We start from the raw sequence: 72089 nt of genomic DNA on the forward strand, positions 1-72089 counted from the left end.
TAGCTATGAAGGAGTAATGGATTATAACCATTTTTGAAGGAGATATTTTGTTCATAAAATAAAATAAGATTAAATAGTTATCACTCCATCAAAAGTAGTTAGGTACACCTTGAAGGTAGAGTTCTAAGGATGGAAAATGAAAAGTAGTAGTTAATTTTTAAGATTAGTGCATTTTTGCAAATGGTTGCAGATAACTTGGGGTCTAGGATGTGAAGATGTAAAATGTTGCAATCACACCATCATGAGGTTAATTATTGAGTTAAGTGTTCAAGGTAACAAAGATGATGGATAAAATAGTCAAGTTAAAAGGCTATTGCATGTTCGCATGGTTAAGCCATGAAGAAAGATTATGAGTTGTGAAGCCACAAAAATCATATGATGATCAAAGGAGATGCTCATCCATCCTTCATAAGGGTTTGAAATGTAGTAATAGTATAAGTTGTAATAGTATGGAAAGTAAACAAGTAGTTAAGATCTAAGAAGTCTCAATGTCGTACAAAGTTAATGTCAACCTCTAGTTAGAGCGGCAAAGTGGCAAAAGCTTATAATCACACCATTGCAAGGTTTGACTATGAGTTAAATTTCTAAGTTATGAGCTTATGAGATGTATTTAGAAAATTTAATTTAAAGGCTAGAGAAATATTGCAAGGTTTTAGCCATAGTTAAGTTCTTTGGTTGAAAAGTTGTGAGATGAAGTTATGGTCAAATGAAGCAACAATCGTAGCATCACAAGGAGTAAAGGCTAACTCAAGGTTAGATTTTCCAAGTAGACAAATTATCATGATCACATCTTTGTAGGCCATAAGATGTGGTTAAGAAGAAAACTTACAGGCATGTGATTAAAGAAAATGCTAAGGTTAAAGGGTTCTTGCAATGTCACATGGTTTCATAGACACTTGAAATATTGAGTTGCAATGTGGAAAAATAAAGTAATGGTTACCCAAAAATTCCCAACACAACATTGAATAGTTAAGGTAAACATCATGTTGTGTGGTTGCAAAGAAGTAACAAGGTAATTATCTCAAGTATCATATTATCACAAGTATGAAAGATTTTAGTTTTGAGATCACTATGAAGGTGTGAAGTATTAAACAAACAAGTCATCACCAAATCATAGTAGTCAAAAAGATAAAGTGGTGACTAGTTGTGAAGCAGTGATAAACCATTGAAAAAGGTAATCACAACCTTGCAGGTTAGACTTAGTTGTTAAAGACAAAAATAAAAAAAGTTGTGAAATGATAAGGACAACCCCATTCACATGGTCATAGTTGTAGATAATAAAAGAAAAAAAAATGTGGCAAGGGAATGATAAGGTGGTCATTGCATCATCATAGTTTTCAATTTTAATGCATAAAACCATTTTAAATGGCCATGTATGAGCTAGATGAAAATAGTATAAGCTAGAAGTATGAAATATGAAAAAGAAAAGTTTTTTCCTTCTTTTCAAAGATTGATAGGTTTTGAAGTGTGCTGATTTAAATTATATTAATGTCACCCTTGTTGTAGAGATATATAAATTCTGAAAGGCATATTGATTTTCATTATCAGATGCATAATTGTTGAGATTTCAAGGTAAATTTGAGTTGCAGAGTGATTTGAAATGATTTTCCAACATACAAAATTTAGAGTTGATTGAATTACTTGGAAAAATGGCTTAGAAAGAAGGTGAATTGATTGCACAAGTCCAGATTGAAGAATTTGCATTGCAAATAAAAAGCCTCAAATTATTTGTCAAGGAATGGATGCATATTCTACCTAATTCTAACAACACACAATCTATGAATGATCATGCCTTCAGAGATCAAGATGCATTTTCTAGATATTTTACAAAAATAGGATGGAGAAAGCCTCAATTTGCAACCCTTGGGTTAAGAGTTTTGGAAAGTTAATTATGCTAGAAGTATTTGTGGATCTTGACCAAGTAAAGAAGTTAATCAAATGTTACAATCTAGTCAGCAAGTCATTGCACCAGAGAGATAGAAGCATTTTCCTAGCTGTAGAGAAGGAGATGTTCATAGAAGCATTTGATTTGGGAGCCCCAATATCATTTCCTATTGACATAGATAGCCTAAATAAAAACTTCAAAAGTTAGAAGAGTATTTATATTGGTAGGGAAATGAGAAGACACATCCTTATGGCTAGAAAAGAAAAGGAGGAAATTCCAAACAAGAAGGAAGTGGATAAAATCATGTCTCTTGAATTCTTTCATAGATATTTCTCAAATACTATCTTTGGCCTCAAAAAAGTCCTAGGTTCAAATGGAACCATGTGTTGGAAATATAGATGGAGTAACTGAGAGGGGGAAAGAATCAGTTACCACAAAAAAAAATCCACATATCCCTTAGATGTCTTAAATAACTAGCTACTACTGTTACTCAGTAGACACACAAAAAAATGTTATCACTCAGTAGATGAAATGTGTATTAACTTATTACTAATCTTTAAGCATTCAAAATTATTAACGTCCATGCAAAAGGAAATGACATGAACACAAGAGACACCAAATTTAATGTGGAAACCCAATATGGGAAAAACCACCAAGTAACTAGCTACCAATTTTTACTCTTCTGAAGTGAGCCCTATTAGGAGCCAACCCTGTTAAAGGTTACAAAACACACTGTTAGGTGTGACCTTGTTAGAGGATTCAATCACCTTGCTAGGAGTGGCCTTGCTAGAGGATTTTAGAAAAATTCAGTAGAGCTGTCTACCTTGTTAGATGATTTGCAAAATGGTTGTTAAACCAAATCTGTTAAGGGATTTAAAAATCACTACTACACTGATGAAAAAGTAACAATGGAGTGACTTGAATGAGATGCAACTAAACTTTGCTATTAGAGATCTCTATTTTTCTTCAATAGATCACCACTGATCAAATACACCATTGTTGCTCCTCAAGGATATCTGATCCTTCATCAAAATTTTCTCACTTTCTCTTTACACAATCAACTCACTTGCATACTCACTCATTCATACATCCATCCATACTTTAGAATTCACAACTTGACCTTTTATTTATACCTTACAAATTGTCAAGTTGGCTCATTTACAAGTTACATTTACCAATAAACAATACATTAGTTAGCTACAATCATTAGATGAAACAATTAAGATTTATTTCCTAAAATAATGAAATCCTTCATTGGTCGTGTTGGTTCTCAAAATTGTGTTCCCATTTTGAGCGTCTATTTCAATGTTTGAGTCAAATCAACCCCTATGAATGCCCATAAATGCATATGTACTTAACTGTACCTTTGAGGCCCCTAAGGTGTTTAATGTTTCTAACACCTTCCATTTAGTGTGTTTAAGTGTTCCATGAAGTTAAATTAACATTTTGAATCATTTGGTGAAGTCCTATTTTGAGAAAATGTCAATTCTGCATTTTTACCACGAGTCAAATAGCAACAGGAGGCTGTGTTTGCCATTGAATATCTTGCACCTAGAAATGTTTCATGATCTGCCACTTTGGGAGTATATAGTGTCCATACCCAAGAACCTATGTTTTAGATTTTGAGTCTGTTTGACTAGATTTTGAACCCCTCAAAGTTGGTAGTTTACTATTCTGTGCATTTGTGTAGTTGTTCATAATTTTGGGAAGCCCTGTTTGACGAGTAATAATTTTGACCTAGTTGGCCCAAATGATGAAATTCCTTTTGCGTTGTATTTTAAAGGTCAAATAATTTTTATGTTTCAAGTTTCAACTTATGAAAAATTCATTTGATTAGTTCTCAAATGTGATTCCAAATGGAATTTCTATCTTTTTACTGGTGTCAACAAATGCAGATTGTTTGGTACCCCTGTTCGGGATGTCATAACTTGAGATCTGTGATTGGTAAGGTTGAATGGACTATACCACTATGTTGTCCAGTGAAAATACTTTAAGTGTGCCAAGTTTCAAGTCTTGATGAATGCACAGGCACACTTTTGTAGGTCCATTCTATTTGCAAATATTATTTTATGTCAATATTTCTAGTCAACAAATCCAAGTAGCCTACTTTGACTGATCACCATTTGTGTCCTGTTATTCATCATGAGCCTAGATTGAAGATCCATAATGTCCTAATGATAGAGAACCAATGTCCTAGTTTTCATTTTCCCATGTGTTCATTTGCCCAATTTTCAAGGCCAAATCCGAACCCAGTTTATTACCTTCTAACTTGTTTACTTGTAGGTAATTTTGAGAAGGAAACTTTGATAGTGAATATCTTTTGACCTTGAATTCTTCATGAGATGAGATTTGACAGGGTAGGAGTATGTAAAACAGAGAATCAATGTGCCTATTTCCAGAGCTCAATTAGGTGATTTGGTCAGTTTTTAAGGCTAGTCAAAGGACCATCTGGCACCAAAATGACAGTGGGCAGTAAAAGTGGGTGAATGAGTTTTTAATGATCAAGTTAATTCTCAAAATCAATTTCAGACAATTTAAGGTGATCATTGGATCATTATCCACTGGGGCACTCAATAGTTGTGACATCACCGCCACAACACCAACTTAGGCAAGGATTGATGATGCAACAACTAGGCTATCAAGGACTTCAACAAAGTCAATCATAGTCCTCCCAGTAGTCTCAACATCCATTATCCAAAAAAAAGCCAGACATTGTTAGGTGGTTCTAGAATACCTCCAAGTTCAAATGGGGAGCCTAGGAAAATATCTTGTGAAGACATACAACAAGTGCAAAATTTGATAGAGCGTTATTTACAACTATACATGAACAAAAGGGAAGTTGTAAACACTCTTTTAAATCAGGCTAAAATAGAACCAGGCTTCACTGGAATTGTGTGACAAAAGATGGAAGAGAAAAATCTAGATTTCTTCAAAGCATACTATACAAGATTACTTGTGAAGTAGAAAATCACAAAGTTCAATGGGTTGTTATGATAACAGGTTGAACTAATGTAGAAGATGAAGGCAAAAAAGGGACCTCCTATTTAAAATGGATTACATTCATCACCAAGGAAACATACACCCATTGTTTATCATGCACAACAACCAGCAATATCAATGCAAAGGATTCATAATATGGGATGTAATTTAGTGCCATCAAATCCATCCTTGGTTAATGGTGGAGCATGCCTGCCTAATATTGTACAATCTTCTGATGATAACTCGATCTCAAGTAGTGGAAGGATGGAAATTTCATCAAGTGTACCACCAGTGTTGCATGGCCATTTAGGCATTTCACTGGGAAATGAATTAGCAATCCAATCAAGTCCAAGGTTCTCAAACAATGCAAGATTTTCTTATAGTGGTGTTGGCAATTCTACAGATACACATATTTTAGCCATGGACATTTTTGTCTCTGATTTTAAATCTAATGAGACAGATCAACAATGTTGAGTGGGTTTTCCTCAAGACACAAATACAACTAAGCAAGGCACAGTACCCACACAACATGTTCTGATCATAAAGAAGGAACATGCAAAAAAAGCCAGTCAAAGGCATAGCCATGCTAAGAAAACACATGCATAGTGGCGTGCTACAAAGAAGCTCCACTCGTAGCAAATAAATGAAAAGGTCATGCCAAGAAAAGAACAACTCATGCCATCAAAATGAGAAAGCCGTGGCATAGAAAATATGAAGAATCCACAAAGAGAAGGCCGTAGCTAGCTATAAGTATAGGAAGATGGCATTATCTAGGGGTAGACACCCATGGGAGATTAGAGCCCACATAAAAAATAGGGCACTAACAAATTTTAAGCAAGATACCAAGCATGAAGGTGTTAGTAAATAAAAATCATAGTCAAAGGAGCCCATGGCCATTTAAAAGAAGAGTCTCCTCCCAGTCAATAAAAGGAGATGTCGATTAAATAGAGATAACTGCCGCAGGGCAAGGGCAACACTTTAAAAAGAAAACCATCTAGCAATAGATAAAAGAAAAACACACATACAAGTTAGTCCACCTATGAGAAAAGGAAAAGGCATCAAGTATGAAGCCACAAGAAGCTTGAGACCATGCTTCAGATCAAAACAAGGGAAGATCCAATGAATGAAAAAGGAAGTCTCATGCATCCAAAGCCCCAACTCCATGCAAGGAATAGAGAATGCATCAAAAGGAAGTAGGAAGCCTACATCAATCAAGAGAGGCACCCATCAGTAAAGTAGCTAGAGGAATCAATGCTCTTCATGAAGGAAGAATTTGGCTTGAAGAATGTGGGCAAGGCATGTGGGCATGCATATTATAAAGAAGAATTCTAAGGCACAATACAAAGGAAACATATTATCCCACGTTGCTGAGATTGTGGGATCTCAAAATTGTTAAATATCAAAATAATCAACAAGAAAGAGTCAATAAGATAGGCTCTTTTGGAAGCCACAAAGCTAGCATGCAAGGACCCCACCACTAACCCAATCATTGACAACTAGATCCAACCACAAATATTTTTTAAACAAAAGTTCAAAGATGTTGATGTGGTAGAGGTGGCATGAGATCATGCCATGTGTCCACATCCAAGGGTTGGCGCATGCCCACTTCCCAGAGTTGCATGAAGTTTAAATAGTGTGGGATTGTGGGCAAGCACCACATGTCAAGTGGGTCTTGCATGGCAAGGTGGTGCTTGACAATAGTCTCAAGTAGGAATCGCTTAGATCATGACATGTGTCACGATCTAACGAATAGCACATTCCCGCATTTCCAAGATGCTCACTGGTTAAGCAAAGCAGGTATGTAGGTATGTGACATGTGTCATCAGGCCTGAAATAGATGGTAGTGATGTGGTAGATGATGTAGATCAATCAAGCCAATCAAGAAGTGCCACATGGCATCGGTTAAACTAGGTTTGACCCAAATTTAGACGGGTAGGGAGAAATTGGAAAATGATAAAAATATTATTTTTTATTATTTCTTCAAAGTGCCCATGTTTTGTTTTATTTTATATCAGAAGGGCTCATATTCTAAATTTTTGACTTTAGAATCAATTTTAAATTTTTCAAAATTTAAAATTAAGAAGTTGCAGACAGACCTGAGTTTTCTAGCAGAGGGGGACATTTTCAAATTGACTTTCTGGGCATTTTTTGGTAGGAAAAATATGCGATATTATATATTGCCAGAATTGGGAGAATATGAATTTTTTGATTATGTAGTTAGTTTCTGCACAAAATGCCACTGGTTCAAGCTACAGGAGGTTTTCTTCCAGATTCCTATTTTGCAACTGTATTTAGGTGAGGAAGTTCATAACTAATTTTTGACATGGTAATGACCTGAATGTGGTTAAAAGGTAGTGGAAATGTAGTTAAGGTTGAATTTTGATCTAATTCACTCAGTAAAAACTCAATTTCACTAGCATTTTCATGAGGCAGATCAGATATTTTGGAAAGCAAAAGGGTTTTCATCATTAAATAGAAGATATTTTCAAATTAGTTACAAAGTAATCATGAAACCAAATCAAATCAATATGTGGAAAGAGGAAGGAGGTTTTTCAACTGAAAAAGATTGATTTCCAAATGGACACATGTCACTCTAATATCAGATCTAAGAATTCTTTCTTTCTTATATCTTTCTTTCTTTCTTTCATTGTAGAGGTTGGCAGTTTTCTTTAGGTAATACTAGCAAGGTTCCAATGTTTTACTGTGAAACCATTTTCTTCAACATATTCTCTCTTGTATGAATAGCATTAGGAAGGATAATATAGATAGTTTAGATCTATTAGGTTTTTTCTATGTTTTCATTTTATGCATATGAATGTATAATTTCAAGGAAATTAATACAAATAACAAAAAATGGTTGAGTTTCATCTTGAATCTTGTCTCCTTCATCAGTGATCTTCAATGTTTTATAATCTTTGACATAGAGCTTAGGTTGTAGTTACAGTCCCTTAAGGCTATATGTTATTTCATTATTTCTTGTGATTCTAAGGGTTATGTAAATGCTTCAGGGAAATCAACAAGGTTGTGAGGTTACTAATGGGGATATCATCTAAGAATGAGGTTTAAATTGAACATTGATGTCTATTTACAGGTTGAATAGATAGATCAGATATCTGAAGATACACATATGTCTTAGATATTCATATGTATGTTTCTGATTTATGGATTTTCCCAATGGTTAAGTCACTGATCAGTTACAGGATCATTAGATCTTATTGCTGCATATGAGGGGTCTGTTGAAATCAACATTATTAATCAAACATGTTTTACCCTTTTATGTTGAAGAGCTATCAAAGTTGTAATTAGCTACTACACTTCTTTGTTATTGCATAAGGCTTTAGGAGATATAAGGGGTTTTCATCTACTTAATAGATTCAGGGATATGTTTTTGCACTAGTATAGTATCAATTGAATTAGAGGTTCACCTGCCTAGGTTTTGCAGAGCCTAAAGTAGAAGAAGGGTCTAGCCTTATAGTTGGCCTGGTGTCTGAAATGACATATTGAAAATGGGAGTTAGCTACCCCTAGATATGTCATATTGTCATTGGGATAATTGAAAACCCTCCAACATTTTCAAACACCAATAGGCCAACCCTACTCGGTAAAAACTGTTCCAGAAATGATTTCTAGTATTAACCAAGTGAAGCTCGCTGAACACTACAAACTCTACAAAATCCTTTGGAGATCAAGTGAACTTGATAAGAACTGATTTTCCTTCATTGACCTTGTGAGTTTGGTAAAAACTAACTTTCCTTTGTTAACCTTAGGAGCTTAGTTAACACAAAATTTTGTCACAAAATCCTTTGACACCTGAGTGATCTCAGTAGAAACTATCTTCATAGACATGACTTCCAAAAATGCTCAGTAGACTCTATAATTCACTTTGTTAACCATCTGAGCTCTATAGGCTCTATCTGATAACTAATATGATGTTTGTGTAACATCAAGGACAATACACAATTGATCAACTGTATCCAACAATCTCCCTCTTTGGAATTGATGGAAATACAACATGTCATAGCAAAATGAAATTTGAGAACAAGTCTTTTTCTGATAGAATGTTTCTCCCTCTTAGATTTCATTCCACAAAATTCTCAAATACAGTAATCTGCCTTTGTGAAGGATTTACATAACTTCATTTCAAATATCAAACTCTTCACAAACAAATTCAAATTTTAGATAGATATGATAGTATACTCTCCCTCTTTGACAACACATGCCAAAGACAACACAAACCAAATGAAGAACAATGTACCTTGAGTACTGATTCATATGCAATGTTCTTATGATTATTTTGGATCAACTAAAATATCTTCAACTTGATACCTGTTGATGCATCGCTAAAACTTCATTTTAGTGAGCTTCAAATAGGGAAATGACCCCTAACTTACCTCTTAGATATAGGAATGCATCCTTACATAAAGGATTGTTGAATATGTCAATATTTTTTTCCTTTCTATGGAAATGTTCCAATTTGATCTCCTTATCTTGACCCAATTCTCTAACAAAGTGATACTTTATTGCAATGTGCTTGGTTTTTAAGTGCATCACTAAATTTTTAGATATGTTAATTGCACTTGTATTGTCATGAAACATAACAATGGGTTCTTTGATTTCCTCCTTCATGCCTTCTAATAATTGTTTGAACCAAACAATATTAGAACAATTTACTACTATTGCAACACACTCTGCTTTATTTGTAGATTGGGATGTACAATTTTGCTTCTTACTAGTCCAAGAAACCAACCTCTTTCCAAGAAAGAAACCTCTTCCACTTGTACTCTTTTTGTCATCAATGTTTCCTACCCAATCTGCATTAGTAAACACTTTCAAATTCAAATTACCTCTAAATTTTTACCATAATCTATAATCGTCAGTGCCTTTCAAATATTTGATGATTTTTTTTATTGACATCATGTGATTTTCTCTTGGTTTTGCTGAAAATCTTGCTACAATACCAATTGCAAGAGCAATATTCGGCCTTGTATGAACTACATACTAAAACTTTCCAATCATAGATCTATACAATGTCTAATCTACCTGTAGACACCTAAAAACCTTTAGAAACTAAAGTATTTTTATTTTCTAAAAAATTCCTAATGACATCATCATTTATTAATTAATTAATTTATTTTTATGCCATTAAATCCCTTTATCTTAATTAAAAATATTTAATTAAGGAAACCCTCTCAAAAATGTTTAAATCTTATTTAAACATTATTTCCTTATTTATTAATTATTTAATTAATAAATTGACCAAAAAACCCAAAATAAATTAAAAAATTATTTTTTGCCCAAAACTTGGCCAATTTCCTTAAGACCACTAACCTCTTCCAAAATCTTCTAATCCTTCTTTAATTTTGATTAAAGGCTAATCCCATCATTTCCTACCCCTCATCCCAACTCAAAATATTTAATTAACATTAAATATTAATCCTCGTGTTTATTAAAAAAGTTTTAATAAATATCTCCTCAACCCAAACCCTTGAAATAAATAAAACTTTATTTATTTCCTAAAAATCTAATTTATCCTCATCCTAAGAAGTTCTAGACTCTTCTAGAAAGTCTTCATCCTCATGCTAGGAAGTTCTAGACTATTCTAGAAAGTCTTTATCCTCATCCAAAGTCTAGACTCTTCTAGAAGATGTCTTTAAACCTAATCCTAATCCCCTCCTAACCTTGTCACATTCCCTAAAAATGGGTTAAGACTTACTAACCCAAGCCAAAGTTAACAAATATCTCCTCCTTCACCCACCCTCATTAAATGCCATCCACTTGCCTATCCCTAAGCTAATCCTAAACCATCCTAATCCATCCTCTAATCATTTGCACAATCCTAAGCAAGCTTAAAACCTTCCTAATCAAGCCCAAGTCAAAATTCCTCTCATCTCCTTCAAAATATCCCAACCATAAAACTTTATGAAGTCCACTAGGCCATAAATGACTCTTCCAAGCCCTTTTATTGCTCTTACAAGCCATTATGAGGGTCTTTATGAGGATTTTATCCCTTGAGCCTTCTTTGTTGACTCATCCTTCCCCTTTCCTCCATCCTCTCACCCTATGACATGTTTCACTCCCTGATTGGCTGTAAGGAAGCACAATCCATGTGCTCTCCTCTCATGCAATCTGAGCCCTCCATGAGGCTTTTTCCATCCTTGCATCTTAGCCCTCAATACCTCAAGCCTTTTGCCTATAAATTGGATCCTTCCCCTTTGCAAAATAACACAATCCATGAAGTAAAGTCATAATGCCATTTTAAGAAGTCATTTTACATCAAAACCATACACTCACACCCAAATTCCAACTCCATTCGAAGCCCTTTTTGAAGCATAAGCTTGAGCATACATCCTATCTATTTAGACAAAACCACTCAACAAGAGAGCTTCTTATTGAGAGAGCCCATTAATGGCTCATATTCTTAATTGAGAGCTCATCTTAGTCTATCTGAAAGTTTATGAATTTTGTTTAGTTTGTATAAGCTTTATTTAAATTTGGTTTCTATTAGCATACTAACATTTCTCATATACATTTTGGCATGCCCGGTGGGACCCCGCATGGGTAATCTTCATTAGCTTTTTAAGTTAAGTTTTGTATGTCATTTGCTAATTTTGGCTAATTTTGCTTGTTTTTGTGATTGGTAGGATTTTATAAATTGGTTTTCTAGATCCACATGAGCATGAAGAAGACAAAGGAACTCATAGTCTATCTCATAGTATTTGCAGATTTTTCAAGCTTATAGGTGGACAAAGCACTTGGAATTCTTTTCCTCTTCTTGTCTATATTCTTCTTATTCCATCTACTTCTTCTTTTTCTTCTTGTGGGAGATCTTGGCCATTTTTTTTTAAGGAAGCAAAATCATACACACTTCTTTTTAGTGCTTAAAATGAACCCCCAAATCATACTTAAATCCATTAAAAAATTAAAAATTTGCAAAAAAGAAAAAATATTTTAACAAGTGAAACTAAACCAATCCAATCATTTGCATCCTTGCAACATCAAGGTTTTAGATGCATTCATGCAAAGTTATGAATACTTCATTTTTGGGAATTTAAAAAGAACTTCAAGTTTCCATTTCAAAAAGTTCAAAATCAACACTAAGTGCGCACTAAAATCTAAATCAAACTCAAAGCATCAATCAAGGATAAAATGAACCTCATTTGCAAATATTTTATAGTTCTTTTAAAAATCTCATGAAAACTAAGAGTCCTAAATGGTTGCCAAAAATTTTCCCAAAAGCTTTGTTATTTGTTCCAAAAAAATATCTTGTTGCAAAATCTTGAATGTTTCTTAGGGTTTTCATGCATCAAAACAATCTAGGAATATCATTTTTGGGCTTAAAATATGCAAACTAGAACACAAAATCTTGAATGAAAACCAAAGTCCAAAGAGTCATTTTCACTTTTGACTCCAAAACAATCTTGAATGATCTAAGGTTAAAACAAAGCACTTCAATGTTCTTAAAACAACACACAAAATCCCAATCTTGAATGCTCAAAGGAAACAACTTGGATGTTTAATCACTTGTCTTTGAATGCATGTTGCTAAAATCACTCTTGAGTGCCATGGATTAAAATCAAGTTTTTTTTTTTTTTATGAATGCATGATTAAAAAAACAAATCCAATCTTGAATGCCATAGATCAAATAATCATCTTTTGAGGCATAAAAAGAATCCACATTTTTGAAATCTTCTAAGTTATAAAAACTAATAAAGACGCTTTGAGCAAGTTTGTAGTTGGACTCACCCTCTTTAATCACCCATCAATTTAACCATTGGTTGCAATCTCAGCACCATCTATGGGGATGGGTCCACCTAAGAGGGTGTTAAGTGCTCCAAAAATATCAAACTTCACTTACTTGTGTTTTTATTAGTTTTTCTAAGTTAGAAAATTCCTTGAATGCACATTAATCTCACCCACACTTCATTTGGGCATAAAAATTGGACAAATCTTGACATGGAGGGCCTCCGGGCGTACGCTTGGCAATCAAGTTTCGCACATCTTTGTTTTGGGCTTAAAACTAACTCACACTCAATCTTGAATGCTTAACAATCAATGAACATTGCATGGTTTGGACGCATTTTCAATTACACTCGCATTTCTTATGTTGACAATCTCTCGAATTTCATTATGTTGACGATGTTGTCAAATTAGAATGAACATTGTATGCCATATCACAAGTGTCTTCAATCATAGCTTACAAAATCTAAATCATCAATTGAAATAAACGTGTGTCTTTTAAAGCCCAAGATCATGTATGTGGTCTTTTTTTACACTTTTTAGGAGGCCTGCTTGGGGATTTCATCACCCCTTGGGATGACCTCAACTCCAGCATTTCAGTGAAGTATAAAAATTGGGAGGTGAATCCAAAGACACCTCTCTTGGAATCAAGATTTTGTCACTTGGGCTAAGCCTCAAGGAACTTTATACCCTTGAGAAGTGAAAGAGGAGAAGTGGGTTACTGCTCCTCTCGGTTGTGTGACATCTTTTTGGTTTCATCTACGGATTTGGGCCTCACGTACCTTGCGTATATCAAGGACTCCCTAGCTATAACAAATTTCATCCTTGTAGAAAGCTTCCTAGGATGTTGGTGTGTTTGACGTGCTTGCTCCAAAATTTTGCTTGCTTATTTGTTCATAGCTTTTGAATGAATGTTTGCCAAATTTGGTCAAAATCCCAAAAAAGCAGAAATCTCCCAGCTCAAGGCATACTTAGCATAGTCACTGCCTCATCAGAAAATCATCCAAGCTCCCCTGCTGCAACCGAATCTATCTAGTTCCTTGCTTTAGAAAAATCCCAAATCCAAAGTCTCTCCAAATCATCCCCCCCAACCAGCTAGCAACCCAATCCAAAATCACACCCAAGCCTTTAGAGAGTTGTGGTCATTCTGCTAGAATTTGCTATCCAATCAATCCGACCAATCCACTAGCCTCACCAAGGTTATCCCTTTGACAGAGCTTTGTCTAGGGTAATCTAGCTTTGTCACTTGTTATCCCTCATCACCTTGAGGTAAAGTTTGGGATCCACAAATGGTCAATCTCAATGGCATGCCCATAGGATCATTAGTCTATCCTTAAGTTGACACAATCTCCACCAATCCAGTGCATAGGAAAGAAAAACTCTCACTTTTTGACAGCATTCCCTTGAAGTCTTCCATTCATAGGAAAGCCAAAAATCTCCATCCAATCCTCCTTAGGTATATCATACAACTTTGACTCTCCTTAGGAAATCCTTCATCAGCCAATCCAAAATCTACACTTAATCCAAATCCAACCATGAGCTTTTGTGTTCATTCATATGCAAGACCCCATCCCCATCCAACTCATCATCAAAACATGAAATCCCAAACCTATCATGATGTGTTCGATCATATTGTCCTTGCTCCCACCACCTCCTATTTCAATGATGATGAAAATATTTTTGACTATGATGGGTATACTGAAAGCCTTAGAAACATTCCCCCAAGCATCCCACAAAATCCATGAATTCTTCCAAACTATCTAGTCATGCCATCTGATATCCCAGCTTCTCCTCCATCACCTAATCAACCAAGCTTCCAATCTTCCACCCCCATCACACTAGCTATTCCTGTCAATCCACCTCCACCTCCGACACTCGAGTCTCCAAGGAATCTCCTAGAGGAAATACAAGAAAAGTCACCTCTAGCAGTTGATAAGCCATGTCATCTAATCCAACCATGTGAAGTAGTCAGTAATGAAGCTTTCCCATCTATAATATCACCTCCATCTCCCATAGCTATCATCCCCATACCATCCATCAAATTTCTTAAAATCCTTCCACTTCTCGCAAGCATCAAAATCCCACCATCTGTCAAAACCCTCCAAATCCTATCCACATCACCTCCAAGCATTTCCCAAATCTCCCATAATGACCTAAATGCATCCATCTTCTACTCACCCATCTCCACTACTGAATCTTCCATCTATCCATTCGTTGCCTTTGAAGAGTCCATCCCTTCACCTCCTATCACACCATCCACTCCAAACCAATCCTATCAAGATCCTGCCCAAAAGCATGTTGACATCCCCCAAAGCATAAATGAAAATATCATCATACCATGTCTTTCATCCATAGTGCAGTCACTATCCCCTCCATCTCCAAAATGTCAAGCCATACCTCCTCTACTGTAGGATATCTTTTCATCCCATCAGCTAAATCAAGATCCTATCCTACCATCTCCTCCACTCCATGCTTCCATCTTACCACCTATCCAAGCTATTTCACCATCTATAATATACCCTCTTGGTTCACTTACATTCATCCATAGTGGCCTCCTCTCAGCAGATTTATTAAGAATAGTATCTCCCTATTGTAGTACATCTAATAAAGCACTTCCACCATTTTTTGCAAGCAAAAAGTATCCTCAACTAGTTCAAATGCTCAATCGATGGCATTATCAAGGTCAAGGTTTAGGACCACAAGAGCAAGGAATCAGAAAGCCTATTATTGCACAAAAAAATCTAGGATTTCATGGTCTTGGATATGTATCCAAAGGCTCACCATCTAAAGGTGTTGGTACACCACACCCCCAAACCAAGCCTATATCCAAACCCCCCATGCTAGCCTCCCATCACTCCTTCAAGAAATCTTATGTCATCCCCCCTCCACCATCTTTGCAACCTAAAACAACCTACCATATCCCCCCTTCATCCACTAAATCCATTTTGGGTCCCTATGTTCCAAAATCTACCATCCTCCATCCTCCTATCAGCCATCATTCAAATCCTATTCCCTCCATTCCTATGCAAGATCAGCAAAGGCACATATCAAGGCACATCATCCATCATCCTCCCCCTACATGCTCTCTCATATCCTCTCCATCTCACAAAGCTTCTCCTAACCATCTTCCCAAAGCTTACCACAACAATGTAAATGCCAACTTCAAAATGCATAAAGCTAAAAATCCACATCCTAGGCAATCATATGTCTATTCTAAAAGACATACTCCAAAAAGGAAAAATCCAATCAAAGAATGCAAAATAATGCAAAATGCTATGAAAAGAAAATCCAAAACCATGTGGATCCCAAAGAAAAAAGTTGAAACCCAATGCATAATGGCATCCACCATTGCTAATCCTCCATCTAGTGACTCATGTCTCCCATCTCCTAACTCCATCTTGGGTGCCTATATCCCCAAGCACGCTTCCACAAATCCTCCATCATGCTTGCATCTACCATCTATCCCCCATATGCTCTTTTCACACCCATCCCAACATGTGCCAATGTTTCTCTTGCAAGAATCCCCATCTCATGCTCCTTTCCAACCTTTTCATCCCTCCATCTCCTACCATCAATCCCATCTAATCCAATCTATTGCATAAATCACACATCTGGTGTACCAATAGCTAGCAACAAAATTGAACATTCCAACAGCCAGTAAAAAATCCCAAAAAAGCCAAAATAGCTGAAGAAAGCCAAAATCATTCCAGCTAAGTCCAAAGTCAAAAAGTCAAAAAGAAAAAGAAAAATAAAGAGTCCATTGGTGAAAACTTGGCAATTCAAGCGCCTTGGACAAGTACCATGATGAAAACTTGGCAAACAAGCGTCATGCATAATCTCGCCATCCCCATCTTAGCCTATCACCCTCATGCTTTTGGTCATCTCTTGACATCCAACTCCGTCTTCCAATCTATCCACCTATCTTCCACCCTCCATCTTCCATCTCACACCATCCACTTATCTCATGCAGCTTCAACCAACCATCCTAGCTATCATCCATCTCCCTAGCCCCTTTAGCTTTTTCCATCCTAGCTTCAATCCTATCACATCCATCATAAGACCTCCTTCCACATGTTATCTTCTGATTGGGGGCACTATATTCCTTGTATATCCGAATCTTGTCCAAAGCTTGTACCATATTCCAGCTTGTAAATAATCTTGTATCCTAGCTTGTATCCTATCACATGCACACAAAGAATCCCATTATCCTTAAGCTTTTTGCAAACCATCTACCTATCCACCTATCAACTATTGTAGAAATCTCACCCTTTACAAACATTTCCATCTCACAGAACCCAAACATGAAGAACCTTGTACATTTGTAACATATCTTGGTCCATCAACTTGTACATCCTCTTTAGCTTAGTACCATTGTATCTATCCAGTTTTTATGTCAGATCGTCCTTGCTCAACATCTTGCACACATCGCACAACCCTTGGTTAGCTATCCCAATGCATCCTTTAGCTAGATCTCCTATCACCAAAGTGTTATCCTTCTTAGTTCAGCTTGCCAGATGCATCACTCATCTAGATCCACTAGCTTAGGTGCTCTCTGATAGATCCTTGTAGGATATAGCTTTCTTCATGTCTGATCTTGGTCCATTAGTACCTCATCCTACCCATCTCGTTGGCAAATGTTTCTCTTTTGGCTTTTCACTTTCTTTTGATTTGGAATCTTCCCTTTTGGGTCTTGAGGTATCTTTTCCAAACAATCTTTTTGTTCCCTCCTCAAAGTTGCCACGATCTTCCATATCATGGTATACTACAAATGGGGCAATCTAGGCATAGGGTCTTGATCAAGTCTTTTGTTTGTTTTTTTTTTTTGCTTGTGGGTTACCCAGTGTTAGTTCCACTCTAATTCTTTCAAGATTCATGTGTGATGCTGGGGCAATCCTTGCGTGTTTATTTTGAGTCAATCCGTCAGTCCTCTAGATAGTTGGTGAAAAGGCCTTGATGTTCTTGGTAACCTTGCTAATTAACCAATAGTCCTATAGCAACTCTAGTGCTCAACTACATGGTGGTACTTCTCTTTGAAGTATCCCCCTACTCAAAAAGCTTCAATGGTTTTCCTTCATCTCCATTATCCCCCATCCATATCTAGCATCTGTCTCTCCTACCCCAGCTTATGCATCAGTATCTCTTTGACTCACTCCTCACCTTTAGCTTTAGGGATCCACAATCCTGGTCTTAGGGATCCACCAATCCAAATATATCCACCAAGCCTCATCTTTCGAGATCCACAATCCTAGTCCTAGGGATCTCCGAAACCCATCTTCTGCCAATCTGACTCTTTGAAATCCTATTGCATCAGCTTTTTAATCCCCCCATCCATCTTCACATCTTGGATTCCTTTTATAGCGCTCCGCTCCTTCATCCTCTGCAATCCTTGAGATCTTAAGCTTGCTTCCTCTTGTGCCTCTGATTCTCCCTTTATCATTCTCCTCTAGTGAGAGTTTGAGCTAACTAAACCTCTTCTCTTAAGCCAATCTGAGTCTTCTTGCTCATCTTGGATTCTTGTACTTTTTAAGAATTCGTCGAGCCTCGCTTTCTCTCCCCGCCGCCTTCTTGAGGGGGCATCTTGCAGTCCATTCTCTCCTCTTCTGCTCTAGCCTTGGGCATCTTATTTTCTTATCTTTGATGCCATGCCACTTGCGGCATCACATCAAAGAGGGGCAAAATGTAGACACCTAAAAACCTTTAGAAAATAAAGTATTTTTATTTTTTGAAAAATTCCCGATGACATCATCATTTATTAATTAATTAATTATTTAATTAATTTATTTATTTTTATGCCATTAAATCCCTTTATCTTAATTAAAAATATTTAATTAAGGAATCCCTCCCAAAAATGTTTAAATCTTATTTAAACATTATTTCCTTATTTATTAATTATTTAATTAATAAATTGACCAAAAAACCCAAAATAAATAAAAAACAATTTTTTGCCCAAAACTTGGCCAATTTCCTTAAGACCACTAACCTCTTCCAAAATCTTCTAATCCTTCTTTAATTTTGATTAAAGGCTAATCCCATCATTTCCTACACCTAATCCCAACTCAAAATATTTAATTAAGATTAAATATTAATCCTCATGTTTATTAAAAAAGTTTTAATAAATATCTCCTCAACCCAAACCCTTGAAATAAATAAAACTTTATTTATTTCCTAAAAATCTAATTTATCCTCATCCTAAGAAGTTCTAAACTCTTCTAGAAAGTCTTCATCCTCATCCTAGGAAGTTCTAGACTATTCTAGAAAGTCTTTATCCTCATCCAAATTCTAGACTCTTCTAGAAGATGTCTTTAAACCTAATCCTAATCCCCTCCTAACCTTGTCACATTCCCTAAAAATGGGTTAAGACTTACTAACCCAAGCCAAAGTTAACAAATATCTCCTCCTTCACCCACCCTCATTAAATGCCATCCACCTGCCTATCCCTAAGCTAATCCTAAACCATCCTAATCCATCCTCTAATCATTTGCACAATCCTAAGCAAGCTTAAAACCTTGCTAATCAAACCCAAGTCGAAATTCCTCTCATCTCCTTCAAAATATCCCAACCATAAAACTTTATGAAGTCCACTAGGCCATAAATGACTCTTCCAAGCCCTTTTATTGCTCTTACAAGCTAGTATGAGGGTCTTTATGAAGATTTTATCCTTTCAGCCTCTTTTTTTGACTCATCCTTCTCCTTTCCTCCATCCTCTCACCCTATGACATGTGTCACTCCCTGATTGGCTGTAAGGAAGCACAATCAATGTGCTCTCCTCTCATGCAATCTGAGCCCTCCATGAGCTTTTTCCCATCCTTGCATCTTAGCTCTCAATACCTCAAGCCTCTTGCCTATAAATTGGATCCTTCCCCTTTGCAAAATAACACAATCCATGAAGTAAAGTCATAATTCCATTTTAAGAAGCCATTTTACATCAAAACCATACACTCACACCCAAATTCCAACTCCAATTGAGGCCCTTTTTGAAGCATAATGTCATGCCCAAACTACGAGGGCAAAAAAACACAAATATTTTTTTTTATAAAAATAATTATTAAATAAATGCTTAAAGATGAAATGATTGAGATAACATTTTAAGTACTGGTTCTCTATATTACGTCTTATGATTAAAACATGAGGACGATTACATCGTTAGGATATTGAACTTTTGTTATAAGATGGATATCGATCAAAGATACGATATTTGATTATCTTACAACAATGTGAAACAACTAGTCAATCAACAATGTAAATGTATTCGGGTTTAGATTAATTGTAATTATCTAAACAAAATTTACTAAAAATCTCGTAGTTAATTATCGATTGAAAAACTAATTGATAAAGAAAATCACTTTAACACCATTGACTATATTAAAACTGAATATATATAAATATCTAAAATTTATTAACTTAAAACATTTCGACTACTAAATCTAACACTAACACCTATGCTAACATACTAATTAACATCTAACACTACGAATTATATAATAATTTTTAAAAAAAAATAGCTTAAATGAAAGTATTAACATAACCAGATTTACTACTACTCCATTTATTAAATTAACTAACTAAATTTTAAAACATAAAAAAATTACACTTCATATTACAAAGCTAGCTAATAAACTTAAAATAACTTTAATGATAATCTAATCTTTAAAATAACTAAACTAAGAACACAAAAAAACATAAATTTTTAACTAACCTAAATTTCATACATTTAAACAAATTTAACTAATTACATTCTACAAACTGTCAACTAAAAGCAATTTTAATAAACTTGAATTAATATAAAGCCAAGATAACATATACTAAACTTACATTTGAAAAAAAACATAAATACTAACTAACCTAAATACTAACCTAACCCCTAACTAACCCCCTAACTAATATCCTACTCCCTATGCCCCACCCTACTCCTTGGGCAAGCGCTTTCCAAGGAGCGCTTCCCAAGCGTTGCCCTTGGGACAACGCTCTACCCGAGGGAGTGCTGGCAGAGCCGCCCCCACCCAAAAAAACCTGCGGCCAAAAATAAATGCGCAGACTTCACCCTCAAAAGTGGTGACCGGACCAAGGGGGGAGTAATGTTTTAAAAAGGAAAAACTTTATTTTGTCCATGCTTTTAAAATAATACATCTCCCAAGTGAGCGCCCAAATGATAAGGGGTAGATGGGAGATTGGATGTGGGGACAGAATGATGTCACCCTCCCACATGCAAATGACTTTATTTAAACAAAAATCCATTTTAAATCCAATCCAAAACTGATGTCCCCTATGGTGAGAAAGGTATGCATTAAACTCATAAAGTTTTATGGGTGAGAAGATAAATTTAGGATATTTTGAAAATGTGACTAGTCTATTAGAAATTGCACATTAATTTAATAATTGATGTATTTATGTTTATATTTTTCAAACAAAGAATAAAAAGATTCTTTATAAGATTCTCTATTGTAGTGAGGGGAATTAAATTGTCTTCTCATACAAAAACCAAGGAGTATTTACTCTCTTGAACACATTTTTCTTTGAAAATTTTCTAAGTGTAGATTTAAAGTCATGTGTTTTTTTTAAAGGTGTATATATATATATATATATATTACAAGCTTTAAACATTGATACAATGGTTTATGTCTAAAAAAAATACATGATTAAATTTGATCTATTAACATCCTGAATAGAACTATTAACTATAATCCTCTTTTCTTTTCTTAACATAAATTTTCATTTTAATCATATAATGAACATATAAAGAACTTGAAAATTTGCTCAAATCAACTGAATCTACATCCATGGTATAATTTTCGTTTTCAACATAAAGGAAAACCTTGAAATTTTTACCAAATTAAACATCATCAATTCCATCCAAATTTTAAAATTCATCCATCTAAATTTAAAATTTACAATTAAATCACATGACAAGCAATTATACTCAACACCAATTTTATTGGCCAACCTGATTCAAGGCTCAGCCGAGAAAGAATCAGGAAGAAAACCCAGCTTTGTTGCCAATTTCAACAAGGTTTAAAATACAATATACAATAGGATCTCAATCCCAAATTTCAACAATTTAATCAAATTTTCTTCATGACCCTAATCAAGGAATTTATAATGTTTTATGCAACTCATTTCTAAAACCATGGAGGAAACAAAATCTGATCAGGTGACCAAAAACATGAACAAGAACAATTCAAAACATTCATATTTATACAAGGTTTGCACAACAAGATCTACAATATATCAACACTAGGGAAAGGTGGATTCTTCCAACTAGGAGAAGTCGAGCACAAAACCAAATTAGATGCCCAATCGGGGCTATTAATCAAGAACTTTCATTCTTCCATTTGGAAATGCCATACTCATACGAGGTTTGTGCTGACGGGTAGGGGCCTATAACACCCTACCCTTTCTCCCTCTTCTCATCCTGAGAAGAGACTCTACACTGGTTGGAGTCCAACTAAATAGACCTTTTCCAAAATTGGTCACTTCTACCCTCTCCAAGGGTGAGTAATACCAAAACACCCATATAAGAAAACTCTCAAAAATTTCAAAAAATAAACATGAAAGGAAACCTTCCAAAATAACATGGTTTTCAAATCTTCCCAACATACCCACAAACATACAAACATTGCAACAACAACAAGGTAGCATAAGCATGAAATAAACATGAAAACTGAATAAGGGAGATGAGAATTTCCTACCTTCACAAGGAGCTAATGGCAATGAACAAATTTGAGTAGAGTTTCCACTTCCTTCCTTCAATCTTCAAGAACTCCTCTCTAAATGTTGAGATTGGGTAACCACCTCCACAAGTCTAAGAAGGGCCTCTAAATAGGCCTCAAACTCAACCACCAAAAGGGGCAATAACTATTTCCACCCACTAGAAATTCTAGAAACTCCTAACTCAACCTACACTATGGTTAAACCCCAAGTGGATATGAGGTGAGGTAACACAAGATACCCATGGTCAATTTTCGCACAAAGGCAAAAAGAGACTTTTTGAGTGACCTCAAAAGTCAAAAAAAGGGGCTTAGGGGTTGGAAAAGACCCCTAACCCATACCCATACCCTTTGGGTATAATAATATCAAGTTTTAAGCCTTAGGAAAGAGGTTTAGAGCCAAATAAAATTTAGGAATAAAATAGGACCATCTAACTACTCTAACCTTGCAGATTAAACACTAATCTGAATTAAGGGATGACTAACCTCGATTAAGAACCCAATAGCAAACTGACACCAACTAAACCAACTTGGGTCCAAAGGTTAAAAAACTAACCCTAAATAGCACGCTGAAGCACATAAATATTTCACGAGTGTCAAGCGACACTAAAAGAACATAATTACGAACAACAAGGTCTCCAAAATTAGCACAAGGAGATCAGTTATGTTCCTCCGTAGGGTTTCTCAACTAAATATCTGCACACTCATTGCACACATCAGTAGTCTCATAAAATCACATGTACATAAATGTATACGTATCAGAAATTCACATAAATTAAAACATACATCAATAAGGGTTTCTTCATCCTGCTTAATTCTTAATCATTTAAAATCTCTTAAATCAAAGTCTCAATCTTACATTTACTGATTTCATCAACATACATATACATGAAACATTAAATGACGATCATCAAATATATCTAAAAGTAACATCACACAACATGAAATAATAAAGTATGTTCTAAGCATCAGATAATGTCTCGACATCTTGAGTTGTGAATATCAAAATAATAGTAATGTATCACTATGCTACGATGGGTCAGGGCGAGGCCTCACATCCTCCCCCACTAGGCATGAACTTCCTCCTGGAGTTCATCAAAAAGATACGAGTACTGAGATCACATCTATGCTGCATCCTCCCATGAAGTCGTGACCTCATCGTAACAATCCCATTGGACCCTAACCTGGTCTAGCTCTCAACCTCGAAGTGCTAGGGTTCGTCAGGCAATAATGCGGATGGGCTCCAGTGCTAGTTGTTCATCCGAATCCACCTATAAAGCATCCCAATCTATAATATAAGACTCATCATAAATGTATCCTCTAAGCATTGAAATATGAAACACATCGTGGATGTGTGATAGGCTAGGTGGAAAAGCTAAATGGTATGCAATAGGTCCTATCCGCTCAAGGATCTCGAACGGCCCAACAAACTGGGGTGCCAACTTAGAGCCCTTTCCAAAATGAATTGAGCTCTTGTGTGGTCACACCCTCAAGAACACTCTATCCCCAACCTGATACTCTCGATCTGTTCTCTTTGCATCAACATACTTCTTCTGTCTATCTTGTGCCTCTCTCAAGCGCTGTCTAATCAGGGTCACCTGCTGTTCCATCTCCTTTACTAACTGGGGACCAATAGATAATTGATCCTCAATCTTGTCCCAACTCAAGGGTGTCCTGCATGGTCTCCTATACAAGGCCTCATAAGGCGGCATACCTATGGAAGAATGATGCCCATTGTTATAGGCAAACTTGACAAGATGTAGGTATTCCTCCCATTTGACTTGATGATCCATCACATACATACGTAGCATGTCTTCCAAAACCTGATTCACTCACTCAGTCTGGCCATCGATCTGAGGATGGTACATTGTACTAAAATTGAGCCTAGTGCCCAAAGCTAATTACAACTCTCTCCAAAATGAAGAAGTGAACAAAGAGTCTCTATCGAAGATGATCTTACGAGGAACACCATGAAGTCTAACAATGGCCCGCAAGAACACCTGAGCTATGTCTCATGCTGTGAAAGTAGTATGCATGGGTGAGAAATGGGCAACCTTGGTCAATGTGTCAACTATCACCAAAATGGCATCATGGCGATGAGATGACATAGGAAGACCAACAATAAAATCCATAGATATAGTGTCCCATTTCTACACTACAATCTCATGCGGCTGGAGAAGCCTGCTAGGATGACGGTGCTTTGCCTTTACCCTCTGGCACTTAAGGCATCTCACAACTAAGCTAGCAATCTGCACTCTCATGCTTGGCCAATGATACAACTGCCTCAAATCTTCATGTAACTTCTTAACACTGAGGTGCACTTCATAAGGTGCTCTGTGAGCCTCAAGTACAATGAGCTCACGCAAACCCCCAATGGAAGGTACATACATACGTCCCCTATGATGCAAAATTCCATCGGACTCCAAAGAATACTCTAAAAACTTCCCTTCCAAGGGTCTCTGAGAATATACTAATTGACTAACTTCTGCATAAAGCTCATCAGCTGGTAAGTGCTGTAAGATCCGCTCTCTCAAGTCAGTGCAAGTAGTCACAGATGAAAGCTCATGGCGCCTTCTGCTTAAGGCATTTGCAACCACATTCTCCTTTCCCTTGATGTAATGAACATCAAAATCATACTCACACAAGAACTCCATCCACCTTCTTTTCCTAGCATTAAGGTTCGGCTGAGAGAATATGTACTGTAAGCTCTGGTGATCGGAATGAAGCTCGAATCTATGACCTAGAAGGAAATGTTTCCATCTCACCAAGGCATGAACCACTGCCGCTAGTTCTAGGTCATGAGTAGGATAATTGAGTTCATGAGTCTTCAACTTCCTAGACTCAAAGGAAATAGGTCGTCCTTCCTGCATAAGGACTGCCCCTAAACCATCTAAAGATGCATCGGTGCACACCACAAAATTTGCAACAAGATCTGGCAGTGCAAGAATCGGTGCACTCGTGAGGGCTCTCTTGAGCTCTTCAAAAGCTCTACCACACTTCTGTGTCCACTCGTACTTCTTCCCCTTTTTTTGAAGATATGTGATGGGGTGTGCCAATCTAGAGAATCTTGAAATGAAGCATTGGTAATATCTTGCTAGCCCCATAAACCTCCTCACTTCAGTAACACTGGTGGGTGCTGGCCAATCCATGATAGCCCTAATCTTTGATGGGTCTACTAAGACACCATCATCTAATATGACATGACCCAAATAATGTATCTCAGGTCTAAAGAATGCACACTTCAATAAGCTACCAAACAACTGATTCTCTCTCAGCTTCTACAATACCTGTCTCAGGTGCTCGTCATGCTCTTTCTCATCATGAGAATAAATCAGAATGTCATCAAGAAACACAACAACAAACTTATCCAAAAATGTGCAAAATACTCCATTCATGAGGCTCATGAATACAACTGAAGCATTCGTAAGGCCAAAAGGTACCACAGTGGACTTGTAGTGGCCATACCTAGTACAAAAAGTTGTCTTGGGGATATCACTATCCACAATCCTCAACTAATGGTAACCCAACTTTAGATCAATCTTTGAAAATAATTGGGCACCCTACAACTGATCAAAGAGGTCATCGATTCTAGGAAGAGGATATCGATTCTTGATGGTCACCTTGTTCAATTGCCGATAATCAATACACAACCTAAGTGATCCATCCTTCTTCTTGACGAAGATCACCGATGCACCCCAAGGTGACACACTAGGTTGAATATGCCCCTTCTCTAAGAGTTCCTCCAACTAAGCCTTTAGCTCACTAAGCTCATGAGTAGTCATCCTGTATGGTGCTCTCGACTCGAAACTGGCTTGACTCCTGGCACTAGGTCTATGTGAAAATACACTACTCGAGGTGGAGGCATACTAGGAAGCTCTGAAGGAAACACATCTGCAAACTCCTGAAGGATTGGAAAATCATCAAGGGCTGGCTCCCTCTTAGAATCTTCCTCTCTATCACTAATAGTGATAGCAAACAATTGACAACCCTTTCGCATGCACCGTCTAAGCTGCATAGCAGAAATCATACAAAGGGACACTGGCCTCTTCACTCCAAAGATCTCCCTAGAGATACCATCATCATCCACACATTCCACCCTCTTCTGTCGACAATCCATCTTGGCACTGTGGGCATAAAGTCAATCCATGCCAAGAAAAACATCATAAGAACCTAGAGGGGTAATGCATAGATCATTCCTAGTGGACATGTCTCCAATCTGCATCTGACAACTCCGCACCAAGGAACTAACTGACACTCTGGCTCTTGAGGCTAACTCTACCTCCCAACTAACATCTTGTCATACTGCCACTAGCCCGCATTGCTCCACCATGAATGGAGATATAAAAGAGTCAGTAGCTCTAGAATCAAATAAAACTGCAACCATACGACTCTATATAATACCTGTAGCCTCCATAACTGTGGCCTAATGCTCAGCCTGGCGGTTGTCAACCACTATAAAAACTCTATGGGATCTACCTAGGTCACCAACTGTTGGCTCTAAAAAAGCCCTGCTCTGACCACTAGATGCCTACCCCTATGGACACTCCCTAGCTATATGACCCATGCCACCATAAGTGTAGCATGGTCCACGAGTATAAGATCGTGCACCCTATGACCTAGACTGTTGTGGGCCTCCTGACCTACTAGATCCGCTGTATCCACCCCTAGAAGATTTCTGAGTCTTCACTGACTATGACTGTGGGGCCTATACTTTCTGATCCTACCTAGGTCCCTGTGACTGCCACTACTTGGGCTTGGAGCCCTGATAACCCTGAGAATGTTTCTTCTGCTACTGCTGGGGTTTTGGCTATTGAGACTGCTAGCCCTTAGAGGACCCTGTTGTATAGTTCTCATTCCCTTTCTAAGGGGGTTTCTGCTGGGAAGAGTTTCAATTTTGAGACTGATCTCGTGACTCCTGCCTACATTGAGTATCCTCAGCAACTAGTGCTATCTCCACTACCTATCTAAAGGTGGTAGGGAATGCCATCCTAACTAGGCCCTGAAGTGAGAAATTTAGACCCATGATAAAGAAATGCACCCAAAGTTTCTCGTCCTTCATATATTCCACATAAGGAAGGAGCTCGAGAAACCTGCTCTCGTACTAAGCCACTATAAGGCCTCTCTGATAAAAAGAATGGAACTCCTCTATCTGTTTCTACCGAAAATGCTCTGACAAGTACCTCTCCCAAAATCTTTCTAGAAAAGTTTCCCATGTGAAGGTGTCCATCCTCACTCCACATATAATCTCCTCTTGGTGCCACCAGTTGGAGGCATCCCCTCTCAACTGATGAACTACTAGGCATGCTTTTAGATTAATCCCATAAGGGCATAACCCAAAGCACCGCTATAAGCTCTGTAACCATGCCTCTGCTACTGAACCCTCAGTGGTACCGATAAACAATGGTGGTTCAAGTCAAATCAATTCCCTGATGTCATCTCTTACATGTCTAGGACAACTGTCAAAAGGGGGTCCTCTCTGGTGTATGGACTCTTCCTCGTGTTCACCCTAACCCTCTAACTGCCTCGATGGGGGACTCCTAGTCCTCTCTCTGACTCTGGGCCCGCCTCCCCCGGGTCCCTCTACTTCCACTACTAGAATCTGCTGAACTGGCTAAACTATAGGTACTACTCTCTGCTGAACTACACCGATCAAAGTATGAAGTGCATCTATAATGTCCTAGTTCAGGTTAGGTGGTGGTGGTGGAGGTGGAGGTGGTGGTGGTGGAGGTGGTCTATCCTCTTGTCCCTCTCTACCACCCCTAGCCCTACGACCTCTGCCTCGTCGCCTACGAGTAACAGGCGACATCTACACAATTAAAAGCTTGAGTTAAGTTTAGGAAGCACAATGGTTTAAGGTTCCTAGTTTTGAAACATGAGCTCTGATACCAAAATGTCATGCCCAAACTACGAGGGCAAAAACACACAAATATTTTTTTTTTTTTTTTAAATTATTAAATAAAGTGCTTAAACATTAAATGATTGAGATAACATTTTAAGTACTGGTTCTCTATATTATCTCTTATGATTAAAACATGAGGACGATTATGTCATTAGGATATTGAACTTTTGTTAGAAGATGGATATCGATCAAAGATACGATATTTGATTATCTTACAACAATATGAAACAACTAGTCAATCAACAATGTAAATGTATTCGGGTTTAGATTAATTGTAATTATCTAAACAAAATTTACTAAAAATCTCATAGTTAATTATCGATTGACAAACTAATCGATAAAGAAAATCACTTTAACACCATTGACTATATTAAAACTGAATATATATCAATATCTAAATTTATTAACTTAAAACATTTCAACTACTAAATCTAACACTAACACCTATGCTAACATACTAATTAACATCTAACACTACGAATTATATAATAATTTAAAAAAAAAAAATAGCTTAAATGAAAGTATTAACATAACCAGATTTACTACTACTCCATTTATTAAATTAACTAACTAAATTTTAAAACATAAAAAAATTACACTTCATAATACAAAGCTAGCTAATAAACTTAAAATAACTTTAATGATAATCTAATCTTTAAAATAACTAAACTAAGAACACAAAAAAACATAAATTTTTAACTAACCTAAATTTCATACATTTAAACAAATTTAACTAATTACATTCTACAAACTATCAACTAAAAGAAATTTTAATAAACTTGAATTAATATAAAACCAAGGTAACATATACTAAACTTACATTTGAAAAAAACCTTAAATACTAACTAACCTAAATACTAACCTAACCCCTAACTAACCCCTAACAAATATCCTACTCCCTATGCCCCACCCTACTCCTTGGGCAAGTGCTTCCCAAGGAGCACTTCCCAAGTGCTACCCTTGGGACAACGCTCTGCCCGAGGGACTGCTGGCAGAGCCGCCCCCACCCAACAAAACCTACAGCCAAAAAATAATGCGCAGACTTCACCCTCAAAAGTGGTGACCAGACCAAGGGGGGGAGTAATATTTTAAAAAGGCAAAACTTTATTTTGTCCATGCTTTTAAAATAATACATCTCCCAAGTTAGCGCCCAAATGATAAGGGGTAGATGGGAGATGGGATGTGGGGATAGAATGGTGTCACCCTCCCACATGCAAATGACTTTATTTAAACAAAAATCCATTTTAAATCCAATCCAAAACAGACGTCCCCTATGGTGAGAAAGGTATGCATTAAACTCTTAAAGTTTTATGGGTGAGAAGATAAATTTAGGATATTTTGAAAATGTGACTAGTCTATTAAAAATTGCACATTAATTTATAAATTGATGTATTTATGTTTATATTTTTCAAACAAAGAATAAAAAAATTCTTTATAAGATTCTCTGTTGTAGTGAGGGGAATTAAATTGTCTTTTCATACAAAAACTAGGGTGAACACATTTTTCTTTGAAAATTTTCTAAGTGTAGATTTAAAGTCATGTTATTTTTTTTTAAGGTGTGTGTGTGTGTATATATATATATATATTTACAAGCTTTAAACATTGATACAATGGTTTATGTCTAAAAAAAATACATGATTAAATTTGATCTATTAACATCCTGAATAAAACTATTAACTATAATCCTCTTTTCTTTTCTTAACATAAATTTTCATTTTAATCATATAATGATTACATAAAGAACTTGAAAATTTGCTCAAATCAACTGAATCTACATCCATGGTATAATTTTCATTTTCAACATAAAGGAAAACCTTGAAATTTTTACCAAATTAAAAATCATCAACTCCATCCAAATTTTAAAATTCATCCATCTAAATTTAAAATTTACAATTAAATCACATGACAAGCAATTATACTCAACGCCAATTTTATTGGCCAACCTAATTCAAGGCTCAGTCGGGAAAGAATCAGGAAGAAAACCCAGATTCATTGCCAATTTTAACAATGTTTAAAATACAATATACAATAGGATCTCAATCCCAAATTTCAACAATTTAATCAAATTTTCTTCATGACCCTAATCAAGGAATTTATAATGTTTTTTGCAACTCATTTCTAAAACCATGGAGGAAACAGAATCTGATCAGGTGACCAAAAGCATGAACAAGAACAATTCAAAACATGCATATTTATACAAGGTTTGCACAACAATATCTACAATAAATCAACACTAGGGAAAGGTGGATTCTTCCAACTAGGAGAAGTCGAGCACAACACAAAATCAGATGCCCAATCGGGGCTATTAATCAAGAACTTTTGTTCTTCCATTTAGAAATGCCATACTCATACGAGGTTTGTGCTGACGGGTAGGGGCCCATAAAACCCTACCCTTTCTCCCTCTTCTCATCCTAAGAAGAGACTCTACACTAGTTGGAGTCCAACTAAACAGACCTTTCCCAAAATTGGTCACTTCTGCCCTCTCCAAGGGTGAGTAATACCAAAACACCCATATAAGAAAACTCTCAAAAATTTCAAACAATAAACATGAAAGGAAAACTTCCAAAATAACATGGTTTTCAAATCTTCCCAACATACCCACAAACATACAAACATTGCAACAACAACAAGGTAGCATAAGCATGAAATAAACATGAAAACTGAATAAGGGAGATGAGAATTTCCTACCTTCACAAGGAGCTAATGGCAATGAAAAAATTTGAGTAGAGTTTCCACTTCCTTCCTTCAATCTTCAAGAACTCCTCTCTAAATGTAGAGATTGGGTAACCACCTCCACAAGTCTAAGAAGGGCCTCTAAATAGGCCTCAAACTCAACCACCAACAGGGGCAATAACTATTTCCACCCACTAGCAATTCTAGAAACTCCTAACTCAACCTACACTATGGTTAAACCCCAAGTGGAGATGAGGTGAGGTAACACAAGATACCCATGATCAATTTTCGCACAAAGGCAAAAAGAGACTTTATGAGTGACCTCAAAAGTCAAAAAAAGGGGCTTAGGGGTTGGAAAAGATCCCTAACCCATACCCATACCCTTTGGGTATAATAATATCAAGTTTTAAGCCTTAGGAAAGAGGTTTAGAGCTAAATAAAATTTAGGAATAAAATAGGATCTAACTACTCTAACCTTGCAGATTAAACACTAATCCAGATTAAGGGATGACTAACCTCGATTAAGAACCCAATAGAAAACTAACACCAACTAAACCAACTTGGGTCCAAAGGTTAAACAACTAACCCTAAATAGTATGCTAAAGCACATAAACATTTCAGGAGTGTCAAGTGACAGTGAAAGAACATAATTATGAACAACAAGGTCTCCAAAATTAGCACAAGGAGATCAGTTATGTTCCTCCGTAGGGTTTCTCAGCTAAATATCTGCACACTCATTGCACACATCAGTAGTCCCATAAAATCACATGTACATAAATGTATACGTATCAAAAATTCACATAAATTAAAACATACATCAATAAGGGTTTCTTCATCCTGCTTAATTCTTAATCATTTAAAAACTCTTAAATCAAAGTCTCAATCTTACATTTACTGATTTCATCAACATACATATACATGAAACATGAAATGACGATCATCAAATATATCTGAAAGTAACATCACACAAAATGAAATAATAAAGTATGTTCTAAGCATCAGATAATGTCTCGACATCTCGAGTCATGAATATCAAAATAATAGTAGTGTATCACTATGCTATGATGGGTTAGGGTGAGGCCTCACACATAAGCTTGAGCATACATCCTATCTATTTAGAAAAAGCCACTCAACAAGAGAGCTTCTTATTGAGAGAGTCCATTAACGGCTCATATTCTTAATTGAGAGCTCATCTTAGTCTATCTTGAAGTTTATGAATTTTGTTTAGTTTGTAGAAGCTTTATTTAAATTTGGTTTCTATTAGTATACTAACATTGCTTATATACACAACCTCTTTTGATTCATTATCCTTGGTAAGCTTTAGACTAGTGCACATAGGAGTCCCAACTAGTTTATAGTCTTCCATACCAAACTTTTTTAGTATCTTCTTGATGTATTTAGACCGAGTGATGTAGATGCCATTCTTACTCTACTAAATTTGAAGACCAAGAAAGAATTTGATCTCTCCAAACATAGACATCTCAAATTCCTTGTTCATTTGCTCTAAAAATTCTTTACAAAGATCATCATTCCCTATGAACAACGTATCATCTACAAATATTTCTACAAAAAAAATTTTGTTATCTGGTCCTTCCTTGATATACAAGCTACTATTATCATTAGTTCTCTAAAAACTAATCTGAATAAGATAGTTATGCAGTCTTTCATACCATGCTTTTGGGGCTTGTTTTAGACCATACAATGCTTTGTGTAATTTGTAGACCATGTCTTTCCTGTTTGGATCAACAAAACATTTAGGCTATTCAATGTAGACTTCTTCATCTAGTATACCATTGAGAAATGTTGACTTGACATCCATATGATAAACTTTAAATCCTTTATATGTAGCAAGTAAGGTCTTGACACCTTCCAATCTTGCAATAGGAGAAAAAGTCTCTCCATTGTCTGTTCCTTCTTCTTGAGAGTATTCTTTGCATACTAATCTAGCTTTGTTCCTTGACACCTTACCATCTTCATTCAACTTATTTTTGAATACCCACTTGGTTCTAGTCATATTTTTATCTTTAGGCCTGGGTACAAGAGTCCATGTTTTGTTTTTCTCTATCTACTCTATCTCTTCATTCATAGCCTCAATCCAACTTTCATTTCCTAATGCATCTTTGAAATTTATAGGTTCAAAATTAGCAAGTAAACAAGTACCTTTCAACTTACTTCTTGTCATAGTTCCTTCATATTTGTCTCCAATGATCTGATCTAGTGCATGATGTCTCCTGACATACTTAGCTAATACAAGTTCCTTGCCTTTTGAATGCATTGTATTCTCATCCTCTTAAACTTCAACTTTAGGTTTTGGCTATTTTTTCTACTGCTTGGGGCATTTAGACTTTGTAGGCATTGGCTCACTAGCATCAACATGTGACTCAAGTTCCTATAGCTCGGTTTGAACTTCTTGCAACTTGGTTACTGAAGACTTATGAGTAGAAGATTCCTGATTAACATATGTATCTGGCACTGTATCAGGTTCAATGAAAACAAATCTTTTTTAATCTTTTGGTTCCTTTTTACTTTCTTCTTCAGTCCTTTCTACAAACTCTCAACTTTCACATGTGCACTTTCTATGACTCTGTGAGTAGACAAATTCAAACATCTATATGCTTTACTTTTTCAAGAATATCCAAAAAATATTCCTTCATCACCCTTCATATCAAAAATACCCTTTCTAGATTCTTTCAAAATGTAACATTTACTTCCAAATACTTTTAGGTAACTTACATTAGGTTTATAGCCATACCATAACTCAAAGGGGTTTTTGAATGAGTCCTTCTTTTGTTGTACTTAGTTCAAGGTATGAACTGCGGTGCTGATAGCTTCCTTCCAGTATTTGATAGCAATGTTCTTTTCAATCATTAAAGTTCTTGCATAGTCCATGATAGATCTATTCCTCCTTTCAGCTATTCCACTTTTCTTAGGAGTGTTAGGGACTGATACCTTTTTTTGATTCCCCTTTCAATACAAAAGTTATTGAACTCATGGGAGATGAATTCACCACCTTTGTCTGACCTCAAACATTTTAGTCTTTTTCCTATTTCCTTTTCTACTTTGGCTAAATACCACTTGAAATTTTCAAATACTTCTAGTTTCTCTCTTAGATGCATGATAGTCATCATTCTTGAGCAATCATCAACAAAAAAAAATGAAGATCTTTTCTCCAATATAGCTTTCAATTCCAATAGGTCTACACAGATCAGTATGCACAATTTCTAAAAATTCTTCAAATTGATAGTTCTTACTTTTAAAGCTGGTCTTTCCCATCTTACCAATCTAACAATTCTTGCATAGACCAACCTTAGGTTTCTTTATACTATGAATGCCTCTTACTTTTTTGAATTTTCTTATTTTCACTAAGTTATCAAAGTTCACATAACACAACCTTCTATGCCATAACCAACTTTCTTCAACTTGAACAATAAAACATGAACATTCACCAAGTTCAAGATAGAACAAGTTACCTTTTATCTGTATATCTGATCAAATTAGCTTTCCTTTATCATCTAGCAATCTTGCTTTTCCATGCATGTATTCCACTTTGAATCCATTATTGAGTAGTTGTGCCACACTCAACAGATTGTGTTTTAGACCTTCTACCCAATAGGCATTATCAAAAAAAAGCTCTTTGGTTAGTGAGATTCTTCCTCTTCCTTTTATGCAACAAGGTTCATTATTACCAAACCTCACACTACCACCATCATAGTTAGATTCATCTTTCACATCAATGTAAACAATCTCATCTTCTTCATCATCAAAATCATTAGAATCCTTAACAATGAAACATATTTTTTTACCTTTGTCCTTCAATGATTTGAATTCTTTCTTGCCAATGCACTTGTGACCTTTCTTCTCATCCTTGTTCTACTTATTTGGGAACCTAGTAGCAATATGTCCAATTTCTTCACATGAAAAAAAAATTAGAAGAACCTTACCTTTGTATTTCCCTCTACCTCTTGAATATTTCTTTGCAAGCAGATCTTCAACAACCTTAAGATCACTATTTGAACTCTATTTTGATTCTTCTTCATGTTCTAACTAAGAATCCTTTATTTTCTTAGAGTTCTCCCTGAGTGAAAGTTTGGCTTCAAATGTTGGCTCAATGTTCTTGGAAGTTGGAACACAGTTATCATAGTTATCTAGCTCAAATGCAATCAATCTTCCTACTATGGCTTCTAAATTTATTTTATTATTTCCTTCACATCTTCTTTCTTGAATTGCAGAAACTCTAATTGCATAAATGGGAAGTAATGTTCTAAGAACTTTACTTACAACTATTTCCTCCTTAATGTCTCCTCTAGAAGCCTTCATATCATTGACAACTACTTTGACTCTTTCAACATATTTGGCAATGTTTTCATCCTCTCTCATCCTCATCTGATCAAATTGTCCTCTTAGACTTTCTGCTTTGGCTCTTCTTACATTATCATCACCTCCGTAGATTTCTTTCATCTTGTTCCACATTTCAAAGGTAGTTTTTTAGTTCTTGACATCATCAAATTCGTCATAGCTTAGGGAAAATACAATGTCTATCATCACGGTGTTATGAGTCTTCTTCTTAGTAATGTCATTAGTAGATAATGTACCAGAGGGAGTTACATATGTTTCATCTAGATATTTCAGTCCAGTATCTCCAATGGAAGCCAGATGGAGTCTCATGAGACCTTGCCATGCTAAAAAGTTGTCCTTATTAAGCCTTGGAATTTCCCTCTTGTAAGACATCCTAATCTTTAGCTTAGATCCTTGAAATCCTTCCTACAAGCACTAAAGGCTCTGATACCAATTGTTGGAAATATAGATGGAGTAATTGAGAGGGGGGTGAATCAGTTACCACAAAAACAAATCCACAGATCCCTTAGATGTCTTAAATAACTAGTTACTACTGTTACTTGGTAGACACAGAAAAATGTTGTAACTTGATAGATGAACTATGTATTAACTTATTACTAATCTTTAAGCATTTACAATTATTAACATGCATGCAAAAGAAAATGACATGAACACAAGAGACACCAGATTTAACGTGGAAACTCAATATGGAAAAAACCACCAAGTAACTAGCTACTAATTTTCACTCTTTTGAAGTGAGCCCTATTAGGAGCCAACCCTATTAAAGGTTACAAAACACACTATTAGGTGTGACCTTGTTAGAAGATTTAATCACCCTACTAGGAGTGGCCTTGCTAGAGGACTTTAGAAAAATTTAGTAGAACTGTCAACCTTGTTAGAGGATTTACAAAATAGCTGTTAAACCAACTCTGTTAAGATATTTACAAATCACTGCTACAATGATGAAAACTTAACAATGAAGTGACCTAAATGAGATGAAACTAAACTTTTCTATTATAGATCTATGTTCTTCTTCAATAGATCCTGACTGATCGAATACACCTTTTCTTCTCCTCAAGGATATCTGATCCTTCATCAAAATTTGGTCACACTTCCTCTTCACACAATCAACTCACGTGCATTCTTTCTCATTCATACATCCATCCATACCTTAGAATTCATAAATTAACCTTTTATTTATACCTTACAAATTGTCAAGTCAGCTCATTTACAAGTTACATTTACCAATAAACAATACATTAGTTGGCTACAGTCATTACATGAAACAATTAAACTTCATTTCCCAAAATAATGAAATCTTTTATTGGTCAACCCTACTTGGTAAACACTACTCCATAAATGATTTCCAGTATTAACCAAGTGAAGATTGGTAAACACTGCAAACTCTACAAAATCGTTTGGGGACCAAGTGAATTGGGTAAGAACTAATTTTCCTTCGTTGACCTTGTGAGCTTAGTAGAAACTAACTTTTCTTTGTTAACCTTGGGAGCTTGGTTAACACTAAATTCTATCATAGAATCCTTTGACACTTGAGTGAGCTCAATAGAAACTGTCTTCATAGTGTGACTTCTAGAAATGCTCGGTAGACTCTGTAATTCACTTTGCTGACCATCTAAGCTCAATAGACTTTGTCTGATAACTGATATGACATTTGTGTAACATCAAGCACAACACACAATTGATCAATTGTATCCAACACCATGAAATCCCTAGAAGGACATTATATAATGGCCTAGAATATTCAAAACCCTAAAGAAAATGTCATGTATGTTTATGTGGCATACATCATTGACAAGATCCATGATGAGATCATTGCTACACAATAGGTAAATTAGTGAATTTTACATTCCCTCACTACTCTTTGACCATTCATTCGATCTTATTCAAAAATGTTAATTCCTTTGATCAAAGTTTCATCGAATGCATAGAGGAATGGAGAGAAAGGCTACCAGTGCAAAGGTGGACAATGGTATGGAAAAGAGTATACCCATATTCATATGTCATTTTATTTTTCTAATGATTTTGTACATCCTATTTTGAAAATGATAGGATTGGTTAATGAAAAAATACCAAGAAGTGTTAGAGAAATTGTTAAGCCTAAGATATGTTTTGATGTTGGGAAATAATTGACACATGATTAGTGAAGAGTTTTTCTATTTGAGGAATATACTATTATTAAAATATATGGGTACCCTTAGCCACCTCTTATTCTACCTAAATATTTCCAAGAAAGGCTAGGGTTTTTAGAAGTTTTTTGGCAACTTATCTCATTAAATAGAGAATATCTAGACAAAGCTACCAAGAAAGGAACATTTTTGTATAGATGCACTAAAGTAGGAGATTTTGCGATAGGAAACAATGCTATTGGGGAGATTTATTCCTATTTGAGAGGCTAAAAATTTCCAAATGGACCACAAACAACATATGACCCCTGAGATGTAGTCAGGAATGCCCTAAATAGCATGAGGGGATATAATTTACATCACACAAATATCTATGGGAGGATTATGTCATTATTGACATATTGAATGATGAAATCTATAGAGAAAGAATGATCAAATATAGAGATGTTCTAAGTTATGAGTAGGAGATCAAAAAGGTTGATCCATCCTTTAAGGGATTTTCTCATTAAGAATATTATTGGTCAAAGTTGGACAACTATGTGTAGAATTTTGATGAAATATCAACACAAGTTTCTGAGGAAATAAGAAGAAAATTAGATCTTTGATTATTCTGATGAAGTATATTTTAAATCAATTATAATAAGGAAGATCAACCCGAGAGCTCAGCATGGGAAGAGTAAAGGAATAAGAAGAAAATGGTGGAGATTCCACAAAAGGATCAACAAAAGGTGTTACAAGTCCTACCTAGGGGTCACCAGTATTTTGTTGATGTAAGAAGAAGATATCTGATAGCTCAAGTCACTAAGGATGAGAAAAAGGATAGAAAACTATACCTACAAGCTTAGATGATTGGTGATAGAATCATTAAAAAAAATGAATTTATGAGTGACAATAGTTTCATCAAAATAGAAGAATTTAAAAGCTTCCTTTTCATGTTGAAACAAAATGAGTTGTCTCTACAAAAGAAGCCAGGAGAGTTTGATGAGGTAGTTGTTGAATTAGTATAGAAATTCCAAGAGTATGATCATACTAGTAAAACACTCATTATGGAAGAGGCTAGAGATTTGTTGAGAAAAAGTGGTGTGATTGTCTTCCTAGGATGGGATATTAGTTCCTCTTTTCTACTAGACTAGATGAGGAGACAAGAAAAGATAGTCTCATTTGAAGGTGAGAAACAACTAGGAGAGTTGAGAGGGTCAAGATACAACATTGATGCTCAAACAATGGCTATATGGAGTCTATCTCTAGAGCATCAAAAGCCTAACCTTATGAAAATTAAAGAATCCACTAGGGGTAATGTGATATTTTGGAATGTGTACTCAACCTCCAACAACCTAATGTATGGAATGTAAACCTCAATGGAACTCTTGGGAAATAACAAGTCAGATGTCCTTGAAACAATGTTGGAAGGAGCCTATTAGTGGTATATCAAAAGTGGGAGGCATTATGAGAAATAAATGAAGAAGACTTATGTATTTGAGCATAAAACCCTCAACTTGGAAAAAAGAAATAGTAGCATTAAGAAAATTGTTAGATTAGCTACAAAGTTTAAAGACTAGGGCATTCAGATAGAGGGTCAAGCATCAAGGATATAAGGTACATCAAGTCATGCCATGGAATTTGATGAAGAGAATTTAGAATTAGGCAAGGAGATTGAAATTAGAACTAAAGAACTCATTAGTTCACAAAATAAATGCACCAAAACTTGCCCCCCAGAGTGTACACAACAACTATCTTGTTTTGTAGGGAGAAGAGTACAAGTGTTATGAGGCAATTGGTCTATTTTCTCCTCTTTTTAGCACATGGGGACCTTATACCTATATTGGCACAAAATAAAGAATTTCTAAAGGAAATGATAATCAATTTTTGAAAAATGATTAACAAGGTAAATGATCTGAATGGTTTCTTTGTTGATAGATTACAACTAATTTAGAATAAAATGAAAGTAATTGCCATAGGAACACCCAATTTTGTGCCTACAATTTTTGATAGTGATGGAGGAGTGACTGGATGGAGTGGTCATCTTATTTTGATAGCATTTTAAATCATCCAAGATTCCTAGTATATTTCAATGATGGTGCAAGTGTAGTAGTAATTTATAATTTGATTAACATGCTCTATAAGCTAGAAGCAAAGATGTTAAAGAAAATTGCAAAGGTTAAAGAAATAATAGATGCCAAGTGGAACAAGTGCCTCAATGGTTGAAATGTAGTTAGGGATGCCACCTGACTTGATGTAGACAAAGACATAGCTATTGTGGAATTTATTACATATATTAAAACTTTACCATACGGTGACAGTGACTAAGATGGCATAAAGATGCAATTAAAAAGGTAGAAAAGGAAAAAGGCAAGGGAAGTGATAGGAAGTTTAAAATCAATAGAAATATGCTCAAGAAACCTATAGAAAGTGTCACTTGCCAATTTTGGAACTCCATTTTATTTTGTGTTCAAAAGTACAAAGAATTTTTATAATAAAATATATTTTTGTTTTTGTTTTGAGTGTAATTTTGACACATGTCCTCCCATCTGAGGCTTGTTGCAATCCTTCCTATAAAAGGATTTCCAAGATGTGGAGAAGAGATCTAAAGTCAATATAATTTTAGTGTTTATGTTATTTTGTAGTTAGTCTAGTTAGCGTTTGTGTCAATTTTATGTGGTGTTATCAAGTTTGCAAATTTGAGAATACAAGTGAATATTGAATGACAACTTTGTTATTTCTTGAGTTATTCTTGAGTTTATATCAATAATGTATTGTTTCCAAGGAAGATAAATACAAAGGAACATTCTACAATATCTATGTCTCTAAATTTTGTCTCTGTTCTCATATGTTGGTTATTTTGGGATTGAATGAGCAACATTCATCCAATTTAATACAACTAGAATAGGTTAAATATTTCAATTTGTTGTTTCTTTTAGTTAAAGGAATTGATTAAATGCTTCCATAAATTTTTATGGTTTCTAGTCATAAGAAAGGGATATCATAAGAATGGGGTTTAGGGCTAAATGTTGATCATTTAATTATAAGGCAATTAAATGGGTCTATGTTTTGCTAGTTAGAATCTATGTAGCAATGGATAAGACATAAATCATCAATTCAAATGCAAATTAGTATGCTCATGTGGTTACACAAAGAATATTTAAAAATCAAAGCAATATTTACTTTTCTATATGAAGAATCAAACTGTTAATCATTGCTTATTTGTAGTAGCATTTCTTTGAATTATAGTTAGCTACTAGAATCAAGGTTTCATTAAAAATCTAAGAATAATTGTTGACCATTTTTCTTCTATAAGGGATAGATCTAGAGAGAAGAGTGTGAGAAAATGAGTTTCAAAGGAGAAATCAAAATATCTAGTCATTTAGATCCTTAAGATGCACACACCTTGGCCTTGCAGAGCCTAAAATGTAGAGAGTCCTTGTGATTATGTTGAATTTGGTCTAGATCTAAAGAAAATCGTATTGAGTGTGGGCTCTTGCTAGTCCTTACGCTTGTTTTTCTCTTATGCATCCTTGTATTAGGTCTTTTGCAACCTAGCACCTTTTAAACACCCACACTTTCAATCACATCTTTGTCACTCATATGCTTGGCATCTCCTCAAGCAATCATAATTCATCAAATTGTTAAGACTTCTCCTCAAGTTCCATTCTCATCATAACTTCTCCATAAGTTTTCCAATCAACATTGACCCCCCCTTAGAAATATCTTTTATTCCTCCTTAAATAGATAATTTTGATATTTTTTCACTTACATATCACTGTAGATCTTAGGGTTAGGTAAAATTCATTGAATCCTTCCACTATTTCATTCTCCTTCTCCTCTCTTTATACTTCTAGAAACCTATGATTAAATCATTGTCTTTGATTATATAAAAAACACTCCTAGTTCATAAATACGCCATCTCATTAGTCTTTATCATTCGTCCAGTTTGACTAATTGAAAATTCTAACTGTGTTGGCCTCAAACTCAATTCATTTACAAAATATAAATTTTGTTATCACTTTGCAATCATTGTGTTCTTCTAGTTGGTTGTTACAATGTAGCTCAAAATTCACTAACCCAGTTGGTCATTTCTATACACAGTTGCTAATAACCTTCCTTAGTATACTTACTTGTCAATAACTATCACTTGTCTTCTAGTTAAGTTCCTTAACCTTTTGTTCTAGCTCCATCATTGACTGACCAACATTGATATTTTATCAAAATTAGATTAAACAACACATTATATTGTCATAGACTAACATATGAAGTGTCCATTGTATTTCCATGATACTTTAACTTCTCATCACTCATAAACATCACTAATTCACCTTGCTACATCTTCTTTTCAAATCCTCTCCATCAATCAATAGATATAGGATTGTACAGTGTTAATAAATGCCTCTTGAATAGTTAGACAATGCCTTTCTAGTAGGTTTGAGATCAATGACAATATAAAAATTGTTCCAATTGTAGCTTCCAATAATTAGTATAGAAAACAAGATGCTACAAATAAAATACAAGCATCTTTCTTTGATATATTTAAATATTTTGAAAATAGTATAGTCCATAGTAAAATATAATCATCTACTTTTATAATCTATGCTCATTTTATGAAATTAATATACTACATTCAATAAAGTGATGATCTCCTAGTTATACATAGTCAATATAAGAAAATAAGGTACTGCATAGTAAAACATAATCATCATATATATTTTATTTATTCTCACTCTAGGAAAATAATATACTAATTACAATAAAGTTACCATCTCCCTATTATATACCATCAATTTTAAAAATGGAATACAACTCAATAAAACATAATCATCTCCATTCTACTTATTCTCATTCTACAAAAAATAGTCTATTGCATGGAATAAAGTGACAATCACATTATTATGTATAAATAAATTAAGAGATCCTGATACTATATAATTAAACATAATCATCTCTCATTTATCTATTCTAAAAAATAATATGCTATATGCTATAAAGTGATAATAGATCCTTGTTGTGTATAATCATTTTAAGAAAATAAGATATTCCACAATAAAACATAATAATTTATCTTTTATCTATTTTCATTATAAAAAAATAATACACTAATTGCAATAAAGTGACTATTTCTCTATTAGTTATAATCAATTGAAGAAATTCAGATACTACATAATAGAACATAATCATCTCCCTTTTATCTATTCCCATTCTATGAAAGTAGTATACTACATGCAATAAAGTTACCATCTACTTTGTATCTATAATCAATTTAACCAAACAAGATACTACACCAAATAAAGTGACAATCTCCTTAAATTTTATAAAGAAGGCAGGGAAATGGCCCTCAATCTAGAATGAGAAACAACGAAGCACAAATAGTCATCAAGGAGTGTCACTAAAGTTAATCAATGGGCATGCACAACACTGGCCATTACAGCTATATGCCAAACATTTTTAGAAATAATTATAAAAATAACAATATTGCATACACCCCCTTGTTATATACAATCAATTTGTGAAAATGTATACTAAAAAATAAAAAATATTACCTTCATTTTATCTAATCTCATTCTATGAAAATAATATACTAAATAAAATAGAATAACCAACTCTTTATTATATATAATAATTTAATGAAACTAGACACTACACAACAAAACATAATTTTCTCCTTTTTACCTATTCTCATTCTAAGAAAATAATATACCATAAAAAATAAAGTTACAATTCTTCTTCTATCTACATTGGCTCTCTAATGGAGTAATGCCTAAATTTAATTACATAACCATACCACAATATTAGCTCAAGAGTCTTGTTGAAGAAGATTTTCTAGTGAATCATATAAATTCTAAGAAAATGAGACACTACATAATACAACATAATCATCTCTCTTTCATTTAGTTTAATTTTATGAAAACAATATACTACTGATAATAAAGTGACTATATTTTTACTATATACAATCAATTTAGACAATGAGATACTATATAAGAAATAAGCATAATCATCCCACTTTTATGTATTCTCATTCTACAAAAATAATATACCACATACAATGTAGTGATCATGTACGTGTTATGTATAATCAATTTAACTGAACAAGATACTAAACACATCTGTCTAATAAAATTATCCCCATTCCAAGAAAATAATATACTACAAGCAATAAAATGACCACCCCCTTATTATATACAATCAATTTAAGAGAATGATACTACACTATAGAATAAAAATTGATAGCCTCCTTCATCTCCCTTTATATATCCTCATTCTAAGGAAATAGTATACTACATGTCACTATCTCGCTATTATATATAATTAATTTACAAAAGTAAAATAGTACTAAATAAAAAAATAATTATATAAATATAATTAGATAAAGATTGTATTGTGTTAACTCTATAATATTAGCACAAACATAGTAAGTAATCATCTAGGCATATGTTTAGATGATAATAGAATATTTATTTTAAAATGTTTATATATTTCTTCTTAGGATCAACAAATGATCCTCCTTTATCTAATAGTCATAATAATGAGAACTACAAAATCCCTAACCATCCTTGCAATCTTTGAGGTTGTAGAAAACATTTCCGCCAATACAATCTTACTCATTAAAGTATAGGTCATCATTGACATTACTGACCTCACAACAAAATCCAAGTGATCTATAATGGCCCTAACACATTCATGATGCACCACATTCAAAACCATCATTACACTCTTTAGTTTCATAATGAACAAATAATATCATATATCAAGTTTAATGTCCAATGAACTATGATAAAATATTGAGAGTACATATCCAAATAAGTCATATATGCTAGATCAAAAGCACAATTACAAAATATGGCATCACATATATGGAGATCCATATTCACACTACAAATTTTGAATATGTACAAAAATTAGTCATTCAATAAACACAATGATGTATCTACATAATATGCAACAATGAAAATCTATGATGAAGTAGCATGATCATCAAAATGAAGCTTCTTCATAGCATAGTGTGGCTCACTCTACATCTATACAAGAACAATTCAAAGGCTAAGTCAAACATTGTATCAAAAAGTAATGTCAAATTAACTAAATAAGGGACTTTAATTTACATTGATTATTGAATTTTTTATTACCTCATCTCATTCTTCTATGCTTGGGATGAATGATAAAGGTAACGGGCTCCAAACTTACTGAGAGACTCTCCTAGAAAGGTGGATAGGAAAAGAATCCACCACTCATAATGTGGGTTGTAATAGGTTAATAGAATTAATGTAAATTCAATTGTAACTAAGACATACTAAGAAAACAAGTGATATGTAATAAAGAACAAATACATACCAAAGATACAACTCAGATTGTTATTTTAGTAGGAGGTAGAATAGGTAATAAAATTGATGTTTACATGTATTACAAAATACAATATATGTTATATGCTTCAAGGAAATGGTAAAACACAATAAATATATATAATTGAATATTTCAATGCATATGTTTAAAGTGTTTATATAGATTTATAATGCATAGTATTGATGGTCGCCTTGTAATATCGCAAGGAACCACTGACGATGAGTTAGAACTAGGGTTGGATTAGGGTTAGAGTTAGGGTTCAAATTTGAGTTAGAGCTAGATTTAGAGCTAGAGTTTGGATTAGGGTTAGGGTTAAGATTAGAATTGGGGTTACATAACTAGGGTTATATATAGGGTTAGGATTAGGGTTAGAATTATTATTATTATCATTTATTTTGTAATGTTATACTAATATTTTTTTAAATTTGTTTACTACTAATAAAGTAATATTTTTCTAATATTATAGACTAATTCTTTTTACTATTTTTTAATCTTTTTCTAATATTTTCTAATATTCTACGCTAATTTTTAAAAATATTTTCTAATGTTTTTCCAATATTTTCTAATATTCTAGACTAATTTTTTTTAATATTTTTAAATATTTTTCTAATAGTTTCTAATGTTTTTTCTAATATTTTCCAATGTATTTTCTAATATTTTCTAATTTTTTTCTCATATTTTTTTAGTAATACTAATTTTTTTCTAGATTTGCTTCCTAATGTTATACTAATATTTTTATAATATATATTTTGTAATGTTATACTAATATTTTTTCTAAATTTATTTACTACTAATAAATCAGTATTTTTCTAATATTCTAGACTAATTCTTTTTAATATTTTTAAATCTTTTTCTAATATTTTATAATATTCTACATTAATTTTTAAAAATATTTTCTAATGTTTTGCCAATATTTTTCTAATATTCTAGACTAATGTTTTTAAATATTTTCTAATATTTTTCTAATAGTTTCTAATGTATTTTCTAATATTTTCTAATATATTTTCTAATATTTTGTAATATTTTTTCTCATATCTTTTTAATAACACTAATATTTTTCTAAATTTATTTCCTAATGTTATACTAATATTTTTCTAATATTTTCTAATGTACTTTCAAATATTTTTCTAATAACGCTAATCTATAATTAACTAATAAAAAATTATAAATAAAAAAAATATAATTAACTAACAATAATAAGAAATCAAAATATTAAATTAACACTAAAATATTCTTTGAAAGCTTAAAAAATATAAAAAAACATTGATATAATTAGATATAAACATACCCAAAATAGTGCAACAATGAAAAAAATGGAGGAAAAAAATGCAACTCACTAAACACCCTGACATGTTCACTCCAACGTCCAAAGCATTTTTACTCCACTATAAAAATGAAAACAAAAAATTGGAAAATGATGAATTAAAAGTCAAAATCATAACTTTAATATGTACATGTAAACCTTTATTTGTACTTATGTTTGCATAAACACACCTAGTTTTGTTTGACTATGTTTGTGCAAACATTTATCTGAGGAGTGTTTGTGCAAACATTTCTTTAATGTTCACCATTGAAAATTAGAAAGTTCCCATCATTTTCAATTTTGTTGATGTGAAAAGTGGCACCCACTATTTTGGGATCACCCACAAACACTTTAACTTCTATAAAATGTAGCCTTTCATGGTGGTAAGAAACAACCAATGACAACAAGGTTAGAGAAAGGAAATTATAGAATTATCTAGTAAGTTTCATAAATAATAGTGTAGGAAACTATCTTGGGAGGAGAAAAGAAATAGAAGAAGAAAAAATATTTTGCAAGTGTGTTGCAAGTGTTCAAGACAACCACAACATAATTTTTTAGATCAGGAGCTTCTAGATTAACCACTAGATTTAGTTTATAAACTTTTCAATATAGAAAAGTTGAATTTGGATGATCAAACCATCATAAGATTAAGAAGTTCAAATCTAATTAAATGTGTATTAGGAAATAAAAAAATTTCTTTCCAATTCTAATCTACAAATACTTGTTTTATCAATTCATTGCAAAAATGATGAAAAGTAAAGAACCTCGAAAATGTTGCTTGAAGGATTTCACATATAGTGCCCTTTTTATGATTCTCAACTTTAACAAGTTGATGATGCAGGAGCTTTTAGTGGCTTTCTAAGCAGGAGCTTTTAACATATTTTTTTAAAGCTTTTAATATTTTTCTTAGTTTTTAGAAAGTTGATTTTTATTAATAACGTCAAAATATTACTTCCAATCTTGAATGTTAGTTGGCAGTTCATCTTATCTCAATTTTAGGAAGCTTCATGAAAAAAATTAGCTTTTTTCAAGTTGTTCTAAAAACTATCGAAAATGGCAAAAAACTATTTTATGAAAAAATTGTCAAAAATGGTAATTTTGGATTTGTATTTAAAATTGTAATTTCTCTCATTGTAGGAGGAGGAGGATTTGGAAGAAATAATAAAGAATAATTTGGAGCTCTAATATTTATTTTTGTGTTCTTTCTCATTTATGTCACTGATAATTATTTAAGAGAGTTTGGCTGCATCATCTGGTATCAAATCACAGAAGGTTTGGGAAAAGGAGATTTTTATATTTGTGTGGTTGTGAGTTTATGTTTATGCAAGTTGAGAAGAGGAATTAGTTTCCAAAAATCAAGGTAGAACAGAAAAGATCTAGTTGTGACAAAGGATGAACTCGTTTGAAGAGCTAGATTTGTTGATGAAGTATTTGCATAAGAGTAAAGAAGAAAATAAAATAAAAGAGAAAGAGAGGAAGAGAAAGGAGGAAGAGATGAGGAAATTAGAGTTGAAAGAATTTTTAAGAAAATTACAAGAAAGTTGGTAACAATTAATGAAGCTAATGGAATTAGTGTAGTGCCCACCCCTTAGTCACATTTTGCCAAACTCTTTCTAGGAGAATTTTCTATTAATTAAGCCTAATTAAAAGATTTAATTAATGGTTTAATTTAATAGAAAATTAATATGGTATTTTAATATTTATTTTATTTAATTAATTGGGAAATTAATTAAATAAAATAATTAAATTTAGAGATAAAGTTATAAGTTTAAATTTGGAATGAGACAATATTTATTTTAATAATAATAAATTTAGTGTTCATTTTTAATAGATGCTAAATAATATTATTATATATTTTAGCAATTAAGTCTCGAAAATGAAATTAAAAAGTGGAAAATATATTAAAATTATTAAAAGATTCTAGATTTCATGTGATTAAAATATAAATATATTAAGATTAAATAAGTGGAGTTATTAAATTTAGTGCATGAGATTTAAAAATAAATAATAAATAAATTAAAAAGAGTAAAGTAAATATTATATTAATTAAGGTGCATTATTTTAATATTTGCTCACATAAAAGCTGGCAAATTCTTGAGAGTTGTCATGTAGACAACACAGGAGTTTGCACTCTAAGCATGCACGAGTTGTCTATACTTGGGAGTTAGCAGATTATTTGAGCACATGGTGTCTACAACATTCTAGACACCTCATCATATTTATCTTCCTATCATGGAAGTTATGTGCTTAATTGCCATGATTATCTCCTAGTTCTTTCTAGACACATTCTAGATACATCTTAGAGGCCTTTAAATAGAGGCTCTCCTAGTGTGTTTGGGCAAGCTTAAATGGATTCGAGAAGCTCTACATTCAGATATGCTTCTACAAGCACTCCTACTCACTGTAAGGTGGACGTGCTCGAGGAATGGCGAATGCTGAAGAAGGAGAGAGATGAGTAGAGGGGTATAGAGGCGGAGCAGTAGCTATGGAGGCGACCTCACCACAACCCAATGTTAAGCTAATCAATTGTTGGACTTTCGAAGATGTGGAGGTACGGTCTCAAAATGCCTCTGAACACTAATATTCCTAAAATTTGCACAGTGACTATCTGCTTACATGATACTCTTGAATTTTCCCTTTGGTATAAGAATTTATATGTGGTTGATAAATGATGCCTTCGATATCTATGTTGTCCCTTACACATCACTAATCATTCCATGGTGGGATGTAGACTGTCTTTTGTGGGATCAGAGTATATGTTTGCTATATGCTCTCACAGCTTGTGATGAACCCTTAACACTGTTCAAACCATACTAGCCACATCATTACCTTTGAATGCACGAGTCATTAGATATGTGAATCTATTTTCCTTCCTAGTATTCTTTGTTGTGTTCTTTTGGTTTTTTGATAATGGATCTATTCTCCTTGTCTTCTTATATATCTGTCGATGAACCTGAAACCTATCCATGGGGATCTTGTGAAGAATCTGTATAAAACTATAGCCAGTTTAGTAGATTTTGTCAATAAGTGTTTATTTTGTAGGTTGTGTGCTTTGTGTCTTCTAGTTCGATGAGAACATATGTTAACAGTAGCAACAAGAGTGTAGATTACTTGGTGTGGTTTGTATAGAATAATGGAATAGCCGCATATCGAGTTTTGCAGAAATGGGTGGTCTTCACCTGTATTGTTTGTTTATTATTATCACATTAGATTTTCATGAGCACTTTAGGTTGAGTCAACACTCAGAGCGTGCCCTGTTGCAAATACTTATTCTTTACAATGTTAGGGTCTTCCTTTAAGTATTTGTAAACCATTATCAGGGTCACCTGATATTCAAAACATGATGTGTATGATTTGATAAGGAATTTTTCATAGCGAAGTATTTGAACTTTGCTGACATAATAAGCTTGCATTAGTTTTAACATACCTGTTAAACCATTCATAGTATGTAAGTTCAATTCCTCGATTCGTAATATAATGCTCTACCCACAAAACTTTTCCCACAACAAACACATTCAGTCTTGTCTTCTACACCCCATCAGAATCTTGATTGTCACCACCAATCCAAATCAGAGACCTGCTCCAAGTCATTTTCATCGCATTGGTGCGGCCACTTCTCCAATTTCCTCCTCGATAGGATTTCCATGGCGGATATTATATATATCTTATCCACAGGAGTACTATTTAAGATAAATAAGTACAGACATACCCAAGTAGCAATAGATGGATCCTCGTGAAGAAAAAATCATCTCAAAGATATGTAGCTAGATGAATCACAATTCTTATTTCCATTATGTACTTCTGGGATTGTTATTTTGTGCAGTGAATCATTAATAAAAGACATCACATTCACACGGACAAAATATGATGCAAATGCATTCAGTCATCTTGCAAAGGGCAGTGATTGTTGATCACCTAGCTTATGTAATTAGGTTTGGACTATTATTCATAGAAACTATATTCCCAATAGCAAATTTGATCATCCATTATCGCATATTATACAAATTATCACTGCTTCCTTATATTATCTCAATCATGGATTCCATAGTGTTTGCCAGTAAACTTCACCTTTTCCATGGGTCACACATTCTATTTGACACCTACACATATCAATTTGTATGAGATTGCCAACACCAATAATGGACTACATCGACTTCTTCTATAGTCATTGGTTAACAGTTGAGTTCAACACCAACTAGAATATCCAGTTTTCAGATCAAGATGACAACTGTATTATTACTGACATTAATAATATCCAATCGATCCAAAAAAAGTCATATATTTGTAGGGATGAAACTCATTGCAGATCCCTCAACCTAAAATGGTTAGAAAAAAAAATGGATTACTAATAATAATTTTATAATTATTATGTAGTACTTAAACAATAAGTTCTATAATATTCCTTTGAAAGGGGTTTAATTGAAGATACAAACATGTATATTGTTCACTTAAGAAATTGTTAATTGTTGTCAAAGCATTAATTAATAATTATGAAATAATTAATAATTAATAAGATTGGTAACATTGAACAAAGTTAATCAAAATTATTACTCAGAAAAGTTGATTGTAAATGGATTGGTGAGCCATTCTTTTTAATTGCTACTCTAAAGTCATCTAGTAAATAAGAAAGAGTTAAATTTCATCGGATAAAAATTGTGTTTCCACCTAGGGAAATGGGACCCTATGGTTAAGTATTAGTTTTATTAACTAATCTAATAAAATTAAATTTAGTTTAAGATTAGTCAATAATAGAAGGAGCATAATTAATCATTGGACAATTTAAGTAAATGAAATGTAAACGAGGGTTAGGAAGATATTTTCACAGATTAAATTGTTTGCCTATTATGGTAAATGAACTCAATATTGAATCCATAATTATTTAATAAGTTACCTTGATAAGAATTCTATGATTCTTTATTAATAATTAATGAAGTTTCATTATTATAGTTTCAATTAATAAAATTAAAAGGTAATTTAATTAATTACTCGCGACTAATATATGTTGATGTAGTAAGATAAGTATATGGACTTTGGTGAACATCAGTTAATTTCAATTAGTTTAATCAAATTGATGATGCATATAGTTACATGAGAATTGTAGAAATGTTATGATATCGTCTAGGATTGGTATTATCTAATCATTGAATGAGACAAATGAATAATACTTGCCTAATGGTTATTTTGAGAATTGAGTTAATTAAGATGGGCATTTGGTTTTTTTAAAGAAGTTCATTTTTAATTTATGAAGTTATCATTATATATTGAGTGACTGATAATCATTTAATTAATAATATAGTGATGTAATTATTGATTGATTTTATTGTAGAATTGATTAAATTCAATTGTTAGTTAAGTAATATAATGGAGTTTTAAATTGATATGATTGTTTTGATTTAGTTCATTACATAATGGGATCATTTGGCACTCTATATTTCATGTAGGTATATTGATGATTACTCAGTGTTTTCATATATTGATGAATACTCAATGTATTCAGTTATTGATGATTATTTAGTGTTTTTAGATGTTGATGATGACTAATTAGGTGGTTAATATCATATGTGTTTCCTTTGGATACTTAGCCCACATTGCATGTGATTGTGTAAGAAAACTAAAACATGTATTTGTATCTTGCTTCTGTGTGTTACCTATATCTTGGGATTTGGGGTGGTCTTAGAATGTTGACCAGTTAGGACATCTACCAGAGGCTTGGGAGTTATGTAAATGTGATGGCATGTTGATGTTATTTGGTCTTGATCTTTCTAAACCCAACCATGGTAATGTGGTGGTGTGCTCTGTGAGATGTTTGTATTTTTCAATTATTATTGCTCATCAGTCTTCTTGAGTGAAGCTGAGTTATGTGTATCTGCGACACTTGACTTAACCATTTTTGAGTCATCGATTAGTTATACTTGGGTTACTTTCTAGTTGCCATGATGGGACTAAAGTGTTGATTTATTTCTTGATGATATCATGTTGTCATGTTTTGACTCAACCATTTTGGAGTCTTCCATCAGTGTTACTTTGAGATAGTTTTTGGTTGCATGTTGAGAACCAATGGATTTTGTGATTCATACTGGAGATTATATTTATGAGGTTTATTTTGTCGAGCTTTTATGTGTTCTTGGATGGGAGAACCATCTTATTATCAGGTTTCCTATTAAGGAACCGAGTTTGATCTTTATGAGTGTTGTGGTATAGGACACAACTATGGATTTATGTGCTTAGGAGATGTTGTCTAGGTACATGACTATGGGAGTGGCTTGCATAGGGGTGTGGGACCCAAAGTGGTCAGTACCAGGGTAACCTAATGCAAGTTATGTAATAAGTGATAATCTAGTAATTAAAATTTATGGGGGGAAACACACTAAAAAGATAAGTTAGAGATATTTGATCCACCTATGCCTTGAGTGCTTATATAGACTAAGGATGGGAATGGGATGAGTGCCTCATCTTCTTGAGAGGGATTTTTGGTTTCCACATGTGCCACGTTGAGGGTCCAGGGTTTAGAGTAACCAGTCTAGGGTAACTCAACGCTTGAGGGTCTGGGGTCTATTTAGAGACTAGTCTAGGGTAACTCAAGTAGCCATGTGATGGCACTCCCTAGTATGTAGCCTGAGTCTCCTCTATAGATTTTGTGTACCTCTAGTGGTGTACTTATTGTTGTACCTCTGGGATTAGATGTCGATTTTGTGTTGGAACCTTTGAGTTAGTATACTTTTAGGATTCTTGGACTTAGAGAGTATTATGCTATGTGATTTTGATAGCCTGTTTGGGACTTGAGATTATCTCCTCAGCATGGTGGGAGTGGACCACTTAGGTTCCACGCAGTCGGGTGGTAGTGTTTATCCACTCTTATCATTTGCGATCTGTCTGAGACACTGTGGCTGGATCATTCTTGGTTAGTATTTATCTTCATTCTGTTCTTGGATCATTATGATAGATAATATATCTTATGATGGATGTATTTACTAGTATGTTTCTTATATTGATGATTAGCATATGTTAGATGATGTTATCTTATTCTTATATTTGCATGTTAGATTACTTTCTGTATTTGATGTAGTATGATTTAGGTGTGACATTCCTACTATGTTAATATTGATGATCTCTTCGATGATTTGGAATGTTATGGACAGAGGGATGGCTAGGGCCCATGATGGTCTAATGATGCTATTAACGATTGGGAGGAACCGTGCACTTAGTTATTTATGTTTGTGATATATGGTTATCTTTATGATGGATGTTTATATCTTTTGTGATGATGTATCATGTATGACATGTGGTTTCATTTATGTCATTTCATCATGGATGATAATTAGGGTGAGAATGTATCTTATTTCACATATGTTTACTCTTTCAAGCCTTTCATACCCTTTGACATGTACAAAGAATGATTGAGCAATCAGAATGTAATTTAAGAACGTTGGGATTCTCATTATTATTTTATGTGGATGTAGTACTAGATGGTATCGTTATTAGTTATGTTGGATGTAATTCAACATTAAGGGATCCTTAAAGAATGTAACTTGTTATGTATGTTATGTTTACTTAAATTGATGCTAATGCTTCCATTACTATGTATAAGTTGTAAATGGTTTATTTTTCATGTAAAAAAACAATTGTTTGGCAAACTTAGTGATATTTTAGATTAATTCTTTGGATCCCTTGGCAGGGCATTACATTTGGTATCAGAGCCTGAGTTTCAACATTGGGAGCTTTGGGTATATTGGAATGGCACTAGTTGTGAACTAGTTGAACAAAAAAGAAAACTTTGAACTATCATATGTATCTCTTTCAAACTGAAAACTTGAAACTAGGTGAACTAAAACAAAACTTAAAACTGTTACTTGCATATTTTTCATACTTCAACAATTACCTTTCAAAACTGAAAATTCTACTTAAACCTAAACGAGGGCAAAACTAAAAATTGAAACTCATTCTAGTTGCAAAACGTGTATCTTTTATCTATGTTCTAAGGTAGTATGCCTTGATTATCTTTGTGAGCATTATGTTTCTCTTGTTTAGAGTGTTTAGGGGACCTATTTTAGTAGTTGATAAAAGAATGAATGTTGGATCGATATGGTTTTTGGTTTATCATTAAACCAGAATCATATAGCTCTAAGTGTGTTGTAGTGTCACCAATGGAATTATATTTCCCTACAGGGAAAAAGGGTTCAATGGGACTTGCATAGTGAGTATCTTAGTTTTGTCTTTCTTCCAGGCTTCTAAGAGTAAGCCTAATTTTAGGGGGGGTGGATGTAGTGCCTAACCCTTAGTCACTTTTTGCCGAACTCTTTCTCGGAGAATTTTCTATTAATTAAGCCTAATTAAAAGATTTAATTAATGGTTTAATTTAATAGAAAATTAATATGGTATTTTAATATTTATTTTATTTAATTAATTGGGAAATTAATTAAATAAAATAATTAAATTTAGAGATAAAGTTATAAGTTTAAATTTGGAACGAGACAATATTTATTTTAATAATAATAAATTTAGTGTTCATTTTTAATAGATGATAAATAATATTATTATATATTTTAGCAATTAAGTCTCGAAAATGAAATTAAAAAGTGGAAAATATATTAAAATTATTAAAAGATTTTAGATTTCATGTGATTAAAATATAAATATATTAAGATTAAATAAGTGGAGTTATTAAATTTAGTGCATGAGATTTAAAAATAAATAATTAATTAATTAAAAAGAGTAAAGTAAATATTATATTAATTAATGTGCATTATTTTAATATTTTCTCACATAGGAGTTGGTAAATTCTCGAGAGTTGTCATGTAGACAACACAGGAGTTTGCACTCTAAGTATGCACAAGTTGTCTATACTTGGGAGTTAGTTGATTATTTGAGCACATGGTGTCTACAACATTCTAGACACCTCATCATATTTATCTTCCTATCATAGAAGTTATGTGCTTAATTGTAATGATTATCTCCTAGTTCTTTCTAGACACATTCTAGATGCATCTTAGAGGCCTTTAAATAGAGGCTCTCCTAGTGTGTTTGGGCAAGCTTAAATGGATTCGAGAAGCTCTACATTCAGATATACCTCTACAAGAACTCCTACTCACTGTAAGGTGGAAGTGCTCGAGGAATGGCGAATGCTGAAGAAGGAGAGAGATGAGCAGAGGGGTATAGAGGCGGAGCAGCAACTATGGAGGCGACCTCACCACAACCGAATGTTAAGCTAATCAATTGTTGGACTTTCGAAGATATGGAGGTACGGTCTCAAAATGCCTCTGAACACTAATATTCCTAAAATTTACATAGTGACTGTCTGCTTACATGATACTCTTGAATTTTCCCTTTGGTATAAGAATTTGTATGTGGTTGATAAATGATGCCTTTGATATATATGTTGTCCCTTACACATCACTAATCATTCCATGGTGGGATGTAGATTGTCTTTTGTGGGATTAGAGTATATGTTTTCTATATGCTCTCACATCTTGTGATGAACCCTTAACACTGTTCAAACCATACTAGCCACATCATTACCTTTGAATGCATGGGTCATTAGATATGTGAATCTATTTTCCTTCCTAGTATTCTTTGCTATGTTCTTTTGGTTTTCCGATAATGGATCTATTCTCCTTGTCTTCTTATATATCGATCGATGACCCTGAAGCCTAGCCATGGGGATCTTGTGAAGAATCCATATAAAACTATAGCCAGTTCGGTAGATTTTGTCAATAAGTGTTTATTTTGTAGGTTGTGTGCTTTGGGTCTTCTAGTTCAATAGAACACATGTTAATAGTAGCAACAAGAGTGTAGATTACTTGGTGCAGTTTGTACAAAATAATGGAATAGCCACATATCAAGTTTTTTAGAAATGGGTGGTCTTCACCCATGTTGTTTGTTTATTATTATCACATTAGATTTTCATGAGTACTTTAGGTCGAGTCAATGCTCAGGGCATGCCCTGTTGCAAAACCTTATTCTTTATAGCATTAGGGTCTTCCTTTAAGTATTTGTAAACCATTATCAGGGTCGCCTGATATTCAAAACATGATGTGTATGATTTGATAAGGAATTTTTCATAGCGAAGTATTTGAAATTTGCTGACATAATAAGCTTGCGGTAGTTTTAACCTACCTGTTAGACCATTCATAGTATGTAAGTTCAATTCTTTGATTCATAATATAATGCTCTACTCACAAAAATTTTCCCATGGCAAACACATTTATTCTTGTCTTCGACACCCCATCAGAATCTTGATTGTCGTAGCCAATCCAAATCAGAGAGCTGCTCGAAGTGATTTTCATCGCATCAGTGCGGCCACTTCTCCAATTTCCCCCTCGATAGGGTTGCCATGGTGGATATTATATATATCTTGTCCACAGGAGTACTATTTAAGATAAATAAGTAAAGATGCACCCAAGTAGCAATAGATGGATCCTCGTGAAGAACAAATCATCTTGAAGATATGTAGCTAGATGAATCGCAATTCTTATTTCCATTATGTACTTCTGGGATTGTTATTTTGCGTAGTGAATCATTAATAAAAGACATCACATTCATAGGGACAAAATATGATGCAAATGCGTTCAGTCATCTTGCAAAGGGCAGTGATCGTTGATCACCTAGCTTATGTAATTAGGTTTGGAATATTATTCATAGTAACTATATTCCCAACAGCAAATTTGATCATCCATTACTGCAAATTATACGAATTATTGCTGCTTCCTTATATTATCTCAATCATGGATTCTGTAGTGTTTGCCAGTAAACTTCAACTTTTCTATGGGTCACACATTCTATTTGACACCTACGCATATCAATTTGTATGAGATTGCCAACACCAATAATGGAATACATTGACTTCCTCTACAGTCATCAGTTAATAGTTGAGTTCAACACCAACAAGAATATCCAATTTTTGGATCAAGATGATAACTGTATTATTACTGACATTAATAATATCCAATCGATCCAAAAAAAGTCATATATTTGTTGGGATGAAACTCATTACAGATCCCTCAACCTAAAATGGTTAGAAAAAAAATGGATTACTAATAATAATTTTATAATTATTATGTAGTACTTAAATAATAAGTTCTATAATATTCCTTTGAAAGGAGTTTAATTGAAGATACAAACATGTATATTGTTCACTTAAGAAATTGTTAATTATTGTTGAAGCATTAATTAATAATTATGAAATAATTATTAATTAATAAGATTGGTAACATTGAACAAAGTTAATCAAAATTATTACTTAGAAAATTTGATTGTAAATGGATTGGTGAGCCATTCTTTTTAATTGCTACTCTAAAGTCATCTAGTAAATAAGAAAGAGTTAAATTTCATCGAATAAAAATTGTGTTTCCACCTAGGGAAATGGGACCCTATGGTTAAGTATTAGTTTTATTAACTAATCTAATTAAATTAAATTTACTTTAAGATTAGTCAATAATAGAAGGAGCATAATTAATCATTGGACAATTTAAGTAAATGAAATGTAAACGAGGGTTAGGAAGATAATTTCACAGATTAAATTGTTTGTCTATTATGGTAAATGAACTCAATATTGAATCCATAATTATTTAATAAGTTGCCTTGATAAGAATTCTATGATTCTTTATTAATAATTAATGAAGTTTCGTTATTATAGTTTCAATTAATAAAATTAAAAGGTAATTTTATTAATTACTCGCGACTAATATTTATTGAGGTAGTAAGATAAGTATATGGACTTTGGTGAACATCAGTTAATTTTAATTAGTTTAATTAAATTGATGATGTATATAGTTACATGAGAATTGTAGAAATGTTATGATATGGTCTAGGATTGGTATTATCTAATCATTGAATGAGGCAAATAAATGATACTTGTCAAATGATTATTTTGAGAATTGAGTTAATTAAGATGGGCATTTGGTTTTTTTTTTTAAAGTTGATTTTTAATTTATGAAGTTATCATTATATATTGAGTGACTGATAATCATTCAATTAATAATATAGTGATGTAATTATTGAGTGATTTTATTGTAGAATTGATTAAATTTAAATTGATATGATTGTTCTAATTTAGTTCGTTACATAATGGGATCATTTGGCACTCTATATTTCATGTAGGTATATTGATGATTACTCAGTGTTTTCATATATCAATGATTACTCAGTGTTTTCATATATTGATGAGTACTCAGTGTTTTCAGTTATTGATGATTATTCAGTGTTTTCAGATGTTGATGATGACTAATTAGTTGGTTAATATCATATGGGTTTCCTTTGGATACTCAGCCCATATTGCATGTGATTGTGTAAGCAAACTAAAACATGTATTTGTATCTTGCTTCTGCGTGCTACCTGTATCTTGGGATTTGGGGTGGTCTTAGAATGTTGACCAGTTAGGACATCTACCAGAGGCTTGGGAGTTATGTAAATGTGATGGCATGTTGATGTTATTTGGTCTCAATCTTTCTAAACCCAACCATGGTAATGTGGTGGTGTGCTCTGTGAGATTATTGTATTTTTCAATTATTATTGCTCATCAGTCTTCTTGAGTGAAGCTGGGTTATGTGTATCTGCGACACTTGACTTAACCAGTTTTGAGTCATCGATCAGTTATACTTGGGTTACTTTCTAGTTGCCATGATGGGACTAAAGTGTTGATTTATTTCTTGATGATGTCATGTTGTCATGTTTTGACTCAACCATTTTGGGGTCTTCCATCAGTATTACTTTGAGATAGTTTTTGGTTGCTTGTTGAGAACCAATCGATTTGGTGATTCATACTAGAGATTATATTTATGAGGTTTATTTTATGGAGCTGTTATGTGTTCTTGGATGGGAGAACCATCTTATTATCAAGTTTCCTATTAAGGAACCGAGTTTGATCTTTATGAGTGTTGTGGTATGGGACACAACTCTGGATTTATGTGCTTAGGAGAGGTTGTCTAGGTACATGACTATGGGAGTGGCTTGCATAGCGGTGTGGGACCCAAAGTGGTCAGTACCAGGGTAACCTAATGCAAGTTATGTAATAAGTGGTAATCTAGTAATTAAAATTTATGGGGGGAAACACACTAAAAAGATAAATTAGAGATATTTGATCCACCCATGACTTGAGTACTTGTATAGACTAAGGATGGGAATGGGATGAGTGCCTCATCTTATTGAGAGGGCTTTTTGGTTTCCACATGTGCCACGTTGAGGGTCCGAAGTTCAGAGTAACCAGTCTAGGGTAACTCAATGCTTGAGGGTCCGAGGTCTATTTAGAGACTAGTCCAGGGTAATTCAAGCAGCCAAGTGATGACACTCCCTAGTATGTAGCCTGAGTCTCCTCTATAGATTTTGTGTACCTCTGGTGGTGTACTTATTTTTGTGCCTTTGGGATTAGATGTCGATTTTGTGTTGGAACCTTTGAGTTAGTATACTTTTAGGATTCCTGGACTTAGAGAGTATTATGCTATGTGATTTTGATAGCCTGTTTGGGACTTGAGATTATCTCCTCAGCACAGTGGGAGTGGACCACTTAGGTTCCACGTGGTCGAGTGGTAGTGTTTATCCACTCTTATCATTTTTGATCTATCCAAGACATTGTGGCTGGAGCATTCTTGGTTGGTATTTATCTTCATTGTATTCTTGGATCATTATGATAGATAATATACCTCATGATGGATGTATTTACTGGTATGTTTCTTATGTATTTACTTGTATGTTTCTTATATTGATGATTAGCATATGTTAGATGATGTTATCTTATGCTTATATTTGCATGTTAGATTACTTTCTGTATTTGATGTAGTATGATTTAGGTGTGACATTCCTATTATGTTAATACCGATGATCTCTTCGATGATTTGGAATGTTATGCACAGAGGGATGGCTAGGGCCCATGATGGTGTAATGATGCTATTAACGGTTGGGAGGAACCGTGCACTTAGTTATTTATGTTTGTGATATATGGTTATCTTTATGATGGATGTTTATATCTTTTGTGATGATGTATCATGTATGACATGTGGTTTCATTTATGTCATTGCATCATGGATGATAATTAGGGTGAGAATGTATCTTATTTCACATATGTTTATTCTTTCAAGCCTTTCATACCTTGTGACATGTACAGAGAATGATTGAGCAATCAGAATGTAATTTAAGAACGTTGGACTTTTCATTATTATTTTATGTGGATGCAGTACTAGATGGTGTTGTTATTAGTTATGTTAGATGTAATTCAATGTTAAGGGATCCTTAAAGAATGTAACTTGTTATGTATGTTATTTTTACTTAAATTGATGCTAATGCTTTCGTTACTATGTATAACTTGTAAATGGTTTATCTTTCATGTAAAAAAAAAATTGTTTGACAAACTTAGTGATATTTTAGATTAATTCTTTGGATCCCTTGGTGGGGCATTACAATTAGAAAATAAAAAATGGTACCTACCAGTCAAGAAGAAGATCACATGGCCTATTCAAAAGATTATTCAAAAGAAGAAAAGGAAAGAAGAGACACATAAAATAAAGGAAGAGGTAGAAAATGAAATGGTGAGTATACATACAACTATTTTGACATCAGTAATTGAAGAAGACAAGGTATACACCATTCTAGAAGAGTCTTGTTGTCATTTTCAATTACCTACATTAGATGTTTTAACTAAGCAAGTGGAGATGCATGATGACAATAAGGTTTCTAATGAATACTTTTTAGATTTATTTTTTAATGTAGTAGATTCAAGGTTGCAAGGGTATTATGTGAATTATGGTAATGATCAATATGTTGATATATTATATGTTAAAGATAAAAATGATTATTGTACAAAGGTTTATACAGAAGTAGTGGAATTTTTTATTTTAAAGGATAAGAAAATGTTGAGTAGATTATGGGTTAAGAAAAATAAGAGGAAGAGGGATCCAGTGATAGTTGCAAAGATGAATGATAGAATGTCAAAAAATTGGAAGACCTAGAAGAAGGAATAAACTTGCATTCCTCTGAGTCAATAAAAATAATGTTTGATACAATGGAAGGAAACATTCTATAAAAGAAACTATAGACATTCAAAATACAACTTGCAGGAACTATGTTCTTTCAACTAGATGAGAATGATGTAGGAGCTTTTAGTGGCTTTCTAAGTACGAGCTTTTAATAGTTTTTTTTAAAGCTTTTAATATTTTTCTTAGTTTTTAGAAAGTTGGTTTTTATTAATAACCTTTAAATATTACTTCCAATCTCAAATGTTAGTTGGCAGTTCATCTTATCTCAATTTTAGGAAGCTTCACAAAAAAATCAGCTTTTGGAATTGTATTTAAAATTGTAATTTGTCTCATTGTAGGAGGAGGAGGATTTGGAAGAAATAATAGAGAAGAATTTGGAATTCTCAAATTTATTTTGTACTCTTTCTGTATTATGTTTATGTTAATTATTTGAAGAATTTTGGCTACATCAGTTGATATAGAAACTTGGCACAAAACTTAGACACAACTTTACCTTCATAATCACTCATGTCAAAAATAATTCTTCCAAGAAATGTAAATGAAGCCTAGTGAGGAAACAATATTAAAACAAAAGAAAAATTACAAATAATTTTGATATATAGAAGCAGCATAATTTTGAAATAAGAATTATAATTCTTGTTTGTGATTATAGAACATTTTACTTAAAACTATAGATTGCTTAATTTTAAAAACATTGTGGAAATTATTAATTGTAACAACAAAGACCTAAAAGCCTCTCAATGCTGAGGTAACAAACTAAGGAAACCAATTTGAGGTTTGATTGGGCAACAAGAGAACACACATATGCACAAGATTCTCAAAATAGTTGTAAGCTTTTAAATACTTTTCTTATATACATAAGAAAAAGAAAATATAGAATAATTTACTTGTCAAATAGATTGCTAAATTTTAGGCAATCCCATAGAAAGCTATTCTTTTGAAGACTTTATACACTACAAAAAAATTTCATAAATTAGTGAGTTTGACTTTAAAAACTACACATGAATTCTAATAGAAATATCATACTTCAAATTTTTTTAAGGAATATCACCTTCTTATCATTAATCTATCAATTCAAACTCTATAATACACCTTACAATTAACTAAACTTTCTTATGCAAAATTATAGAAGTGAATGACACCATACCATTGATTTTATAAACTTATGAATGCCACTTTGAATCATTAAAGCACATGTAGTTGTGTTCTATAGGCATGGATAATAGGAAAAGCTGAAGAAACCCACCACATTTACATTTATTTAATAGGTATATTAAGTTTTTAAAATTATAGACCATCGAGAATGTTATAACTCTAGCTGTGATGGAGTACAGAATATCCTCAACAAGCCATCACATAGAAAGTCTTGATTTGTTTGTATGTTGAGGACATTATCCTTTCTTATAAGATTCAAAATTAAAATTCTCATGATGGTCTATAAATTCAAATAACTAATTAGAGACCTCTAAAAAAAATACAAGCGTATTGGGTTTTATTAGCTCCACTTGATGTTAGATGCATATGAATTGATATTGCATATTGAGCTATGGCATCCTTTTGCATTGCCTGAAACCAAGAGATTCACACAATTAGTTGTCATGAAATCATAGATTAATTTCGAGCTTCACTTGTTTTTGAGAATAGTTTAACATTCTCTACTAATCAGGGTAGGAATCCTTTCAAACTCCTCTCTTGAAAAGCTAATATGGGATCGACTCCAAGGTTCCAAGTGATCTTGTGACCTACTAGAATCCACTTAGTTGAAGATAAATCTACTCTTTTCACAAAGAGGCCTTTTCTAGTTCAAACCAACTTTGGATAAGATGATAATCTTCTTGTTGTTTCAAAATTAAATACACAAAGAAAAGATATAATTTTTCGGTATTTTCTATTTTTTGAATGAATGCAATCTAACAGTGCAACTATATGAATTCCTAAATTAACCAAGTTTTTGTAAAAGAAAATAATGAAGATATGGTAATAAGAAGTTAAAGAAAATAACTTGGAAAGTAAATCCAAAATGGACATGAGCCACAAAAATAGCACATTTGTGAGTTAAGCCTTTGAAACATCGGTAGGTAACTGATGAAAATAGGAGCAATGCTTACTTAATTCCACTAATGAAATCATCGATGGAAATTTAGTAACCATAAGATGTTTCACTTTTCAACACATTGCAAGGCCATGGAAATTTTTCTCATCTGAGACAAGAATCTATGCAAGAAAAAATGGGTGATCTCTTCTCCAACTCTATACACCAATGGAATTTGTCTAGACATGGCAAACACCAGAACTAAAATATCACACAATCAACTCAACACAACAAGACTATTGGCTCCACTATTATCAAGAACAATAATTCACAAAAATAACACACTCCAACAAGAATAAGTACACTCAGAATGAGAGTGCCAAAAGCATATATTATTGTATCAAAATATTTTCTTGGAATACATGTTAAATTCTTGAATTTATAAGAAAATTGTCTCTTCAATTTGTGTTGAGAGTAAGAGATCTCTTCATGCAAATAATATGCTTAAAAATAAAAATAAAAATCTAAATATGTACAAATTGACTCTCTAAATGGTGTTAAATAGGAGTCCACCCTTGTTTACATCAATGAATGCATGCATGAGCCTTTACTTTTCTTAAAACAAAGAAAGCATGAGAAAATAAGAAGGAAGTTTTAAGAAAAATTGGGAGTCACTAGAAGCTCTAAAAATGGAAGCTTGGCCTTCTTTGAATGTTGTTAGGAGTTAAAATTCCCTCAAAATGCATTTTTAGTGCATAGAAAGCTCTAAATTTGGAATCGGTAGCTAACTATTGGTGAACCTCTAACTTCTTCAAAATTTCTAATGCACCTTTGGAGAAGCACACATTTGGAGAGAAGTGCACCTTGCACACCTTTGGAGAAGCACACCTTAGCGATAGGATCAAAAAAACCAAAATTTTCCCAAGTGTCAAACCTAAAATTCTAGGTTGTAGGTTTTGTTCCCCCTTATACCAAAGCTATGTATGGATATTTTCTCTTGAATTTCTCTATTATCTCCATCACTTGGGTTCCATTTGGAAAATCCAAAGCATCAAACTTATCCTTTAGTATCTTCTGGTAGTTACCTACTTCTATGCAAGTCTCTGCAAAATATTCTAGTTTTACATCTAATTATAATAATGGCTCCTCTATCTTAAATGCTTGTATAATGTCTTCAAAAATCAAAGCTTCATCAAAGATCTTTCAGAACTATTCGACAACTATTTACATTGGCAAGATTTTATCTCTTGATTCATCTTCAAAAATGTCAAGGCATGCATCACTATAATACTTCTCTATCTCCAAAATCTACTCTTGGATTTTATCCTTGAGTTTATGAATATCTCTGTGTAATGTCTCCATTATTTTATTACCATCCAAAATCTTCTAAATCCAATATCTATCTTATCTAACTCATCCACCATATATACATCCATCAACATATGGTATATCTAACCTTTTATTGACTGTCATGCTTGAAGGTCGTTACACCAGGTATGCACCTCATCCATCAATCAAAAATTTTGGTTTAGTATAGCAACCAACTAGTCTGCATTATTCTACATATGGTGCAATAATTTAAGGTTTCCTTGTATTATCTGAATGCCTTTTTCCTCAAAACTTTCCTTCCATTTCTAACATGTCTTAAAAAATGGATCCAATTGTACAACTACATTCTCCTTCCTATCAAGTGTCACACCTAGATTTTCCACAAGATAATTAAGGTTCAAAGGACCAACCACTTCATGAAAATAGTAGAATTGTTCGATGATAATTTTTATTAGCAAGAGTTTATCTCTTGATTCATCTTCAAAAATGGCTCACATCACTATAATACTTCTCTACTTCCAAGATCTACTCTTGGGTTTTATCCTTGAGTTTATGAATATCTGTGTGTAATGTCTCCATTACTTTATTTCCAGCCACAATCTTCTCAATCCAATCATCTATCTTATCTAAATCATCCATTATATATACATCCATCAACATAAGATACATCTAAGCTTTTATTGACTATAATGCTTGAAGGTTGTTACCCCAGGTATGTACCTCGTCCATCAATCAAAAATTTTGGTTTAGTATAGAAACCAACTTGTTTGCATTATTCTACATATGGTGCAATAATTTAAGGTTTCCTTGTATTATCTAAATGCCTTTTTCCTCAAAACTTTTCCTCCAATGCTAACATGCCTTAAAAAATGGATACAATTGCACAACTACATTCTCCTTCCTATCAAGTGTCACACCTAGATTTTCCACAAGATAATTAGGGTCTAAAGGACTAGCCACTTCATGCAAATAGCCTCTTAGAAGCTCATTCTATTTTTGGAGTCTAACAATTCAAACTCATCTTTTTCCATGTGGTTAAATACTTCTTTAATTCCTATGCTGACCATCAATTTAGCCATGTCTACAGTTGGCTTTCCCAATAAGACTTCTTTAATCTAATAATCTTTTATGGTTAGATCTTCAGTATCTTAATGTAGAGGAGGGATGGAAATGTGAGAGAACAAGTCCTAATTTTAGTTCCTCATAATAAAAGCCAATATACATGCATCACCCTTAGGTAACTCAGGTTTCTTAAGGGATTCAACTAATTATCTCATTCCCTCATCCTCACTATAATACAACTGCCTTTTATGACTAACCATCACCTCTTTAGTCAACCTCTATCATATGCATATGTGAGTTATCATGCTGCAATCTCCAACAAGATGAGTCTATCACATGGATACCTAGGAGCTTCTTAGGGTTTAAAGTTGTACCTACTACCCTTAGTTAAGTGAATGTCTTGTATTGGATGTAATAGGAACCTATTTCTATAATTCTTGCTACTACCTCTATTGACATCCTTTTTGTATAATCACCTTCAATAAATCTAATGATTACAAAAATTAAAGTATCTTTCACTATCCTATATTCTTTACTCTGATTTGATAGCTTTTTCTTTACTAGCTTGGGGTATACCACATAAGGCTAGGCATCAAAATCTTGCATGCTTTCCATCCTTAAAACCCTAGGTAGTCCTTAGTCCATGCTACTAATAGATATACCAAATATGAAGTCATATAGAATTTGGGTTCAGTTTTAACAAAGACCAACTGTTCATCTAGATTTTAAGTATCGTGGCCCAGTCAATTGACATTTTGGCCATTCTTATGGTCTCAAGTAAATTTACCATCCAAATTTTCAAGTTCCCTACTACTACTAGACACATAATTGTTCTCAAAAGAATAATGGGATATCTAACATCATCCTTCATATACCCTCTAGTCATGTCAAATTTTATAGCTTTTCTTCACACAAGTGTCCTATCAATCAAATTTGATGATTGAATAATTTTTTTAGCTTCTTGTTCATGATCCTTGTACCATCTTTCTACTTAATGATAAGTCAACCTAATGTATTGATCTGCCCTTAGAAGATGGAATACTTTCCCAATTTTCTTTGGCCTTAGATCCATGACAATCTCTCTAGTTATACTCTTCATCACTCTCTCCTCTAAAACATAATTCTTTGCTAAGGCCATAATAAATCCTAAAGATTGTATTGATACAAGGTATGGAGCTAATTTTACCAATCCTAATCTAATAAGTGCATAAACCATTGGGGATCTCTCATTTGGTTTGTTTTAGAGTACTAAGAACACATTCTAGTCAATATGACCCAATTTAGTGCCCTGATTCTTTGAATGTGCATTCTAGAAGTGCAATTTTGTTTGTACACCCTAAACTTGAAGATAACTTGTTTTGGAGCAATCTTCAACATGAGTGAGGATCAAGAAGAAGCTATTATATCTACAAAGAAAAAAAAGCACATTAGTATAAAAGCTGGAAAAAACAATAAAAAATAAACCCTAATTAGTGAAAAATAAGACCCAAAACCCTAAAACTATATTTTTGACTCTTTTGCATAGTTTTTTGGTGCACCTTGAAGGTGCACTAGGTGTGCCTTGCAAGTTATTCATACCTTGGAGTTCACACATGCGCACCTTATGGGGTGCACATGTGCACACCCTTTCGTTTGGTGAATAATCTTAGTTTTCAAAACTAAGGGTGCACTTGAAAGGTGCACATATGCGCACCTTGAATAGGTGCACATATGCACAACTTTCAATTTATTTGAGTTAGGTTTTTCATTGCATTTTAAATTTTTTTTTTTAAAAATGGGCACACCTTATACACCTTGGATAGGTGTGAAAGTTGCACACCTTTCAATTTTTTTGTGTTTGTGTGTTTGGGTAGGGTAGTGAAGATAGAAATGCACCTCAAAATCTGTGGAGGTGTGCTAATGGATCTCTAAAGGTGACAATGATATTGAATAGGGGTGAGGCCCCTAGATTTTATAGGGCAGAGGAGGAGCACACCCTTTGGTTTTGCACACCTATGCATGTGTATAGGTACACACTTCCAAAGGGAAGTGTTCCCCTCACTAACTCACCTAGCACATGAGCACACATTTTGAGGTGTGCACATGAGCTAGATGCACTAGTGTGTACCTTTACTCTAAAGAAAACCTTTACATTCAAAATCTCTAGTTTATGATAATTGGGTCTCTTAGACAGAGGGTCAAGTTTTTCTCCAACACCAAATAGAGCCCTAAAAAGGTTCAAAACCCAGACTAGAGGTCTAGAAAAGAAAAGAATTTACTAGAGGGTCCCCATTTATTTGGAGTAATGAGGCATGCATTGTGAAACCACAACAAATAGCCCAAAAAAAAAATGAATAAATGACATAGGCATTCTTCACCAACAAACATCTTTTGAAAATGTATCAACCAACAATTGAGTTTCAACACTTCTAACAACTTTCAAGTCACTTGGTAGTCAAATCTTCAAAATCTCAAATCTTCAAGCTCAATGTGTGCTTAGTGTATTCATTTCCTTCGATGTCTCAAGGTGTAAAGTTATCATTAGTCTTAACAACTTGTAAAACGTCTTCTGCTCCACTGATTCTTCCATCTAGAATCTTTATAGATCATGTATATTAATAATTGCCTGACTAGATGAGAGAATCCATTCATGAGAGCTCTTAACGAGCTATCACTTTATGATTTTCTAGTTCTAAACAATCTTTTAAATTCTACTTCACAAATCTTTCATGTTTCCATTTGATTGTTCCATGAAGAGATTGAATAGATATTAGATAGTCATTTTGGAGTGCATATCTCTATTATCAGATTATTTTCATCAGGCCTTTTTCAAAATCTTTGATTCTTAACACTATTCTTATTCTTTTGTTTTCTTTCTCTACCCTCACCATGCTTAGACTATGTGGCCAAGGCATTGGTGTTGTTTCTTAGATTTTCCTTTAATTTGATAATCACTTGCATTCCTTTTTAATGAAATTTATGAATATTCCCATGCCAAACAATGATCTTAACAATTACTTGAAAAGATTTTTGTTTGAACTAGTAAGCTTCAGATTGTCCCTTGCTCCTATCAACTATGATTCAAATGCATCGAGATAGTTAGTTCTTTATATTTGCAAAGTGTTGAGATTTATTGATCTGCAACCCTAATTTCAAGATTGTAAGTCCTTCCTAATTGTAAGTAGTACTCTCATCTAGTTGTTTTAAGATACATATCATCTAAATTTTTTGGCAAAGAACTATCTCTTCCTAAAAGTCAAAACCACAAGAAAATGGTTTATGAAATCTGTCAAGATAAAATATTTACTACACCTAACTCTTAGACTAACAAAAATTTGAAATAAATTCACAACTAAAAATGAACACACTTGCTTAAGTAAATACATGACTGAAAGAAACTACAGTTGCAAAAAAAAACACATATGAAAAAGGGATTTTTTTTTTGAGGCCTCAAAGTAATATGTAAGGAACTTCCAATTGACTAGAAATGGAACCAATTCCCCTTGTAAGGAACTTAGCCTAAAATTATTTTCTCCTAGAATTTCCTTAATCTAACAAGACCAATCTACAAGTGTTGAAACTTAGTGTGCCTACCCAACTTTTATTTTGCCTTGTCCCAAAGATGAAAAAGGTTGGATATTCTGAAATATTTTACTATGGTCCTCTTATCAAACCACCTTTTAATGATAGCATGTGATGTTTCATCATATGTTCTAAGGAAATTGTCTATTTCTCATCCATCTCCAAAAGATTCATCAATCTAACCTAAACCCTGTTAGCATCTTTAGCATACCCACTCATGAATTTGAAAATAGGAATCCTAAGGTCAAGTGAGAATATTGGCTATTGTCCATAGACTAGTAGGTATATGGATGTTCCCAAGGCTCTTTTGACCTTAACTCGATTAGTCCACAATGCATATTTGAGTTGAGTATTCCAATCTTTTGGATTTTCTCTCAATGAATGTCTTATTACCATGATCAAGTTCTTAATTATAGTTTCAGCCACTCCATTTCTTTGGGGATAGTAATTTGAAGAGAAATTGATTATATCCTAATTTTCTAGTGCCCATTGGATGAGGAATATTGATGCAAAGGTTGATCCATAATTGCACACTATAAAGAATGGAATTCTAAATAAAATTTTGGAAGTATTGCCATCCATTTTCCTTGTCTTTCACCCTATTCATTTTGCATTAGTAATGTCTTAACCATAGGATCAGGCACAATTGTATAAACCTTACTCCTTAATATATAGTGGTGGAATTTCTTGACTACCTTTATCATATAAAAAGATTGTTTATCAAGATTAGCATAATTCAACTCAGTGTTCTTCAGAGGACAACCTATGAAAATAATGGGCCTTTCATCATCTTTGTCTTTCTTTTGCATAAGAATTCAAGCACATGAATGCTTGAAAGTAAAAGAATATATTTTAAATGTAAATTCATAATCTAGACTGACAAGTATTGAAGCTATAGAAATAGCCACTTTGATGTCCTTGAATGATTTCTTGATTTCTAGAATCCATTCTATTTTTTCTCCCTTTTTAATTTAATCATTACAGGGGTGAACTATTTCTCCAAATCCACTTATAATCTTCCTCACAAAATTTATCTTCCCAAAGAATGATTTGATTTCTTTATGACTATGTGGAGGTGACAACTTTAGAATGGCTTTAATTCTCTTAGGATTAATGGAGATTCCAACTTCAAAGATAAGATGACCCAAAATATTTCCTTTAGTGACCCCAAATGAACATTTCTTGGGATTAGGTGATATGCCATATTCACAACATCTATTGAATGCTTGTCTTAAATTGGCAATGTGAGTGTTTTGATCCTTTGAAAAGATAGTCAAGTCATCCATGTAGATAACTATACATTTTTTTATTAGTGCCTTGAAAGCTTCATCCATGGCTCATTGAAATTTAGCTCCTACATCGATCAACCCAAAGGGAATTCTTTTGTAGGTGAAAATCCCCCATTTTGTCATGAAAGCAATCTTCAACCTATCTTCTTCATTGACCATCATCTAATTATATACAAAATATCCATCTAATCAAGCCATCATCTTGGAGCCATTGACAATCTATAGTGCTTCATCAAGTGAAGGCAAAGGGTAGTTGTCCTTTTGAGATGCTAGATTCAAATTGCAAAAATCCACACAAAGACAGATTTCTCCAGTCTTTTTTCATCACTAGGACTAAATTAGCCACCCATGTAGAATGGTGTATGGGAAATATAATCTTGGCATCAAGAAACTTCTTAACTTCCTTCATTATCAATGGTTCAATAATGGGATTAATAGGTCTTTTCCTTTGTAGGAAAGGCTTGGCATCTATCTTTAATAGGATGTCATGCATAATGATCTAAGGCTCATATATTTTGAGTTCTTCATAACTCAAAGCAATGACATCTTTACATTCCATAAGTAATTGGAGCATATCTTCCCTTTCCTAAGCATCACACACTTTTTCAACCTATACCATTCTAGGATATTCATTAGTACCTATATTATATGAGTCACATTCTTCGATCTTCTTTTATTTGACCATTCTTATATTAAGTGTTGATTCATCACAATAAAAAATGCACTCTAGCTCAACCATTCACTTAGGAATAGTTTTGGTTTTCAATTTGAGAATCCCATCTTCATCTTCAATTCCATCCTCCTTAGGCTTGTCATTCAGAGTTTCATCAATCCATTTCCCTTTAAAATGGCCATTGCACATGATAAATTCAAGTATATGTTGGTCATCCTTAAAGACTTGGAAGTTCGTAATGTTGTTTGAGATGGACAGGGCAGCAACCAATTCTAATAATTTTTTTAAATTTTTTTTTCTCTCAATGGCTTATAATGCACTAGCTAAAATTGCCAAGGCATCTACTACCATGTTTCTACTTTTGGGGATAGACCTTATGTTCAAAGCTTCAAAGTCATCTATTATGTTTCATGCTCTCTTTTGGTAAGGAAGTAATCTTCTATCATTGCAAGAATAAATTGATTTTATTTTTATAGTCACCAACTGGGAGTCTCCTTTGATTATGAGAGCTTTGATTCCCTTCTCTAATGTTGAGAGAAGTCCACAAATCAAGGCTTCATACTCTACAAAATTGTTAGTACATCTAAATTGTACTTGATATGATACATAAAAAGACCTACCTTTTGGGTCGATTGACTCAATACCTACACCATCTCCTAATTTGCACTTAGAGTCATCAAACTAGACTGTTCAAATTCAATCTTCTTTGGGTTTCCTAGATTTATGCATGTTTGTCTATATCTTATATTTTACTTGGGCTTGAAAGGATTGTTTCTTGGGGATCCATTGTAAGCTCTCACAAGCTGGACTTGATGATTCTTCATTGTTACTCCTTGATGTAGGGAGCATATGTTTCTCTTGTTTATCTTTAATTTCCCCAATTAATTCTATAATTTTGTCCATTTTAGGTTTGGGATGAATGACGACAGATGTCTAACCTTGATCTTTATGTAATGTATCCTTCTTTCGACCTTGATCATTCTTGGTTTAGGAGAAGACAAACCTCCACCATCTGAAGAGGTATCACTTTATAATGCATTGATATCTTCAATTTCATCTCCAACTTTTCCTATAGATTTAGGTATGCTTGTATAACTTTTACTTTCTATGGGTATCTCTTTTGGAATGTTGTCATTCTCTATTTCCATTACTGCATTAATACTTTAGCAACTACTTCTTGGCAATGTGAACAA

This window comes from Cupressus sempervirens, chromosome 1 (genome assembly GCF_028749045.1).
Source record: "Cupressus sempervirens isolate cs-2001-9-10 chromosome 1, ASM2874904v1, whole genome shotgun sequence".
Classification (NCBI taxonomy): Eukaryota; Viridiplantae; Streptophyta; class Pinopsida; order Cupressales; family Cupressaceae; genus Cupressus; species Cupressus sempervirens.